The sequence below is a fragment of the Spinacia oleracea genome, chromosome 5, assembly GCF_020520425.1.
Source record: "Spinacia oleracea cultivar Varoflay chromosome 5, BTI_SOV_V1, whole genome shotgun sequence".
In the NCBI taxonomy this organism is placed as follows: domain Eukaryota; kingdom Viridiplantae; phylum Streptophyta; class Magnoliopsida; order Caryophyllales; family Amaranthaceae; genus Spinacia; species Spinacia oleracea.
Window position 1 is genome coordinate 110,896,791 of NC_079491.1, and position 72,089 is coordinate 110,968,879.

The window sequence follows — 72,089 nt, forward strand, 5'->3', positions numbered from 1 at the left end:
GTTCGATCCCCCGCGACAACAATTGGAAGGGGATTGAAATCTATCAACCTAAAACACACCTCGAATCTGAATTCGTCATAAGAGTAAACCATTTGCTAACACAAAAAAAAAAAAAAAATATATATATATATATATATATATATTGTTTTTGGTTATGACTTATGAGAAAACTCTGCAAAGATGATCCAACTTTTAGTCGTGGACTTTTTTTTATACATGGCATACTAAAGGTTCAATACATGCCTTTATATTTTTTTTAAGATAATTGGTATTTAGTCTTCAAATTTTAGTTGCTAATTAAACAACTTGAGAAGTAGTGGAAGTGTGACATACGATCGAATATCATATAATTATATACGGATCTATGTTTAAATTATGGAATAAAAGTTTATCTGCTAAAGACCACTAAAATTTCACCAAATTCTATCACCCTAGAATGGAAATAAAGTTAATAGAGACACTTCAACATAAACAAAATGAGAGTTGTATATGGAGTGATGATGCGTGCCGATGTGGCACCACTTATATCAGGGTTTGGAGTATTTCTCTATTTGTTCCTTGCTTAATTCCAAAGTATAGCCATTGTGTTTGAATCAAACCTCAACACTTGAATCCGTGACATATTGGACTATTAGATAAAAGCAACCCCTAAAAGTCTTCTCATCTTATGAGTTAACTTTCGAGAGATTAGATTATGTATATTGGTTGGCTGATTGTCTCTTCAAAAGAATTTTTGGAGGAATCTCGAATTCTCGATCTACTCTCTCTCTACCAGTCTACCACTATCTCTCTCAGGGGCGGAACCAGAAATTATATATAGTACGGGCCAATATTTAACTTATGATTTTTATAACAATGAAAAATAAAAATGTATTTTTGTATAAAAATGAGGGAGCTAAGAAACGAACCTTGTACCTCTAACAACCTCTAACTTTTAATGTAAAATAACCACTTGAGCTATATTTGACATGTGTTTTTGTAGTACAAATTTAATTGTTAAACATATAGGGGGGCCATGGCCTCCGCCAACCCCCCCCCCCCCCCTAATTCGGCCTCTGGTCTTTCTACAAGACACGCTCAAGAATTAACTCCTAAAAACACCCAATATTGGTTAGTTCCTCAAGTGAGGTCTCTAACTTGTTTTTAACCATTTGGTGGTCTATATTTAATTGTCTTTTTAACCAAGTTACTATCCACTTTTCAAAGTTACTCTTCACTTATCAACAAAAATCAACTCTTGGAGGGCTCTTGAATAAGAGCTACCTTGAAGTAGCTCTCCATGAAGAGCTACTAAAGAGCCCCACAAGAACACCCCAATGTTGGCCAAGAGATAATTCTTATTGGATAGCTACTACAAAAGCCCCAATGTACATACTCTTACACTGATGGTCATTTGTGCCTTATGATCTTTGCCAATTATGTGGTACTTGTACTGAGTCAGTGGATCATCTCTTCCTTGACTAGATTAGTAACAAATGAGAAGAGGACAACGTTTAGTTGATGATTAAAGTTAAGTGGAGTGGTTAATGATTTGAATTTAATAATTGATGAAAAAAGTTAGTCAATTTTAAGGAAATGATAAATAATTAGGAGAGTGTCATCGATCATAATACGCATGCAGCTTTTAATTAACAACAATAAAGATTAGGTGGACCTTAACATTTAAACACTCCCTGAGTAAGCTATTGTTCATTCAAATAATAATCAAAGTACGTAACTAAGCAGAGTTAATTGTGTAATTAATTAGTACTAATTAATAGAGAAGCTAGATGGGAAATGAAGTTCGTACAGATTCAAGAAGAGAACTCCTATCTCCAATTCCAGATATAGAATCTGTGGTGGAAGCTGAGTGCATTGAGTTGCCATCATGGAGATTAAGTATAGACGAGTTTCAACTTCCCAAACAATCTCATCCTTCCATTCATCCCTTCTTATGTCTTAATCCTACTCGCCGTAAGTCCATCGTTTTTCTTCCATTGAATTTCAATTCTCATGATCGATATTGTTTATTTTTTTTTTTATTTTTTTTTAGTTTTTTGTGTGTGCGCAAGCGCGTTATGGATATGCTAAACGCAACCCTTCCTTTGCTCGATTACTCTTAGTACGTACGCATGTTTAAAAAAATTCATAATGCTACGGATAATATATAACCCTCACCTTATTATGCTTTATGGGGTAACCAATACGAGTTGCGGGAGTTAGAGGGGAACTCATTAACTCATCTTTTGACTGTTATAAGGTCGTGTCTCTTCATTTACTTGTGTTTGGCAGTGGCTCAAGCGCCATTGGCCGGCATAGTAAGATTTGAAGGCAACTAGGCTACTACATACGTAGTATTATTTGATGCATGAAGGGTATTTATTTCGAATGAACTCGACTTTCTTTTACATTCTTAACTTTGTAAATGTATCGGTGTAATTGTGATTTACTTTTAGTGAGTGTCTGGTTTGGTGTAAAACGTTTCCATGGAAAATGATTTTTTCCTTTTTAGTCATTTACCGTTGTTTCTTTTGGCAAAGGATGTAAAATATTTTTTAATAGCTAGCTCTCTCAAGAGTGGAGAACACTTTCAATTTTGAAAGGAAGGGAAACCACGTACATTTCTACTTTTCTTCATTATTTCCCTCTTCTCGATCTTTTCAAATCAATTCCTGCCTATTTATTGTCATTTTCCTTTTCTCTATGAATTTTCTTTTAATGAACTAACAAAGGAAACTAATTGGAATTGTGTTTTCACCTGAAATTTAATTTTATGAAAAATCATTTTTACTGAAAGTTTTCCTCCAAATCAAACGGAGCTCTAAAACATTAAAAGATACCCGATATGACTCATCTTAACAAGATTAAGACTTAGCCTAATAGGCTCCTTACACGCCAAGAACAACTGATGTTGACTATGTGTGTTAACCGAGGTTACTCAAATTCACATCACCAAAACGGGTGCTAAATTGCTAATCCAAAACTTAAAGAGTATTATGTTGGAACCTTCGTTGTTAGCACTGAGCAGCAAGGATCATGCACAATACTAGTCACTACTCATTCGTCATTAGCTGTTGTTAATGTTGATTTGCATTGGTAAACAAGTAATTTTATATTATTAAGACCAAATCAATAAATCATCATACATTCTACTCCCTCCGTCCCGGAATACTCGACCCGGTTTGACCGGCACAGAGTTTAAGGCACTTGAATTGACTTATTTAATTTAATAGGTAGTAGTTGATAGTGGGGTATTATTTTAATATAGTTAGTGGGAGGTGGGTTAAGAGTGGGGTTAGAGGAGAGTAGAGGTTGAATTTTTAATTATTTTTTGTATGGAGTAGGGGTAGGTGGGTTAATAGGGGTGGGGTGAGAAATAATATAATATTGTTAGAATATTTCCATTTTTAGAAACAGATCAAGTATTAAGGGACGGCCCGATAAGGAAAACAGGTCAAGTATTCCGGGACGGAGGGAGTAAAACATTAAGAGAGGAACTTTATAATGTTAATTGTGTTACGTAATTTAGTTGAGATATTATTTTTTCACACTTCTTTTTCTACAAAATAGAGCTTCATTTACAAAAACAAATTGAATTCTACCAAAAGGTCAAAATGAACAAGGAGAGGACCTTCGACCGGGGCAATTCAGGGCCATGTCCCTGATAAGTTTTTTGAAATTATAAATTATACAAGCTAAAATATACATATAAAATGTCGGTGACATATTGATTGAATGGACTTATTTTATATTCATTAATATGTAAAAGTTTCAAACCTTTGCTTCTCATAATTCTTTTCATTAATATATTGATATTATTTGATCTGTGTATTGGATAAAAAATTTTAGAACAGAGGACAACATTGTTAAAACTAAATTTTCTTATTGATCAAATTTGATTTAAAATCAATACTCCCTCCGTCCCAAATTACTCGTTACACTTACCTTTGCACAAAGTTTTAGGTGATAAGTGGTTGTTTGATTATCGATTGTTATTTTATTGAAAAAAATGACGTGACAAGTGTTAGTGGGTATTTTTTTCAATTGAATGAGAGGGGGTATGGAGACAAAAAAAAATTAGTGGGAAGAGAAAGATCATATAATAATTGTAGGGTCATTCCAAATTTAAAAGTGTAACAACTAATCTAGAACGGACGAAAAAAGAAAGTGTAACCACTAATATGGGATGGAGTGAGTATCTGTTCTATAAAGGAATTCTTTTGATCTTTGACTTTTGGCATCCCCTGTTAAATATCTACTATGTATTATACCGTTAATAACGTATTAAATTTATTTAAATAAATAAAGCATCATATTATTTCTATAAAATGTCACGCTTAAATAAACACTAGTACTACGTACGTTTAAGTATTTGTAGTATTTGTAGTATTTGTAGTAGTACGTTTAAGAAACGAACAGGGCCGTAATACATAAGTTGAGATAGACCAGTCAAATTTGTTGGATTGAATAAACCCACCCACTAACGATTCATTAGTTCAAGGTTAATCACTTAATCCGCACTATTCCTTGGGTTTGGACCACATAACACATTGGATATAAATTATTCTTCTTAATCCGCACTATTCCTTGGGTTAGGACCACATAACACACTGGATCTAAATTATTCTTCTTAATCCGCACTTTTGCTTGGATTTTGGACCGTTATTTGATTCGGTCTGTGGTCTCCTATATTCTTTTGAAGAAAATAAAATCCACCTTATGCACCAAGGCCCAAACACTATACTCAAACGAAATAAATCCTCAATTTTTTTTAAAGAAAATAATATTTAAGGTTACTTTATAAAAGTATACATGTATGATCGTAAAAAATAAAGGTAAGTAAATAAAAGGTTTTTCAATGAGTACAGTAAATGATAGCATTTTACAATTTTAAGATTTATCCTATAAATTAATTTTTAATATATATAGAAAAACCAAATATGTGGCATATCAAGTAAAACTTTACATAAAATCTAAAGCATCAAAATTCATATGCATTTCACCTGCATTTCCAATAACCTTCTGTCAATTTAAATAGGACAAGTAACGCAACACATCTACCAAGAAGAAGAAAAAAAATATTAATACGATTGAGATTACCATCTCTATATCTCCACTACGCCCTATCCACAACTAAGCAATCCAATCCAATCCAATGAATTCCCTAGTGATTTGTGAAAAGAGGGAATCAAACACTCATTATCATAACTTAAGGATTAAGGAGTCATACAATTCACAACTTTATTGGGCACGAAGCTTCGTCGTTATGTGTAACCATCATCGGTATCTCTAAAAAACACACTAACACGTACAAAACCAATGCAATTTGCATTCCAACCAAAAAAAGGCAATAAAAACTACACACTAAGGAAAGAAAAGGCAAGCGTAAGAAAAGAGTCGTTCTTAAGTTTCCCAATTTACCAATTATTACAATCAACTTATATCAACTACATAATTTAATTAGTTCCATTGGTAGTATGTGCAACTCTAATAGTTATATTAATATGGCGGAAACCGAATTCGAAGACACCGGGTCATGGCGTCTCAAACTCGACTCCTTCCAACTCCCGCATACTCGTCCCTCGTCCAACTCTTGTTTAGGCCGCCTTTTCCGTACCCACAGTGAGACAACTTTCTTTTTTCTCCGAATTTAACTACTTTCTAACATGTTTTTAATGTAATTGTATTTTATTGTTTTTCTAAATCAAGTTGTAGCTTTTTTTTTTTTTAAGGAATTTCACTGTACAACTTTGTTAAATTGTCACTGTGTAAGGGATCTTATATATATTTTCTAAGAACCATACAGTGTGTAACTGTGTTTGTGTGTGCAGGATTTTGGTTTGATAGAATCATACCTTAATACAATAACTACATTGAATCATTCGTTTTGGCTAGAATTAGTGGTTGTATTGTTCGGCCAAAACAATAACTACATTGGAGCCTTAATTCCAATCATGGAATAGGGCTAATGGTTGTATTTGAACTGTTGTGTAAAGGTATGAAGCCATTTATGTAGATGTGTTACTCTATTTTTCCACAGGGAAACAAGGTAAAGTCGCGGATTATTACAAAAAGCAGGAAAGACTATTAGAGGGTTTCAATGAAATGGAAAGCATCAATGAAACAGGGTTTTTCCCTGGAAGTCTCACAGAGGTAAGTAGTAGTCAGGTCTCAGTAGCAGACAGCAGTTTCTTTCTTATGTTTTTCAATTTTCATATAGGGGTTAATTAAGTTATTTCCCTGTATGAAAATCATGATGTTTATTTATGTTATCTACTCAGGATGAGATGAAGAAGCTTGCAAAACATGAGAGAATGGCAATTACTATATCGAATGCAGCAAATGTTGTTCTTTTCCTAGCCAAGATATATGCATCTATAGAAAGCAGATCATTAGCAGTGATTGCATCAACATTGGATTCACTTCTTGATCTTTTGTCTGGATTTATTCTTTGGTTCACTGCACATGCCATGAGAAAGCCTAATCAGTATAACTATCCTATTGGAAAGAAACGGATGCAACCAGTGGTATGTCCTTAGTCCTTAGTCCTTGCATACTTTTAACAAAAGTTTATCATCTTTGCTTTTTAATGAATTTGATTTTATATAATCCAGGGAATTATAGTTTTTGCATCTGTTATGGCTACACTGGGACTACAAATACTGCTGGAGTCAGGACGCGACCTCTTAACCAAGGTATGTTGATTTCGTTAAGTAACTATCTCTGATTCTACAGACTTTCATGTTAACATACATTTTGATTTTTGAGTGTTCCTGCAGACTGGGCCTAAAATGAATCACACACAAGAAATGTGGATGGTAGGGATTATGGTGTCTGTCACAGCAGTGAAGTTCATTCTTATGATCTATTGTCGCAGATTTGAAAATGAAATAGTTCGAGCTTATGCTCAAGATCATTTCTTTGATGTGGTTACAAACTCAATTGGTCTGGTGACTGCAGTTCTTGCTGTTCGGTTCTTTTGGTGGATTGATCCAACTGGTGCCATAATAGTAAGTTAAATCACATTTACCATTTACCATTTACCATTTTATGTTTTTAACTTTTAATTCTGTTCTATGCATGAATTCTACTGAAAGAAACATCTACTGTTATCTTGGTTAACTGTAGATTGCGTTGTACACAATGGGTACGTGGGCAAGAACTGTGATTGAGAATGTATGGTCATTAATTGGAAGGACAGCGCCACCAGAATTCTTAGCAAAGTTAACGTTTCTTATATGGAATCATAATGAAGAGATAAAGCACATTGATACAGTACGAGCATACACGTTTGGTTCTCATTACTTTGCTGAGGTTGACATTGTACTGCCTGAAGATATGCGTCTGAACCAAGCACATAACATCGGTGAGACACTCCAAGAAAAGCTAGAGCAGCTACCTGATGTAGAGCGAGCATTTGTACACATCGATTTCGAGTTCACTCATCGCCCAGAACATAAACCAAAGGTCTAGGGAATTCCTAGAAACAGATTGTTCATAAAAAAATATTGGAATTTCAAATACTGTCACATATATGTGTTTTCTATGTCATCCATTGCTCCCAGAGTCCAAACTAATAATAATATATTGTCATGTTGGAAATGCACATAGTAAATATATCAACTTTGCAAGAAAATTGCTAGATTCCTAACGTCTTCTATCTGAAATGATTTAATGTGACAATCTAATTTGCAATCAAATTTAACAGATAAGAACAAATTCAAGAAACAATAATGTTGACCCTAAAGTTTTGATGATGACAAAGCAAACTCCTAACAATTGGTTAAGTTATGTTGCATAATAGGTTCCGAGATCCTTAGAGGGATAATGCTAAGTTAAGGAGATCCTGAGTTGGATAAACTAAGCAACGTGGAATATAAGCAAGTAATTGATCCATGTCAGACACTATACATTGAAGAAATAATCATTAAGCAAGTTTACAAAGGCGAGATCCTTAGGCGAGTTCCTAAGGCGAGATCCTCATATATTATGTGGATCCTCGACGTTCCAGAGAAGGAACAAATTGGGAATTCTTCGAGTGAAGCTTCTAAAGGTGCAACTTGAAGACTACAACATATGCGTTTATGTTTTAGGATTTATGTAAGTATTTAATAAAGTTTAAACGTAGTTTGGAATGAAAGGGACATAAGTATTTTCGGTACGTTTTAAATGAAAAATATTAACTGTAATTATAAAAGAGTTTTAATTTAGAAAATATTTTTAATAAATAAAATGAATTTAATTAATAAATGAAAACATAGGATTCTGATTTCATTCTCCTTGTTTCTCAAGCAAAAGATTTTTCATGATCCTTGAAACTCTCCCACGTATTTCTGTTTAAACGTGCAATTAGTGTTTTGATTGGTCTCCCCTGTTTCTCTCCAACTATGCCCATGTTACTGAGCAGTAACAGTTAGTGGGTAGTTGAGGAGAACATGGGTACCCAACCTAAGGTAAAACTCCTCTATAAAAGGAGAAGAGTTTTTGCTTTTCAAAACACACAACTGATCTTTGCAAAATATATCTTAAGAGCTTAAACGTTTTAAAAGAGAATCAGTTTTGAAAAGAGTTTCCCTTGAGTTCCTTATTACTTTAAGCTTTATTACGTACTAGAGTTTTATATCATATTGTATTTTGGGTTCAAGGGTTGAGTGACCCTTGAGTGACTTAGAGTTAAGTCAAAGAGAGAAAGAGCGACTTAGAGTTAAGTCAAAGAGAAAAGGAACGACTTAGAGTTAAGTCAGAGAGAGAAAGAGTAGCACAGTAATCGAAGGGGATTGTTGTGGGGGAACTCGTGTTCGAGAGGAACTCGAGTTAAAAAGTGTATTTGTAATAGAGTTATTGCATTAATACAAAAGAGTAGTGAGGTTCTTCTTGATTAGGATCAAGAAGGTTCCTCTGTTTTATATCTTTCTTCGCTTATTGTTCTCAGTCTCTTTATTGTTTAAATTCCGCAAGAAACTTACCCAAGTTCCCAAGAAACAATTCACCCCCTCCCCCTCTTGTCAAGTGTTCCTACTGAACTATCAATTGGTATCAGAGCAGGATCTAACAAAAACACAGGAAACCCTGTTGAGAAAAAGTTCCTGGAAAGTATGAACGCTTACTAGAAACTCGAGGAAGGTTATTCACTCAAAGACCTCCAATGTTCAACGGAAAATTCTACACCTACTAGAATAACAGGATGGAGATCTATATCAAGGCAGAGAACTATCAAGTCTGGCGAGTAATAGAAGTCGGTGATTTCGAGGTAACAATGACCAATGCTCAAAATGAGGTAGTTCCTAAACTCATGTCTGAATTTACTAAGGAAGATTTTGAGAAATTTGAAATCAACGCAATGGCTGTGAAAATCTTGCATTGCGGCCTTGGACCTCACGAACATAACAGAGTTATGGGGTGCAAGAGCGCAAAGAAAATCTGGGATCTCCTTCAAATAACTCATGAAGGAACTAATGAGGTCAAACGTTCAAAAATTGATTTATTAATGTCTAAGTATGAACGTTTTGAAATGCAACCAAGAGAAACAATACAGGAAATGTTTACTCGTTTCACTAATATTACTAATGAACTAGTTTCTCTGGGAAGAAATATTCCCTCTGATGAACGGGTTAGGAAGATCCTAAGGAGCATGCCACAGGATGATAGATGGAGAACCAAGGTCACGGCATTGTTCGAAACAAAGGATTTCACCAAATTCAACATTGAACAATTGGCGGGATCCTTGATACGCACGAATTACATCTAGGAGCAGCTGTTCCTGAGAATCCCAAGAACCGAGGCCTTGCTCTTAAGGCTGAGGAACAGGAGGACTCAGATCCTGATGAAGAAGAAGCTGCCATGTTGGTCAGAAGAATGAAAAGATTTTACAGGAACTCCAAACCTGGAAGTCTAAGAGGAAGGAACTCAATGAGAAAACCTAGCGGTTCCAAGCCTGACCAAGGATGTTTCAAGTGCGGAGAATCTGACCATCTAATCAAAGACTGCCCTCAGTGAGAAAATGAAAAAGGGAAAGGCAAGGGAAAGGATCTGTCCAAGGAAAGATTCAACAAATCAACCTTCGCCAAACCCAACTTCAAGAAGGCTATGATCGCAGCTTGGGGAGATGCTACTGACTCGGAAGAAGATGAGGATCAACCAGATGAAGAAACAGCAAACCTTTGTCTTATGGCAAAGATTGATGGAACAACCCAAGATCCATCAAGAGAAGTAAGTTCCTCAACTCTTCAATCTCTGTCTAAAAATAAATTAGTGGAATTATTGATAGAAACTCTAGATAACTTTAAAAAGCTTAGCGTAATAAAGGCTCAAAGTGACAAAGCCTTGGAACTCACCAAGGGACACATGACCTACCTTTATAATGTTAGATCTGATGTACAGGGTAGGTTCTTTGACTTGCTTGATAGAAACACTGCTCTTCAAAACTCCTTTGAGATAGTCAAAAATGAAAACATTCTTCTCAAAGTGGAACTCAGTCAATATAAACTGTTTAATTTAAGCCTAGATCCTAGCAAGTCCACTGAGATTAGTATGGGGTCTTTAACGTTGATTAAGAACATTTAAACAGTGAGTTGGTCACAGTAAAGGAACAAAAGGAGAAATTAATCAAGGAACTAGCTTTAGCTAATGCATGGAAACAAGCTCCTAGAATCACTCCTAAGTGGATTGAGAAGGCTCAATCTAAAAGAACTGAAGGCCTAGGTTTTTACTATAAAAGGAACAATGGTAAAAAGAAAAATTATGTGGAACTGCCTAGTGTCAAAGTTTGTTCCTTTTGTGGTACTGATGATCATGTTGTGACTGAGTGTTCCAAAAAGAAGGAACTGTTTAATAAAAACAAGAACATGGTCAAGAAGATATGGATTAAGAAGGTTGATCCTTTGGTAGAAAAGGAACTCGAGGAAACCCGAGTTCCTGTATCTAACAATTGATAATATTGCAGGTCCTAGTGAGGGGGAACAACTCGTGGTATCTTGATAGCGGGTGTTCCAAGCACATGACAGGAGATAAAACCAAATTTCTCTCACTAGAGGCCTACAACGGAGGAATTGTGACCTTTGGAGACAACAAGAAAGGTGAAATCATCGCCATTGGAAAAGTAGGAAGGTCAAGTTCTCATTCAATTGACAATATGTTCCTGGTAGAAGGTTTAATGCACAGTCTGCTTAGTATTTCACAATTATGTGACAAAGGAAACTCGGTAAGCTTTACTTCAGAAAATTGTCGAATTATTAACAATAACAGTAAGGAAGTTATTTTGGAAGGAACTCGCAAAGGGAACACATACACTGTGGATCTCAACAAAGTTCCAAGGAACAACTTAACTTGTCTTAGTGTTATTGTTGACGATTATTCTCGTTTTACCTGGGTTATTTTCCTAGCAAGTAAGGATGAAACGTTTAATGAATTCGTTGCTTTTGCTAAGAGAATACAAAGATCCACATGACGTCAGCTAATACATATAAGGTCAGATCATGGAACTGAATTTGAGAATCACAAGTTTGATGAATACTGCAAGGAACAAGGTATGGATCACAACTTTTCTGCACCTAGGACTCCACAACGAAATGGAGTCGTTGAAAGAAAAAATAGAACCTTGGAAGACATGGCTAGAACCATGTTATTTGCCAGTTCCTTACCAAGGAACTTCTGGGCTGAAGCAGTAAACACAGCTTGTTATATTATTAATAGAGTAATGATCAGGGTCATTTTAAACAAGACTCCCCATGAGCTATTAAAAGGAATCAAACCCAATAACTCTTACTTTAGAGCCTTTGGGTGTAAATTTTTTGTTCACAGCAATGGCAAAAGGAACTTAGGGAAATTCGATGAAAGAAGTGATGAGGTCGTGTTCCTAGGATACGCCTTATACAGTAAAGCATACAGAGTTTATAATAAAAATTCGATGTGTATTGAAGAGAGTGTACATATAATTTTTGATGATGCTAACAATGTTGATGAAATTCAGGAACAAGAAGATTTCGAAATTGGCTTAATTCGTTTTACAGATAATGATGAGGAAATTTCTCCTGGAAGACAGCAAAATGGAATAGCAGATCCACAAACACAAGAAACTGCTACTAACCAAGATGTTCCTGGAAGAAGAAATCCAAGAGCTCCTGATCCCGAGGAACCAGAAAATGCTGATCCTGAGGAACCAGAAAATGCTGATCCTGAGGAACCGGAAGAAGATCAAGAAACTTCTGATGCAGAGGAACAAGGATCTTAGGAAACAGAAGGAACTGAGGAGACCTTAGATGTTCCAGTGGCACAATTTCAACCTAAACCCTGGAAACATCAAAGTTCTCACCCAATGGATCTGATTATCAGTGACATTAGGAAAGGAACTCAAACAAGGTCTCAACTAAGGAACTTCTGTGCTTTTCATGCGTTCCTCTCCACAATCGAGTCAAGGAACCACACTGAAGCTTTGGAAGATGCTGATTAGATCACTGCCATGCAAGATGAGTTAAATGAGTTCCAAAGGAACAAGGTATGGCATCTGGAACCCAAACCAAAGAATCAGAAGGTCATAGGATTGAAGTGGGTATCCAGGAACAAGCTCGATGAACACACAACGATCATCAGGAACAAGGCAAGGTTAGTAGTTAAGGGCTACAATCAACAGGAAGGTATTGATTTCGAAGAAACCTTTGCTCCTGTTGTTAGATTAGAAGCTATTCGTATTCTAATTGCTTTGGCAGCTTTTATGGGATTTAAGTTGTATCAGATGGACGTCAAATGTTCTTTCTTAAATAGTTTTCTTGAAAAATATGTCTATGTGGAACAACCCCCTGGTTTTGAGAATCCCAAATTTCCGAACAACATCTATAAGCTTGACAAAGCTCTTTATGGGTTAAAGCATGCTCCTAGATTGTGGTACGAGAGATTATCAAAGTTTCTTTTACAAAATGATTTTAAACGGGGAAGAATCGATAAAACTCTATTTTTAAAATCAAAAGGATATGACTTATTAGTTGTACAAATTTATGTTGATGATATATTATTTGGTGCAACTAGCGAAAATTTGTGCAAGGATTTTACTAATCTAATGTGCAGTGAGTTTGAAATGAGTATGATGGGGGAACTCAAATTCTTTCTTGGTTTGTAAATCAAACAAGAAGGTATTATGATCCACCAACAAAAGTATGTGAAGGAACTCCTCAAAAAGTATGAGCTAGATTCAACAAAGACAAATCACACTCCCATGGGAACAGCCACGAGACTAGATGAGGATCCCAAAGGAAAAAGTGTGAATCAAACGACGTACAGAGGAATGATTGGATCATTGCTATACCTAACTGCAAGCAGACCAGACATATCATTCAGTGTAGGGTTGTTTGCAAGATTTCAATCAAACCCAAAGGAGTCCCACATGACTGCAGTAAAGAGGATATTTCGTTACCTCAAAGGAATAGACGACCTATGTCTGTTTTATCCAAGAAGTGGAACTTTCGATTTGAAAGGATATGCGGATGCAGATTATGCAGGTGATTTAGTAAACCGTAAGAGCACATCAGGTATGGTTCAATTCCTAGGATCTTGCATGGTTTCTTGGGGTTCCAAGAAACAGAATACCGTTGCTTTATCCACAGCAGAAGCTGAATATGTAGCAGTTGTTGCATGTTGCTCTCAAATACTGTGGATAAAGAAACAGTTACGGGATTTTGGCATCATATATGATTGTGTTCCTATTTATTGTGATAACACTAGTGGAATCTGCATTTCTAAGGATATGGTACATCATTCCCGGGTTAAGCATATTCATATTAGGCATCACTTTCTCAAGGATATTGTTGAAAAAATCGCAACAGAATTGATATGTGTCATTCCTGATGTCTCTTTTAGTATATAGTAATAGATAGATAGTAAAATCTTGTTTTTGTGAACCACTGACAGCCGCTTCCGTAGGAGCAATATATTGTAGCAGCTCCATCACCTATTGACTTTGCACCTTCAATTCTAACATACTTCTATAATATAGGAGTAGTCCATAATTCTTTCCCCTAATGTTCTTTCATTCACTATTTTATGTTCGTCATTCTTTGTCTATTCAATCTTCCCCATACCATTTTCATTTTGAAAATTCTTTACACTTTGAAATATAAGTCCAAAGTATGTATGAAAAATAAGACCGCAAGTTCTCACTATAACATACATCAAAACGTTATCATTTGAGATTTTGTTAGAACTGTTTCGAGACGTATTTTTAAAATATTACTTCCTCCATTTCTTGTTTTAATTATTACACCATTTGCAATTTCACACTATTCACACAATCTTTTATCTTTTTATTTTGTGATTTATCCATAAGAAGTTATATAGTCATGTGAGATCTTGTCAGATTATTTACGATATATATTTTCAAAATATTAAATTTTCATCATTTTATAAAATTTGATATTTTGAAAATACACATATAGAGACTAACAAAATCTCAATATGTGAATAGTGTAAAAGTTCAAACGTTATGAGCATTAAAAAATATAGGAGGTATAAAGCATGATCAGAGAATAGTCCACCAATGTTATATTGTACGAATGGGGGGAGAGAAATCTAATATATATAAATAAATGAGGCACATTTTGCTGAATTATTAGAGTGCCGCGTAGGAAATCAAATGATTTCGGCCAATGAAAAAGAAGATTTCTAATTTTTTTTTAATTAAAAAAGTCAAGTGCCAAATAGATAATTAATCAGGCGCCACATAGATGTTTTAATTAATTATTTAACAATATATACAACTCCATCCAAAATCAAATACTGTAATAAATAAAAATCTCTAAAATAAAGTCCAATCCAAAATCAAACACTAATCTAAAATAAAATTCTATCCTAAATCAAGCACTAATCCAATATTAGAGCACCACGTAGGAAATCTAATGGTTTCGACCAATGAAAAATAATATTTTTAAATTACTTTTGAATTAAAAAAGTCGAATGTATTTTAATAAAGTAATTACTAAGATAAACAAGTCCATCCAAAATCAAACATTATGATAATTAAAAAAATAAATCTAAAATGAATTTCAAGTCAAAATCAACTCTAGTGCAATCTAATATATAAAATATAGTAGGTGTAATAGGAGTTTTATTTTAACTTAGCAATTTAATAGAATCCGTGCATCGCACGGGTTAAATTATGTTCCACTTAGATATTTTAATTAATTAATTACTAATATATACAATTTCAAACAAAATCAAACACTATTAAAAAAATAAATCTAAAATAAATTCAATCCAAAATCAAACACTAATCTAAAATAAAATTCAGCCAAAAATAAAACTCTAACCTAATATTAGAGCACCACGTAGACCACATAGATATTTTAATTAATAAATTAAGTACTAATATATACAACTCCATCCAAAATCAAACACTTTAATAATTACAAAATAAATCTAAAATAAAATTCAATTCAATCCAAAATCACGCAGTAATCCAATATTAGAGCACCACGTAGAAATTTAATGGTTTTGGCCAATGAAGAATAATATTTTGAAATTATTTTTGAATTAAAAAAGTTGAATGCCACGTAGATATTTATTTATTTATTTATTTATTCATTACTAATACTATGTATATACAACCCCATCCAAAATCACTCTAATAATTAAAAATATAAATCTAAAATGAAATTCAATCCAAAACTAAACACTAACCTAATTTAAGATATAAGAGTTTTTATTTTTACTTGACAGTTTAATAGAATTTGTGCATCGCATGGGCTTAAATCTAGTTTTAAAATATAAAGTGGAGTTACGGGAGCAACCTTCTATTATATGAAAAGAAAAAAAGTGAAATTTAAATACTCTTTCATGTTTTTTTTTTTTTTTGGTAAAGATAGAGAGAAAAAACATTAGAATGCCCTCACTCGAGGGGAACTAAGTAGTCACTACGTATAATCAAACCTAACTGTTGACTGTTATAAGGGAGAATATGCATTAAATCTGTAATTAGATAACCTACATTAACTATCCAATTTGCTGCTCCATTTACTTCTCTCCATATATGCTGAATATGGACCATGGAGAAATTCCGAAGAAAAGTCTCGATATCGTTGATAATGGTATGGAGTTTCGAACAGGATATTCCATATGCTTTTAACTTCATTGATTACTAGAAGATTATCGCCTTCAATGTTGATTATGCTGATATTGAGCCGGATTGCCTCTTGAAGACCTTTGTGAAGAGCCATAGCTTCTGCCATAAAAACTTTAGTTGTTCCTAAATTGAAAGTGATTGTTGAGGTAGTGTTTCCACTGTTGTCTCTGATGATGATGATGCTTGCTTATGCCAAATTTGGCTTGCATGAACCGTCGAAGTTGAGTTTGAAGGCGTCCTGTGGGGGCGGAAACCACCTCAATCACCATAAGAGGTGGGGAGGTGGTCGGGATAGGGGTGGAATGAATAGTGTGAAAAGGGGATACCACTAAGTTGATGGGTGTCAATAAGGTGTTTAAGCTCCCATTCTTTATGTGCATTAGAAGCTTTGAAAAAACATCTGCAATTCGAGAAAGAGAACTGCGAAAAGACCAAGTCATTTCTTTCTTTTCATATTGCCCAACAAAGAAAGAGGAACTTGGAAAGCACGATCGAGTGGCGCTTTAGGTGTTCAATAGTTTGAAGAAATCGTCATTTGTGATAGTACAGTCTATCCATCTTTGAGCGAGTCTGTGGGTCCAAACTTGGTTGGTAGTGGGACACGTTGAAGATCTGATTAATAGACTCACTGTTTGTGTTGCATCTTGGACAAGTATTGGAGAATTTGTCTTGATTTGGTCAAAATGTCTTGTACACACAGGTTGTACAATAAATTTATTATACACCGGAATAACTTTTAAACTGTTTTGTGTAACTTTTACTTTGTGTAATTTTTAATATGTTTTTATTAACTTTTAAATTATATAAAAAAATGATGGACAAACATGTTAACAGGGTTAAATAGTTATCTTTATATATTACTAGTAATTTTTAAGAATTTTTTTTATTAAACTAAAAAAATAAAGTATCATAAAAAATAGATAACACAAATATAGAGATAACTTTTAAGCATTTTAAGTTAACTTTCAGTCCGTTGTAGAATATTTATTATACATCACTTGTAAATAAAAATTTGGCAAAGGAAAGGACATATTTTACTTCTAGTTACCAGTTGACATTTTCCTATGATGATTACAGTGCTTAGCTAAACAAACACTTATAAGTTCTAATTCTATTTGGTTGTCGTAATACCAAGTCATCACCTGCTAAAAGCAAAAGTAAACCTGCAATAACACAAAGTATGACTTAGCTAACGTGACCAATTCAACTCCAAAAATGTGCGGCACCTAAAACTATAAAAAGGGACCTTTCCCATGCTTAAGAACCACCATAAGTCCACAACTCACAAGTAAAGTACAACTTCCCAAACCCATTATAACGGATTGGAAACCATGGCATCTTACAGATTGTATGCATACTTAACCCTTGTAGCTCTAATTTTCTGTGTTGCATATGCCACTGATCCTACCCAGCTCCAAGATTTTTGTGTCGCAACTAATGACCCGAAAAATGCATGTAAGATTCAGTTCTTTCCTCACAGTACAGGTTTAAGTAGTTAACACGAACACTAATTAATGTATATTTTGTTTATATTTATCTACAGTGTTTGTAAATGGGCTGTTCTGCAAGAATCCTATGGAAGTGAAAGCAGAAGATTTCTTCGCCAAAGGGCTAGACAAACCTCGTGACACCAACAACAGACTAGGATCAGTTGTTACTCCAGTAGATACAGCACAATTACCAGGACTCAACACCCTTGGAATATCCATAGCTAGGCTTGACTTTGCTCCTTATGGTGTCGTTGCTCCCCACACACACCCTCGTGCCACTGAAGTTCTTACCGTGTTGGAGGGTACCGTCTATGTGGGTTTTGTGACCTCTAATCCACCAGTTAATGGTGCAAATAATAAGCTTTTTGCTAAGGTTCTTAACAAGGGAGATGTATTTGTTTTCCCACAAGGCCTCATTCACTTTGAACTCAATGTTGGCAAGACTCCTGCTGTTGCCATGTCTGCCTTGAGCAGCCAGAATCCTGGAAGAGTCACAATTGCTGATGCTGTATTTGGTTCTAAATCACCTATCTCAGTTGATATACTTTCCAACGCCTTTCAGCTCGATGCTAATATCATCAGGTCAATCCAGTTAAAGTTCTCCACCAGCTCTTAATTCAGGACAAGTATAGCTATATGATTCAATAAAAAACAAGTGATAGCTTATACATATAATAGAAAATTGTTTTTGTAACAGCCAATGTCCAGAAAATATGGCAAAATAAAGATTTTCGAATTTCTTTGATATATCTCTATTATATAAGCCAACTCCTGAGGGTATTTAAGTAAATTAACTTTTCGTGTCCATCTTTGAATTGACGATAATACCCCCACATATTCACATTCAACCCTTCCTGACTTCCTGCTCTCCTCCCTCCCGTTTTCTTCTCTCTCCTCCTCCTAATCTAACCCCCAACTTTGATTCCAAACCCTAGAAAATCACTGGGTTTGAACGCATCCCCTCTCTTTCCTCTCAACTCCATCCTTTTCTCTAGCCTCTCCAACTCCATCGTTTTTTCTAACCTCTCAACTCCATGGTAATTCTGCAATCTCACACCTCCGAAACCTCCCCGTCTTCTTCCCCGATCACCAGGGAAACCCTCGAAATTCAAAATCTGAGCAAACAAGTACGAATTGCAAATTAGGGTTCCAAACTAGGAGGCGATGACGATCTCTCCTCCCTTCACTCAAAAATCTCAATTCTTCAATTCTCTCTCATCTTCGATCTCATCATCAGGTAATTCATACAATCAATTATTTTTTTTCCATCAATTTTGTGGTTTCTTCGTCTTTGATTCTATTTTTGCGATCCCGATTTTACAAAACTAAGGATTTTAAGTGCTATTTAGTTTTCGTTTTTGCAATTTTCATTACGAGGTTTTGCTTTTGATTAGGTTTTAGAAATCTGATTTGGATTCCTAATTGGTTTTAGAAATATGATTTGGGGCCTTATAAATTTTGCTTTTGTCCGTTTCCTAACGCATTGGCTTCAATTCAAACAATTGGAAGGTGAGAAGAAGAAAAAGATGACGTCTGGGTTTTCCGGAGATGTGTTATACGACGGAGGTGGTGCAGGGACCGGCGGAGGGAGGGCGGAGATGGCGACTTTCCGACAACAACAGCAACAATAACAACATCAAAAATCGTGGTGAGTTTCATTTGATTTAATTTTACTATTTAATTTTACCAATTTGGGAATTTTTTTGTTATGGGATTTGGCAGTTGCTTTGATGAAATTAAATAGTACTCCAATATATTGCTAGATTTTGGTATTTATTTTAATTGATAATTACAGAGTATTTCTTTGAATTATTTTAGTTTGTTAATTAATCACCAATTCTGAAAATTTTCGAAATTATTTCAAATTTTTTTTTTTCGTGAATTGTGAATTTAGATTGTCAATTCGATTTTTTTTATTTTTAATTTTGCAGATTTTGTGATTTGAATTTGTTTCATTTCTTAAATTTTTTATTTCAAATTTGTAAGATTTGGGGGTTTAATTTGTTCCAGCTCCATTGATTGATGATTGAAATTTGGGTGCTTTGCTGTCATTATTACAAAGTTAGGAGTAGTACAGTAGCAGTAGTACCTCTTTCCTCAATCATCTATAAATTAAATTATTGCATCTTCTATAAATTAATTTAGGATTTTATTACATTATACTTTATAGGTCTACTTACACATTACTTCACCATCATATAGATATCTCACTTCTCAATGTTCTTCCTTCATTAGAAAGAGAGGATTTTTGGGATTTATACAGATTTATAACAACAAACAAAAGTGGGGACCTTTTTTGATTTTTGATTGAGGTGGGTAGTTTCTAAACTACATGTAAATTCAAATCCCTTTTCTGGGTACTTCGATTTTTTTGTTGTTGGTGAAGGTTGTGTTTTTAATGCAGATTTAACTGTGTAGAATATTAACACAAAGGGAGGTGAAGAAGGAAATGGCAGGGAGGAGTAGAGTGTATGATCCGAGCAAGCTGCATTTGAAGAGGGAGCTGGCCCAAATTTGAAAGGCGGCACGGGTATTGCGTGATCCTGGTACCACTCACTTCCTCTTGGAAATCACCTTTAGGTTCGTCTAGATCTGTGGCCCCATCTTTTTTCTATCAGCTACACATCGAACTTATGTCTTCATGCATAAGAGATAAATAGATAATTCATTAATAATTGGTTTATGTTAAATTGATTGTAATGTATACAAGATTGTTTTGAGTTCTCATGATTTTTTTTGGTATTTGTTAGTGTTTTGGCGAGTTACTTTAGTGTTAAGTCCTGGACATAATTACTGGAATTGAACAAGTAATTATTCGGCGATTCATATAATTTTGTTTTTTGATTAATTAGCAATTGGATGAGAATGTATTAGCTAATCAACCTATGCAGAACTTCAGTGAGCTAATCTCATGTTTACTCAAATTTCTAGCCATAAACTGCTGCTGCTCACTCTGCTATTAGAGAACTTTGTGCTGCTCACTCTGCTATTAGAGAACTTTGTGCTGCTCACTCTGCTTAGAGAACTGCTATTGCTCACTCTGCTATTAAAGAGTGTTGTTGGGGTCATCATCTGGTGTATGCAAGAACCATAGATCGCGTTATTCATGAATTCTTAAACCAGGATACCACATGTTCATATAAAGTTTGAAGCATACATTCATTGTTTACTTAATGGAAAAAAACCACACAACATTCTCTGTTAATAGTTACGTCTTCCAACTGTAAGCTTATTTGATCCTTCAAGCAAAAGTTATTGCACTGCTGTGTATTTTCTGCTTCATTATATTCATGTGAAATTATCTGCATGGATAGCTGATTCTGTATCTAAGTAATTAATTCTGGTTACTTGCAGATTTCAATGTTTGAAAATGTGATTTGTCGAAAATGATCGTCTATAAATGTACAATTTGCTGAAAAAGTTTTCCTTTTGTTCTTTTGTGCCAAAACCAGGTTCATGTGATAAGACATACAGAGAGACTTTATGTAAACTTTCGCAGATTTTTTTGATTTTTACATTGATAGAGAGACTGTATGTTTTAGTAACTTTTTCAGAAAAATTGCCTTCTATCTGAGGTAGGTTAGTTGTTTGATCCAATTTTGGTTTTAGTTTCCTTCATTTTTTAAACAATTTGTTTGTAAATTTATTTTAATTTGAAATGTTTGTTGGCTCTCAGCTATTAGCGGGATTGCTAAAATTTTCGAACTTCTACACTGAATACTGATCCTTGAAGCTGATTTAATTTCAACTTTGTGCAGATTTAATTATACCAGTGCATAACCTGTATATTTGATTCTTCGGCGCCGGCGATCAAATTCCTTGGTGCGATCCTGATACTATTTCACCATTAATTTTTTTGGGCATTGCTTTAATTTTTCTGGGTTTGTTCATTTTAATTAATATGAAATTGATAATTACAGAGTATTTTTTTGAATTATTTTGGTTTGTTTAATTAATCACCAATTGTTGTTAGGTTGTTCCTGTTGTTCGCAGGTTGTTTCAAGTGTTGATTTTCTTCTGTTTTTTCCCAGCAACAGCTGATGTGTTCTGCTGCAGTAAGTGTTAATTTTCTTCTGTTTTTTCCCAGCAACAGCTGATGTGTTCTGCTGCAGTGTTTTGATGTTGTCTTAACATTACTGTTGTTCTGTTTTTTTATGCAGTGTTTTGTTTGTTAGGGTGCGGTGTGCACCCTTCTTTGTTGATTGATGTTTCTTTCCTTGAGCTGGAGGGATGAATGAAAGCATTGGGATGAGACTTAATTTGAGTAGACTTGCTGTTGATTAGTCATTTAAGTTTTTGCCTTCATTTTTGATGGGATGAGAATGATGGAGAAATATGTAATAGTAAAAAATATTTTGAAGTCTCAGAGCCTCTATTTGTGTTATCTGTACTTTTTCGAATTTAACATGACAATACTTTCTGCAAGTCTCAGGGCCTCTATCTGTGTTTTCTCTATTTGTGTGCTTGCACCTTTTTAGCTTTTGAAATTTTGTTTGGTAGTTTTAGTTTCTATTTATGGTTAAGAAAGTAAAGAAAAAAGCATGTTAAATAAGTAGGTTAAAGTTACTAGATAAGTACAATCACTCGATTTTACGTTTTTTATATAATTCCGCACGCATCGCGTGCATATAAGACTAGTACTTGTATAATAGAGCAGAAAGCAACTGTGTCCTTACGTTTATTGCGTTTTCACCTTCAGTTCCTCCCATTTTACCTATCTTTTTTTAAAAATTAACTAAAACCTCCATTACTTCCCAATTTATACTTCAATTACGACATTAAAAGTCGGCATAGCACCAATAAACTCACAACATGATGTGCCCTTTTGGCAAAGGTCTCCTTGCCTCGTTGGACATCGATAATACTTGGAAAACGAGCCATTATCTCATGTTTCTTCAGACCTAGTTGAATAACCTAGATCACCCTTGCTTACAACAGCCTCTAGATCACCCTCCTCAACCTCTGATTATTGCTCCTTGTGCCATAAATGGTCAAGGAACTTTATACCTATGTTGCTCAGACTCTTCATTGTACCTCAAATATCAAATATTGAACATTCGATACCCCATAATGGGCAAGTATGTGGCCACGTGGGTATGGACACTTCATACTACATTTGGAACCCCAAAAGGCAAATTACTTACTGCTCCAACAGATTTTTTTTTTTGCTTCAATTTGGTTATGTAATCAATACGGAGTATTCAAAAGTACAAGAAAATAATGCCAAATCGTAAAGACACCTCTTAATGTTTTGTTAGGCAGTTCGAATGAACAATCACAATCCTGCATCACAAAGAGTTTTCACACCCATCCCCGCTCAACCAAGAAAAAGAAAAGAATATTTTAATCACAGATCAGCAGAAACTTTTTCAACAATGTAAAACTTGAGGACGAACTTGTATCTTCAATATAACGGATAAGTTTGACGTCAGTTAAACTCAGAGGACTTACCAAAATGCAATGACAGATAATTTATGAGAGCTCTTTATTTCTTGAATCTGCTTCTTTACAGAGTAACACTATCTGTGAAAACATCAGAACTCTGCACAAAGTTTCAGAGAAATATTAGTATTTGTACCAAAACATCACTTCAAACTTAGACGCCCGATCCGAACCCAACCCAACTAACGGTTGAGCTATCTCTAATTACAAGCACGCATGGTCCTACACTTTTAAAAAAAAAAAAAAAACACTATGCAACATTCTGGTGTTTGTATCAATACCTAACATTGCTACACCTGTTTTGATACTTTTCGAGTTTGTAGGCCAAAGGTGAAATTATTTTAGGACCAAGGCCAAAGGTGATATTATGTACAGTCTTTCCAAGTTCTGGATCTGAAACCATGAGATCAACACATCTTTCCATAATGTTAATTCATTGACATCCAAACCTACAACTTCATCCAACTAAGCTAATGGCATGTATTTACATCTAAACCTACAAGAAAAAAATGGAATCCGACATTATTGTCTGAGCTTTCCGGTTCACAAGTTGTAACAAATTCATCGTTGGACATTCGTTCTGAATCATAAAAGTCAGAGGTAAAGCAGCAGAGCACATTTATAAAAACAAAAATCCAATGGCATGTATGTACAATGGGTCAGAATTGAGGACCATGCATGATCAACAAGTATTTTCTGATTCAAGGCTCCCGAATATTCACAACCTAATTTCATGTTTCCGGTGAAGCATCACATCACCTAGTATCTGAACACATTAAAATGCTTCTGAAAAATATTTATAGAAGAGATGTCCCAATATAATAGAAACATTTATTTGTCACTAGCAGTCTAGAACTGCCGAGTGCGAACAAAATAAATGTTATATGCAGGTAATATATTGAACACACTACTATATACGAAGATCATGGGAAAGAAATTACTAACAAAAGAGTTGAGTAAGCAATTAGGTTATCCATTCTTAAAGCTTGCTGGGTTTTTTGTGAATAAGGCTTCCCATGGCCTTCGCTTTCTCCCTGAGAATGAATTTCTGTGTCTTCCCGGTAGATGTCTTCGGAAGATCCACAAAAACAACAGAGCGAGGAGCCATATAATGAGGTAAGTGATCTCTACAGAAATTAATTATATCTGCATCAGTGACATTTACACACCCATCCTTCAGCTTTATGAACGCACAGGGTGTTTCCCCCCAGTGATCATCAGGACGTCCCACAACAGCAGCATCTAGGACAGCCGGATGACTAAATATTACAGATTCTACCTCAATTGTGCTAATATTCTCTCCCCCAGAAATGATTATATCCTTTGACCGGTCCTTTAGCTCAATATAACCATCAGGGTATTTAACCCCTAAGTCTCCGCTGTGAAACCATCCATCCTTAAAAGCCTCCTCGGTAGCTTTCTGATCTCTCAAATATCCATTCATAACGGTATTTCCTCTAATCATAACCTCGCCCATTGTCTTTCCATCAGCAGGAACACTTTTCATAGTACCGGGATCTTTGATATCAACTTCCTCAAGCCCAGTATGAAGTACTCCTTGCCGGGCCTTTATTTTTGTTCTCTCATTTGGAGGAAGAGCATCCCACTCTGGCTTCCACACACAAACTGTTGCAGGACCGTAGGTTTCAGTCAGCCCATATCCATGTATTACTGCAAACCCAAGTTCTTCCATTTTGAAGATAACTTGTGGAGGAGGTGGGGCACCACCTGTCACCACTACCACCTTGTTCGGAAGAGGCTTCTTCTCATCAACTGGAGAATTTATTATCATGTTTAAAACTGCTGGTGCACCACTCATGTGGGTAACTTTATGTTCTGCAATACTACTGAATATATCCTTTGCAATAACATTGCGCAGACAGATGTTTGTCCCACCTTGAGCTGCTACACCCCATGTAAAACACCAACCATTGCAATGAAACATTGGAACAATCCACAGATAGACAGGCCTTGAAAGCATTTCATTCACTAGAACTGTAGCCAAGGAGTTCAAATATGCACCTCTGTGGCTGTAAACTACACCTTTTGGGCTTGAGGTTGTCCCTGAAGTATAATTCAGTGCAATTGGGTCTAATTCATCTTTTGGCCTTCGGATCTCAAATTCAGGGTTTCCTGCCGCTAAAAGATTCTCATATTCCAAGTTTCTAGAAGGGGACATTTCACTTCCAACTGGAATCGACTGTTCATCAAGAACTAAAATGATTTGAGGAAGACTTGAGCTTGACTTGGACAAAATATGCAGTGCTCCATGTACTACATCTAAAAATTGATAATCTACAAAGATGACTTTTGCTTTTGAATGTTTTAGCAACACCGACAACATTGCAGAGTCAAGCCGGATATTAAAGGCACAAAGGACTGCTCCAGCCATTGGGACCGCAAAGTGCAACTCATACATTGCTGGAATGTTGGGGATCAAAGCAGCAACCTGTAGTTGGAAAGTCGATGAACATGAGAAAAAAGGAATTGTTAGAGAGAGATAATTTAATTCTGGTTGCAGGGAGAATTGTGGTGCTGAGAAAAGCAGGGATAAAACAGATATGGACAACACAAAAATGGCAAAAAAATAAATAAAAAGAGTAATATCACAGAATATTAGGACATCGGGAGCACCCATCCACTTAAGCTATTGTATTTCATGATTATGCATTCGCATATACATCATACAATTGCAAGATTGAAGATCAAACCCAAAGGCCACATATACGCTTTCCAATATACTCTATGTGACAGGTTGAAAGCATACTGCAGTTAGGCCTGACAAGACAAACAGATGTGAAATCTATCTTACTAGCATAATGCCATGACCAACCCACTCCCAAGTCCCATCAATTGCCTGCTAACAACCGTATTATCATAGATTATTTTAGCTAAACTTAATAAGGTTTGGATTATTGGATTCTTTTATTACAAGGTAAGATTGGTTTCAAGCTAAGGATGTTCAGATCCGGAAAAAATTAAGTTTTTCCAGAGCTTAGGTAACTTACCACCCTACTTTTTCCCTTCTATTTGAGAAATAATCATCAAAAAGTATCTCATTCCGAATTTAGAATCATGCATAAAATGCGAACTCGCACTATGCCATGCACAAAACTGAGCATCACATTGCCCATGTGAGACTAAAGCATCATAGATGCCTAGCAAGCATAAGGCCAAGCCCACACCGTCATGCAATTCAAATTCAACATCCATTAAGTCCTAGAATCCAACGGCACAGCGTGGCTTCAACATAGAATCAATTTCAAATATCCTAAGTAAAGACTTGTGTTTCATTATTTCAAGGCAAGATGCGGCATGCGTAGCTAAGAGCACGCCATGCTCGCCATGGGCATATATAAAGGGGTCTCACACAGTCCCCACCGGAGTGCAAAGGACTATACTTCAACAACATAAGATTACAAATTTAGAATCCAGTATGAAGTGCAAAGAACTATACTTTGATTTATCAGTTAAACTTTGATTTGAACTACACTTCAATTCAAATCATAAAAACCACAAATGTCAAAGTGTCAAATTTAAACATACCATCAAATGATCAAAATCAACACACAAAATAAAGCATATCATATCATCAAAATCAACACGCAAATAAAGCATATAATTACATTTTATATCACAGTACGAAACAAAAACCTAGAAACAAATTAATTTCAATGACCAAAAATTAGGGAGAAAAAACTTACAACATCGCCATAACAAATGGCGAATTGCGTGATTGCAGAAGCGAGTTTGGTGCACCTAATCAGAGTTTCTCTCCAAGTATACTTGATATTCCCATAAACAACAGAGGTTTGATCGCCATAAACAAGTGCTGACCGCTCCAAAAAGCTGATTGGAGTCAGCGGAACGTAATTAGCGGAACAACGAACTAATCCCTCCATTGATCGATTAATTTCAAGAGCTAACAACAAATTATTCGACAAAATAAAATTATTAGGTGTTGAAGATTCGTAACTAGCGGAGCTTTCGAAGTCCAAATATTGCTGATGAACTCATCGTAGAATCAGAACGGAGATAAAACCCACCGTTGTTTTATTTGTAGTTTTGAACAGTTGGAAACCTTAATTTTTGTCACAATTCCGTTAAAAAAAATCTAATCTTCTAATATACATCTCTACTATAATTAAGCCCGTGCGATGCACGGGTCAATCAAGTGAAAAGAGGGAACAACCCTAAATTAATTTTAGTCTTTTACGTGTGAAAGTAGCTTATACAATTATATAGAAATACCTACGTGTTCCCTACGTAAAGACTAAAATACCCTCATGTTATTTATTGGGCTCGATGAGCCTTCGTTTCTAGGGTTAAATTCGTTTATCCCATCTCTCTCCTCTCACCTGCCTCTCTCCCTCCTCTCTCCCCTCTCACTTTTCTCTCTCCTCTCACGATCCTAGGTTACACTTCCTCGCATCGTCCTTCATCAATTGCGGCTCTGAGGTCAATCGCAAGGAAATGCAGAGCTCTATTGGCGTCAGCAAATTCCTTCACCACCGCGTCAACGAACAGCAGGAAGTTCGTACTTTTTTTCAAAAAATTACTTCTATTTATATTTTTTTTAATTTTACTTTTGCAGTTTTAATTTTAATTTGACGAAATTTCCCTCACCTTTTGCTTGATTCATTAATTTTAGGAATTATGCAATTGCTTTTAATTCCTTGTTAATCTGATGGGATTTTTCTAAGTTTTTTCAGGGAGGAAGGACATAAGGATGAACCTCCTGCTGTTTGTGTATATACCGTTTGTGATGAATCAAAGTTCGTTTATTTTTTTGTTTAAATTACTTTCTTCTGGGTAGATTTTTGAATTTGATGAAATTTCCCTCAAGTTTTGCCTGATTTGTTAATTTTTATTAATTTTAGGAATTATCCAATTGCTAAAGGTAATTGATTGTGAGGAATGTTCCAGCACTGGGGTGTGGTGATGAACTAAGACAACTGCTTGCAAGTTGCAACATATGGAGAAGTTGAAGAGTATGCTTACCCAATTTCTTTTTAACTCTCTTTTTTATAAAATATTTTATTGAATTGCAATTAATGTAAATTGTTTTACTGATTGATGACATTGTGGGGTTAATTAAGGTTCTTGATAATTTTATTGGTGTGAAGTGTTATTGACTTGCTTGAATTGTTCATTACTAGTAGTATAATACGAATTGAAGTAGAAATTTATGGTACTTGAGTCTCAATGTAAGTGAAAACATTACATTGAACTTTTAAGTAATTTGGTGATTTTACTGCATCAACTTAATTTCATGTCTTTCTTTAGCTTAAGGAAGTTGAAGATCTTTTTTAAACTAAATTGGTGAATTCTACTTCCACTTGCAACATTGAGTCTTCCATTTTGAATCACAATTACCTTTTTAAGTCTTAATCTGTCCAAGCGTGCAATCATTTAATAGGTCTTATGCATTTCAGCTACGCAAGTAGTATGCAGTATATAGGCTTTTTCTATTTTTCTCCCATGGGCAATAATATGTCCTAAACTGCTTCAGTAATTGATTTTAAACTTCAATAGTTTGCTTTGTTGTGGGACAGAAGTGATTTGTGATAATTGTGGGTCTGGGGGTCGGGGGGTCGGGGTGTGGAGGGTAAGAAAACCGTATATGCTTCTGTTGGAACTTAATCTTGGTGCCATGGAAAATCCACCCAGATACGAGTCACTTGGACTTTCACTTCGGACCTGGGAGTATTAATATTAATGTTATATTGTATACCATATAGGACTACCAATATGAAATCTCTTTTATTTAATGATTGTAAGTTTCATGTGATTATTTTAAAGCCTTTTCCTTCTAAGAAGGTTGGTGTATCATTTATTCCATGCTTTCTTTTTTCTTTTTTCTTGGTGTATCATGTATCATGTAAGACTTTTCCTTTGCGTGTCTTTTTTTACGGAGCTACATCTCTGTTGAATATGGACCCTAATGAAACCGCCCAGAAAATATTGAACCAAGGTAAATTTCTTAAATTTTGTTTTTATTGTTATTTGGGGGTTATTTCTGTTGTAAATTTCAACAGTTTGTTTGTCTTCGTGGCAGCTCTGCACAGATCTATAAAGTAGAAATTTCCAAATCAATAATGGTTAGTATTTTACAAGTCCAATCGCAATTTACCTTTCAATTCTTTATTTAATTTTGCAATTTGATTTCAATTTTCTGATTGATTAATTCAAATAAAAGGGGGATATGATAATGGTCCAATTGCGTGATCCTCCCAAAACTTTGTGATGGATTAATTTCCCCCTTTTATTTGGATATGCAATCTGATACTATGGTTTGCATTTCAGTTTTGTTTTTGAAAAAAGAAGTGTTTTTTTGGAGTTTGATTTATATTTTTGACTTCTTATTATGGAATTTTGTGTGTGAAGATGGTGGTGGGTGCAAATCGGAGAGGTGAAGAGTTGGAGAATGACTCTCATGCAAGTCGTAAGCAGATTAAGACAAGGGATCTCCTAAGACAAGGGATATCCAATGAGTTCATCAATATGAAGTACTGCTTTTCGGTTGGTGGTGTTTCTTTTAGCACAATTACTTTATGAAATTCTTATCTTCATTATCATGTCAACTGTTCATAAATTTGAGTGTATTTATTAAGAGAAGATCAATTGTTCATAATTCCTATTTGTGCTCATAAATTCTTATCGGCCGAGGTGCTGGCAGGTGCATCGGATGATCTGTATTCTAAATTTCTAAGGTTAGGGTTTCTGGAAATGATCTGTAAAAAAATCGATCTTTATTTGATTTTGATATGGGACTTAATTTATTTGGGTATGCTTCAATTTTATCTTAAGAACAAGGCGTGGGTTTTCTGTTCCTGTTCAATTTGAAATCAATCTTGCATTTTTTGGGTGATTTTGTCAGCAAATTATAGAAATTTAGTTTAGGTATTTTGATTTTTGACTCTCTCAAGGATAGCTGAGCTTAAGTTGAAGGATGGTCCTCTGTATATCCTTCACTGATATCTAGAAAAGTTACAATGCTTGACACCTAGAAACAAAACCAAAAGAACTACTACTCTGGAATATGAAGTATTTCCTAAGATAGAGTAGAACACATCGTATCCTACAAATAAAAGACTTACGGAGTATTCTGATGACAGTATTTCCCTTAATTTATTTGAGAATATTTTTTTTTCTTAGAATAAGATGTCCTTCACCCAAGGTGCATTAGTCTAATACCAAGGTTCAGATTAATTACGAACAATTAATTCAGTGAGATCAAGTGATCGGAACAGCTGGCTGGAGTAATGCTTCCGATAAGTGAGTTCTAATCTATATTAGGCTCACAGCTTACTCTTGACTGAACCTATAAGGTCACACCATTGGCATGTAATAGATCACCGGATTAAATGAATCGGAAATTCATTTAATAGCTTTTCGGGAATTAGTTCGGAAAAACATAAATATACGATATGACGTTGGGTCGGAATCGTATATCGTATCGCGTATATTCGTAAGTTAGGCAAAACGAATAATCTTATCGTACGACGATGATTCGTCAAGTAGTATACGATAAACAATAGCCGTAAGGCATTGGTCGCGAATACGAGCAAGGCAAAGCTGTCGGCCCGACGAGCCAAGCGCGCAAGGCCCAACGAGCGCAGCAGCTCGCCAGCGCGAAGCAAGGCCCATGGCCTGCGGCTGGGTGCGCGCGGGACAGCAGCAGATGTAACACCCCGTATTTTTAAGTCTGTTTTATTATTCTGTAATTACGATTATTATCGTAATTACGTCCTATTTTTTTCTGATATTATTTTTATCGTATTATGTCTATCTTTTTGTTGAAACATAATACCAATTATTTGAGCCTAACCTTATTTTTATAAATCTGATTTTCATGTTTCTGAATTTGGAAATTCCATATTTTACTTTATTTGTTTAAGGAGACCAAGGTCTCATTTCAAGTAAATTCTTTGACTACTCCTTCTCCCTTTTCCTGTTTCCTCCATACGTGTTAACAAAGGAGTTTGCCACCAAATATTTTTGACTTCTCTTTATTCTTGGAATCTGTCCAAGTTCATGGCAATTCAATTCTTACTCCTCTTCTATATGTGGCAAAACTAGAAACTTTGAATTGACAAATGTCTGATTTCTTTCTCCTATTTCTATGACTCACCATGTCAAGAAATTCATATAAACATCCATTGAAACTCCATTGTTCTTCAATCTGAAAACCAATTAATATTTTTGATTATATTTCTAAGCTTAATTAATTTCCCCTCTATTTATTTCCTTGATTTTCACCATTTATGGATTCCCATTTTCTCTCTCCTCCATTTGACCACCGCAGCGCCACCCTTATAGCCACCATGCCACCAACGGATTCTGGCTTCTTGCTTCTGCCGCTACCTCTTTTCGCCTCAAAAACCACCGCACATAATCGGTGCTCCGCCGTGATGATGGTGCATCCGAGATTTCTTTATTGTCGTCAAGCCTTCAGCATTCCATATCTCTGTTCTTCGTTGATATGAATATGCTACTGCCTTTTTGTTTCCTCTTTTTATGGCAAATTAACTCAAAAGGGGGTTGGTACTAGCTTGGTAGTGGGCCGTGAGGTCAAACCAAAGAGGATTTATTATGGGCTTTGACTGAAACATATGAAGAAAGCTACGTGAGCATTCTGAATTGTTAGTAAGACATTTCATTGGAGATTTTTAGTTTCTTATTATCAAATGATTAATGTTTATTATTGAATATGATATTAATGTTATTGCAAATGGAGATTCCTTTAGAGTGTCAAGTTTATGTACGTATTTCAATTAATGGAGAAAATTGATTAAGGTTAATCGATCGAGGTAATTTTTATGTCCAGCACTTATGTATATGCCCGTATAATATTTTAAGTGTTTATATAAATGCCCATATGTGAAATGTGTGATTATATGATTATTATGTTTTTATGTGCTAAATGATATGGTGGATGATTTATGACCATGATGATATGTTAAAGTATTTTATTATTTTAATGATGTTAAAGACGTTCGGAAATAATGAGGATATTTATAAAGTTCTTTTAAAGAAAGACGATGTTGCTTTTGTCGGCATGGAAAAGTGAACTGAACTAGTAAATGGGCAAGTTACAGGTGGAGGCAAGTTAAAGTTTGGGAAACAGTTCCCCCCTGAAAATATGTAAGAAAAGTTCCGCCAAAACCTGTACTTGCCAATGAGCTGTAAAGGAAATGATTCCTTGCCGACACAGTTTTCAAGATGACGAGATTAAGTTAGTTATTTCCGAACAATATATGCTAATGATTGATATGTTCCAAATGATTTTCAAAATAAAACCGTTTTGACGGGCTGGAGTAATATTACTGAGTTTTCCACTCATTGTTGGAATTTTCTGTGTTTTTTTTTTTCCTGTTTTCTATTTTTATGATGATGCACAGGTTCAATTAAGGAGCTCGAGTTGCATATCGAGCTGAGAATTATTTATTATGGAAATTCTATTATTGAGATTATTATAAGAATATTGATTTATATTTATGTTTGGGAAAATTGTATTATTTATGAGAAATATTTTGAGGATTATTTTATTTGTGGGCCCATACCCACAGGTCCCAGGATTAATTAAGCCTAATTCCGCTGCTAATGATGAGCTAAGTGCGGTTTATTACCGTTACTTAAGGTGCCGAAAAGTCGGGGCGTTACAGCAGCGAGCTGAGGCCCAATGCCCACAGTTGTGTGGCTGCGAGCGTGCTCGTGGGCTTGTGCTAGGATGCTGGTCGCCTAGGCCTTTGTGCTTTGGCTGGTTGGTGTTAAAACCTTAGGGTTATTACACCACCCTCCCATTATGTTTTTCCAACTTACTACTTCACGTAATTCAGTTTAACCAAAATCAAAAGAGAAACCCTAACCTCTTTTGAGCCTTCGTTCAAACTGTTCTTTCCTAAAAGCAAAAATATCTTGACTGACTTCTAAGCCATCGGTATCAAGACGGAGCTGAACGTGTCGGTGAACCAAGTAGAGGAATGATATCTGGGATTCTTGTTCATGTTCGTGTTACGTTGAATCTAGGGAAAACACGCTACAAACGTAAGTCTCCTTGATCTGTACTTTATACATGGTTCCTGGCTTTGGGGATTATTCCGCTGCGTTAATATGTTTTTAACTGTATTCCCCTACAGTGGTATCGTGAGCAACATGTATTTTAAGTACTTTTTGGCATGTTATTATGTTTGTGATGTTGTCGAAAATTTTCTGAATTTTTCGTGAATTTTTTGAATATTTCTGGATTATTGAATAGATCGTAAAAAATGTTCTGAATTAGTAAAATGTCAGAAATTCGATTTTTCTGACCCTACTCTGGTTGAAAACGGCGTTTTAAGATCAAATATTGGGAACATAATCGCAAAAACAGGCTCCGAAGTTTGAGTTTTTTGGCGTTTTTGTTTATTAATGAATTAAATTAACCATTTAGGAAACTTTTTCAGTTAATTACTCGACCTAAAATACTCGTAATTAATTGAAATTTTTCCCTACTGCTCTTGGGTATATTTTAAAATTTTGGTAAACTTTTCGGCCATAAATGTTAAGTATAAACCCTAATTTGATTTTTCCCTAATTTAATGATTTTTAAATCGTAATTTGATTTTATTAATTATTTAGATCTAGAAATTTATTTATTTGGAAAGGGGAATGTAATTTCATGGTTAAATGGCAGATTTAAAAAAAAATTATGGATTAAAATTTTTATTACATTCGTTAATTTTAATCAATCACCTAAACCAAATTTGATAATTAAAAATCTTAAATTTAAATGTTTAGAACGATTTAAAATTTTAGATTGGATTATCATACTCATTCAATTTTTTGTTGATATTGATCGTTCGTTAAATTTGAATAATTTGTTAGCCTAGATTTATTATATTTTATTAATTGGATTGTTTGAATTTAATAAAATCGATCAAACGTTATTTTTCGTAATTAAAACGAATAATTTTGTTAAAATTATTAAAAATGATTTTTCTTGCAATTTCGTTTCGAATATTAAAAAGGTTGAACATTTTTTTATAAAAGTCGGACAGCATGCCGCTTGTACGAAGCAATGGATGTTGCCCATATGCAAGACGAATGGGGTGCACGCACACGAAGGCAGCAAGACGTTGGCCTTGTGTGCGCTGCCTGCTACTCGACGAAGCAGTGGGTGCGCGCAGAGCTCGGGAGAGATCGCGGCACGCCACACGCCAAGGCCAGCAGCGGCTGGGCCAAGGCAGCAAGCAGCGAGCAGCGACGAAGGCAGCATGACAGTGGGCATGGGCAGTGCGCCTGTGCGCTGCTGCGGTGCTCGTGCCTGTGCGATGGGCTTGCGCCGTCGTGTGGGTGCGATGTTGGCACGCACTGCGCGTCGTTGGGTTGGGCACATTTTTAGCCCACGATGCATCCAAATGTGCATGTTTGCTTCGTTTAATATCAAGGCCCAAAGTTTGGGCTTTTGACCTAATTTTGCACGAAAAGAGCTAATGGTGGACTTTAATTATTTTATTTTATTTGACTTTGCTCCATATTAAAATGGTGGTTTAAGTGGGAGCCATTTAATGAAATTAAATGAAATAATTAATTCTAATTATTTTCGTAGGGCACCTACGAAAATAATTAGAATTAATTATTTAATTAATTTCATTAAATGAAATTTTGATTTCATTTAATTAATTCTAATTAAATGAAATTTTGATTAGAATAATTCTAAGGATTAATAATTCGGAATTGATTAATCTTTTAGGACGCGTTATATGTGATCGTGATTTTTAAATAAATCATGTAAATACTTGCATAATTATTTGGGCCATTCGTTTTAGGACACGAATGAATGAATGCATAGAAATTATTTTATGTATTGCAGGTATTCAAGGTGACTAGTATGGCCAATCTAGGATAGTTAAATACGGTCTGCGTACCGTTTTATCTTTGAATGTGAAGTTCAAAATATGGTATGCGTACCATTGAAGTTTTAATGTAATTATTTATTATTTCAAGTTCTTCTAGGATATTTAGAACTTCAAGTTAGCTTTTGAATGACGTTCAAGACGATACCAAGCTAACAAGGTGAAGGAAGATTGGATGCTTCAAGACCAAGTTTTGGGCCATACTAGTTCACCAGAGTTAAATTTATGCACTTATATATTATAAATGAATATATATTATTCATGAATGTTGTTTGTATGTTCGATTAGATTTAGTTCACTAAATAATCAAACCGACATAGAAACAACTAGGTCCAAAGTAATATTGAGTTTATAACTGCCTTCCAAATCAAGCACTTACAAAAATCTAAGGATCTAAGTTAGTAGGTTTCCGGAAAAGCGAGGTGCTATATTAGTTGACTTAGATGGTAAGGTATCCCAAAGGAATACGTTGATTGTGGTTGTAACTCAAACAACAAATCACATGTTGTGGCAAAGGGATAAATTATGGAATTAATTTATTGACCAGGAGAAATTTGGAGATTACTAGCAATTGGTTTTGCTTACCTAGAATCTTAAAAGACTTAAGACAAGCCAAAGCTGCTTAAGAATTTAGGACTTTTAGGGTCTTGGAATCGTTTCATTCATTATGGTCCATGTTTTATTTTTGCATGAATGAAATGTTTAATAGCTTTAATGATTGCATGATTGCTTTTATTTCAAAGTTATTAAAATATTATGAATGGTTACTTATTGCAAATTCTTTTCAAATGTAGTAATCAAATGGCCGCAAACAATAGCAACTCATTCAACTTGCGCTCAATTCTCGACAAAGAGAAGTTGAATGGAAATAACATCCTCGATTGGAAAAGGAACTTTCAAATAGTTCTAATGAATGAGGAAAAAGAGTATGTCCTTGAGGAAGAGTTACTAGAGGCCGCCGAGCCGGAGGTAACTCAATCTGCCCTTAACCGTTGGATCCAGGCCAACAGGGATGTCAAATGTGTGATGCTTGCATCCATGAATCCTGAACTTCAGAAAATGTTCATTAACTCGGATTCTTACCAAATCATCTCGGAGTTGAAGAACATGTTTCAGGATCAGGCCAGAATCGAAAGATTCGAGACTCAGAGGTTGATCCTTGAGACTAAGCTCAAGAAAGGAGAACCAGTGAGCCCGCACGTTCTTAAAATGATTGGATTGTTTGAGAACATGAGAGCTCTAGATTCGGACGTCTCAAATGAAATGGCCATTGACATCATTCTCCATTCGCTTCATAGTGGATATGATCAGTTCAAGTTGAATTACAACATGAACAGTATGGAGAAAACTCTTACTAAGCTTCACGGTATGCTGAAAACCGCTGAAAAGACGCTCAAGCAAGAGAATAAGCACGACATGCTTATGGTGCGTAAGGGTAAGGGTTTCAAGAAATCTGGCAAGGGAAAGGGCAAGAAGGGTAAGGGCAAGGCTGCTCCCACACCTAAGTCCAACGGCACCAGTTCTGGTAAACAAAAAAGGGTGACTCGTTCTCCTGCCGACTCTAAATGCTTCTACTGCAAGAAGAAGGGGAATTGGAAGAGGAATTTCTTGAAGAGAAAGGTAGATGAGAAGAACGGGAACGTTGCTTCTACTTCAGGTATGTATGTTATACATTGTAGTCTTGAAAATTCTACTTCTTGGGTATTAGTTACTGGTTGTGGCTCACACTTATGTTCCAATTCACAGGGACTAAGGAGAAGTAGAAAGCTTGATAAAGGCGAGATGGATCTACGCGTGAGAAATGTAGCACAGATTGCTGCATTAGCCGTAGGATCTTATTTTTTTTATCTTTGCCTAGTGGTTTTGTTTTGGAACTAGAAAACTGTTACTATGTTCCTACCAGAAACGTCATTTCCGTTTCAAGTTCGGATTCTAAAGGTTTTTGTTTTCAATTTAAAGACAACAGTTGTTCTTTTTCTTTGAATGGAATGTTTTATGGTTTAGCACAACAAGAAAATGGTCTATATGTGCTAGATACAAGCAATCAAATCTATAACATAAATATCAAAAAGGCTAAAACTGGTGATTCCGATCTCACATATCTGTGGCATTGTCGATTAGGCCATATAAACACAAAACTCATGGAACGACTTCAAAGGAAGGGAATTCTAGAATCATTCAACTTTGAGAAGATTGATCAATGCGAATCTTGTTTACTTGGCAAAATGACAAAGCAACCTTTCTCAAAAGTGGGAGAAAGAGCAAGCGAACTAATAGAGCTAATACATACGGACGTATGTGGTCCTATGAGTACGAAAGCTAGAGTTGATTTCAGCTATTTCATAACGTTTATGGACGATTTCAGTAGATATGGCTATATTTACTTAATGAAACACAAGTCTTAATCGTTTGAGAAATTCCGAGAATTTCAAAATGAAGTAGAGAATCAACATGGCAAGAAAATAAAATCTCTATATAAGTTCAGATCGAGGAGGTGAATATCTTAGCCACGAGTTTGATGACCATCTAAAAGAATGCGGTATTCTTTCTGAATTGAATGCTCCGGGGACACCTCAATGGAATGGAGTGTCGGAACGGAGAAACGGGACCTTAATCGATATGGTCAGGTCAATGATGGGTCAAGCCGGACTTCCTTTACAATTTTGGGGACATGCGTTGCAAACAGCAGTACTCACACTGTATCGTGCTCCTTCAAAAGCTGTTGAAAAGACTCCATACGAATTATGGACCGGGAAACTTCCAAAGTTGTTTTTTCTAAAGATTTGGGGTTGCGAAGTATATGTCAAGCGATTAATTTCGGACAAGCTCAAACCAAAATCTGACAAATGTTTCTTCGTTGGGTATCCAAAAGAAACTAAGGGGTATTACTTCTACAACAAGTCAGAGAACAAACTATTCTTTGCTCGTGCCAGTGTCTTTTTAGAAAGAAATCACATTTCCAAAATGACAAGTGGGAGAATAGTAGACCTCGAAGAGATTCGAGATGAACAACGATCCAAGAAATCTTTATAAGCAGTTCAAGGTGAAGAACCTCCAATTCCTTTAGAAGAGCCAGTGGGAGTAGTTCCTCAAGACGTTGTTGCCCCTCGTAGGTCACATAGAACTAAGGTCCAGTCAGATAGATGGACAGGCGCCTTCTTGAATGAAAACTTAGAAGTTCTCATATTAGATAGTGATGAACCTATGACCTACAAGAAAGCTATGACGAGACCAAGCTCCACTAAATGGTTAGAGGCCACGAAATCTGAAATATGTCTGAAAATCAAGTCTGGGATTTGGTTGATTTGCCGGATGGGTTTACACCTATCGGATGCAAATGGGTCTTCAAATTGAAGAAAGACAAGGATGGAATTGTATACATATACAAGGGTATATTGGTAGAAAAAGGTTACAGGCAAGTTCACGGCGTTGACTACGATGAAACCTTTTCTCCAGTCGCTATGCTTAAGTCTATTCGAATAATCCTAGCGTTTGTCGCGTTTCATGACTATGAAATATGGCAAATGGATGTCAAAACTTCGTTCTTGAATGGTGTTCTTCAAGAGACTGTGTTTATGACACAGGCGGAGGGTTTTGTCGATCAAAACAATCAAGGAAAGGTATGCAAGCTTAAGAAATCCATCTATCGATTAAAGCAGGCATCAAGGAGTTGGAAAATGCGATTTGATGAAGCAGTCAATGAATTAGGCTTCATCAAGAATCAGGTGGAATCTTATGTATACAAGAAAGTCAGTGGGAGTAAAATTGCATTCCTAGTCTTGTATGTAGACGACATACTTCTTATTGGAAACGACATTCCTATGCTGGAGTTTGTAAAGACTTAGCTTGGAAAGTGTTTCTCAATGAAAGACTTGGGAGAGGCACAGTACATATTGGGTATCAAGATCTATAGGGATAGATCTAAGAGGATGATTGGACTAAGCCAGAGAACTTACATTGACAAAGTGCTAGCTAGGTACAGTATGATGGAAGCCAAGAGAGGCCATATACCCATGTCACATGGCATATATCTAAGCAAGACTTAGTGTCCCAAGAAATATGATGAGCGTAGGAAGATGAGTAGAATTCAATATGCTTCGGCTATTGGATCCATCATGTATGCTATGATTTGTACAAGGCCGGATGTTTCATTCGCACTTAATGCAACGAGCAAGTACCAGTCAGACCCAGGTGAGGCGCATTGAACTGTTGCCAATGAATATCCTAAAGTACCTGAAAAGGACAAAGGATCAGTTTATAGTCTATGGTGGTACAGATGAGTTGATTTTTAAAGGCTATACGGACGCAAGATTTCAAACCGACAGAGATGATTTCAGATAACAGTCTGGTTTTGTGTTCTTCCTCAATGGCGGAGCAGTAAGCTGGAAAAGTGCTAAGAAAAGCACGGTTGTGGATTCTACAACTGAAGCCGAGTACATTGCTGCCTCAGAAGCAACAAAGGAAGCTGTTTGGATTCGGAAGTTCATAGAAGAACTTGGGGTTGTCCCCTCCATTAAAGGACCAATGGCTTTGTATTGAGACAATAGTGGAGCCATTGCCCAGGCAAAGGAGCCTAGGAGCCACCAGAAGTCCAAGCACGTACTGCGGCGATTTTACATACTTCAAGAAATCGTTGAAAGGAAAGAAATCGAGATTTGCAAGGTTGGAACCGACGACAACTTCACGGATCCATTGATTAAACTGTTGCCACAAGTGAAGCACAACGCACATGTAGAAACCATGGGAATCAAGCATGTTGGAGAATGGCTTTTATTTTCTAATTTTTGTTTTAGAACGTCTGTTAGATATTTGTTAAAAAAAATTGGTTTAACCATTTCACATTTATGAAATTCTTTATTTCATATTCATATAATTTTGGTTTAGTATTAAATGAAAAGTCTAAGTGATTCAAAACATTCAAATGGGATGTTATGATTGATTCTTCAACAAAGAAACACCCATAAGTGAACTTGAATATTGAAGTCACAAAGGATCCCTAATCCAGGTCATTGAAAGGTTGGACAACCAATGACTAATGAAGATTATATTTCAAGTAGATTTGTAGTTTAGTTTCTTGAACTAGATTGACTGGATGTCAAAAATCTTTTGCATAGATACTTATTGGATCTTGTATTGGATTGACCGTGAGAACACTTTAAGAGATTAAAGTCATGTCATAAGTAGTTCTCATTAATGGTGATGAACCGTTCCTCAAAACATGAGTAATTATGATTGCTCGTTTGAAGATTAGTTCGCTTTGATGCTCGCTAAATGTCGCACCGTAAAAGGAGACTATAAAAGCAGTTATTGGGTCTACTATGAATCAAAGTGAGTGTTCATACTGGATTGTCCTCCTATCTTTGATAGGATATGGTGTTGTTGTGTAACAAAACCTCTTGGAGGGTTAGATATTATGAAAATGCATGGCCGTTCTCATAATGGTTAAGGCTTAACCTTCTGTAAAAGTTTAGCAGTTGAACTCAGTAATCCGAGAAACACTTCTGGACCTAATAAGGATGGCTTGGATCTTACCTTATGTTCAGCAAGTAACACTAAGTGACAAAGGAATAGGAATGCACACTTGTCTGAATGACAAGTGGGAGACTAAAGGAAATATGTCCTTCGCCCAAGGTGCATTAGTCAAATTAAATACCAAGGTTCAGATTAATTACGAACAACTAATTCAGTGTGATCAAGTGATCGGAACAGCTGGCTGGAGAAATGCTTCTGATCAGTGAGTTCTAATCTATTATAGGCTCACAACTTACTCTTGACCGAACGTATAAGGTCACACAATTGGCATGTAACAGATTATCGGATTAAATGAATTGGAAATTCAGTTAATATCTTTTCGGAAATTAGTTCGGAAAAACATAAATATACGATATGACGTTGGATCGGAATCGTATATCGTATCCCGTATGTTCCTAAGCTAGGAAAAACGAATAATTGTATCGTACGACGATGATTCGTCAAGTACTATAAGATAAACAATAGCCGTAAGGCATTGGCCGTGAATACGAGCAAGGAAAACTGTCGGCCCGACGAGCCAAGCGCGCAAGGCCCAACGAGCGCAACAGCTCGCCAACGTGGAGCAAGGCCCATAGCCTGCGGCTGGGCGCGCGCTGGACAGCAGTAGCAGCACCGCACAACAACGAGGCCCAAGGCCCACAGATGTGTGGCTGCGCGCGTGCTCGTGGGCTTGTGCTAGGATGCTGGTCTGCCTAGGCCTTTGTGCTTTGGCTGGTTGGTGTTATAACCCTAGGGTTATAACACCACCCCTCACATTATGTTTTTCCAACTTACTACTTCACGTAATTCAGTTTAACCAAAATCAAAAGAGAAACCCTAATCTCTTTTGAGCCTCCGTTCAAACTGTTCTTCCCTAAAAGCAAAAATACCTTGAGTGACTTCTAAGCAATCGATATCAAGATGGATCTGAATGTGTCGGTGAACCAAGTAGAGGAATGATATCTAGAGTTCTTGTTCGTGTTCGTGGTACGTTGAATCTAGTGAAAACACGCTACTAACGTAAGTCTCCTTGATCTGTACTTTATACATGGTTCCTGGATTTGGGGATTATTCCGCTGCGTTAAAATGTTTTTAACTGTATTCCCCTACACATAGCACCCGTTGAATATAAGTTTTGTCAATTTTTAATATAATTAATATACTGTAATTGATTGTCCTATTGAGCCGAGTTGCACGTACCTGCTTGACATATCCTTTAATTATTCTTATAAATCTCAAAGAAGATCTTATTAAGCTTAGAAGAACCAGACTAAATCCATGTTTCAAAAAGAAAATTTTGACTTAATCCAAAAAACACTAAGTAAGGGTACACCTTTCACGCATTTCATCACAGATTCTTAATTAAATAATGTACATGAGTGATTATGTAATACCCAAAATTTTTAAACTTGATTAAAATTAAAAGTATTTATTGATTTGATTTCGTTTTAAATAAATTACGAATAATCGAATTTCGTTATTTTCTTTTACGATTTATTTTAACGATAAATTTATATACAGAAATTTATTTATTTTCCGTTAACGATATTTTAATAAAGAGTTATTTTAGCTAAATATTTCTATTTTTATTGGTTTCAAAAAATAGCAACAAAATTTCCGAATTTTAGTCCAACCATGTGAAATTACAAAAAAAACCCCTCAAGACTGTCTCTTCCCTTGCTCTTCACGTACAAACAAGAAGGAAGCAATTCCTTCCTTCCTTCCTTCCTCTCTTTCCCTAAATCAATCCATATTCATTGCCTTGGTCTCCAAGGATTTCATCCTTCTTCCATGGTGACTTCATTTGATGATGTCAATAGCTTTTCCATAACACTATAAAATGAGCAACAATCTGATTTATTCCTCCCTACAAACCAGCTTCAATTCAATTTCGATATTACCATCAACAACAACAAATACCATTTTCAATCTCACCGTTTAAAACCATGAATTAACCTCGCCATCTTTGTTTCTATTTCGAACCATCACCACCACCGGCAGTAACTGCCGCCACCAAAAACCACCGCAAACACCACCATCATCTGCCAATCACCTAGCTTCACCGCCCGACTACCGTAGTCGACCACCACCGCCACAACTCCCACCCTTCTCCTTCGACCAAACCGGCCCGCAAAGCCGCCCTCCCCTGCCTCCCTCATCTTTTCTTCTCTGCTACACCACCGTGCAGCAACCACCACACTCCGCCCATCATTCTCGGCCAGCCACCCTCACCGCCGAGCCACCTCTGAAGCCTCCCGAAAATCAACTGAAAAACACCCATCTCCCCTGGTTTTCCCCTGTTTTGCGCGACAACCCTATTCCCCTTTCCTTGTTGTTCCGCCGCCGCGGAACCACCCCACCACCGTCACCTCTCCGACGCGATTCCTTGCTGCGGCGTCGACCAGACCTCCAGTCACCACCTTCCTCCTCTATTTTCTCCCCTTCACAACTTCCCCATCTCCTTTGTTTCCCTCCCTTGACGTGCTCCAGTTCTGCGAGGAGCAGATTCCAAATTGGAACCTTAATTTCCTTTATTTCCATACCCAAGCCCAAAACGATTTGACCCAAATTTCCAAAAGTGAGTTTAATTTACCATTTAATTTAAGCTCTAAATAATTGTTATTGACTCTTATATATACACATTCACTCTTACGTTAAGCTATATTTTGGTTAAAATTTCGATTAATAATATTTTCATTAAATTATGAAATTATTTTTTTTATTAAAATTCTTTATTTTTAATATAATTTTTTATAAACCTTATATTTATACAATATTGATTTTATATTATTTATCATTTTGATATTAATTCAATAATTTAATATTTTGAAAGAATTCGGACTCGGAGCTCAGGAAGAACGCACCAACGAAAAGCTTAGAAAATTGTGAAATTGAGGTAACGGTTATTGCTAGTACCCGCAATCCCTTCGAAATGTATTTATATACGAATGATGTTATGAATGATTGATGTTTTATAATGTTGTTTTATGATTTGAGGGATTAGAAATAAGATATGATTTAATTGTTTGATGATAATGCAACTTTATGAAAAGTATTGATTTAACGAATTATTATTCCTGAAAGAAATGATTTGATGAATTAACGAGCTTTAATGGTTTTATTGAACTACCCTGAATGATAGAGTTTTTCCCGATTAATGTTCCACTAAAAGAAATGTAAACATGATAAATGAAAGTGTAAGAACTTGTCAAGTTCCCCTGATATGGAGCCTAAGCCCCCCCTGATTAGAAGCACTGGCTTCCCCTGATATGGAACCAAGGTTCCCCCTGATAAGAAGCATTGGCTTCCCCTGATATGGAACCTAGGTTCCCCCTGATATGAAACACTGGCTTCCCCTGTTATGGAGACCAGGCTCCCCCTGTTATGAAGCACTGGCTTCCCCTGTTCGTAGGAGACGTCCTACCATGTTTTCCTGTAAAGTCCTGACGCCCAGAATAATACTGATAAAAGGAAAAAGGTTAAAGAAATGATGTTCCTGAAATAATGTTCCTGAAATGATGTTCCTGAAATGATATTTCTGAAATGATGTTCCTGAAATGTTATTTCTGAAATGATGCTTCTGAAATAATGTTTTATTAAATGATTTACTATATTCTATTCACCCTGTTTATTAAATAAAATGAATCGAAATGAGGTTATGATGCTAGGGTAGCTCGTTATTGAGTTTTCGACTCACCATTTTGTTTTCTGTTTTAGGTATTGTTGGGGACCACGGAAACGAGTAATGGCGAGGATTTCACTTTAGCAATGTTCACCTAAGTTAATGTTTAAGTTGTAATAGTTTAAGTAAGACTCTTTAGTAAGTTATGTACTTTTATTAAGGAAGTAAAAGGAGTATTATATTATTTAGAGGTTTAATAGTAATTAATATGATGGTTGCCTTGTAATTCCCAAAAGGGAGTTACGACAGTAATGTCTCGACTAAATTAGGATGTTTCCGCTGCTAAATATTATTTAATACTTGATTTAGAGGTTATGGGCCATAAGTGCTAAACCTTACGAGTTTTGCATGTGATAGAATTCATTAGGCTTTAAGCAAAGACTTTTAAGGAATAAGTTAAAATCATTTTAAGTTAAAATGAAATGAGGGTGAGTATAGGAACAGGCTGAAAAGGGATTATTTTCCTGTTACTTAAGTTTCCTAATCGAGTATATTATGCAGAATGTCGACTATCGAGGTTACTAACGAAATAAACGATGGAGCTCACAACGAGCACAACGTCCACACTAACGATGACACTATCTAAGAGGACGTCTGTAATACCTCGTATTTTTCGGAATTTATAAATATATTTAATTATATAATAGGAATTTTTAAGAATCTAATTTCATTTAATGAGAATTAATTTTTTTTTTTATTTTAATTAATTTGAGTATTAATTATTTACGAAAAACCATATTTTTATTAAATAAATTCAACGAATTTATTTAAACAGGATTTGTTGGGTCGTATTTTGAAAACGAATTTAATTTAATCAAATCCCAATTAAATTCCATGATCAGACCCAACCAGGCTTGCAAGGAATTAATATTAAACAAGCCCGTAAGCAAGCCCAACCTTAAACCCTAAAACCTAGCCATGAAGGGATGAGAACCTATAAATACCCCTCCCCTTCATGAGATCCCCAACCTAAAAATTCTGAATTTTCTCTCCCCTCTCTCTCTCTCCTTTTCGTCCGCCCTTGTGATATGCTCATATTTTATAGTGTTTTTACCCCCGTTCCTTAGTACTTTTTGATCTCAAATGAGCTATTCGGAGCGATTTTTAGTACTAATGTGCTCCTTGTAGTGTGTTTGTAGTTTCAGGTTCATCATTGTAGTAATTATCATATTTGTGTGAATTTTCTACTCATTTGAATCACTACAAGAGATTATGTACTTACGAGAGCGCAAACATTGAGTTGGAAGAATTTTCAAGCAAAGCGAATAGTGAAAGAAGTAGAAAACTAAATCTCGTCCACTATTTTGATCATAACTCAAGTTATACAATTTTAAATGCAGCGATTCAAATTGGGTTGGATTCTAGACTTCAAGAGGTTTCCAACGAGTGGTCACTTGCCTAATTCCGCCTTATAACGAAGGAGATATGGTGTTTTTAAGATACATGATCGTGCAGTTTGACGAGCAGATCGCCCGATCGGGCAACCCATTGCCTGATCGGGCGTCGACAACCCCTGGGCGCGGTTTTTAGCTTATGTTTCCGATTTTTTTCTTCTAATTTTGGGCAAGTGTATAAATATAGCCCTCAGACATGTTATTTTGAGCATCTTATTTTCTAGTACCTTAGTTTATTGCTTAGTTTTTATTTACTCTCTAAACTTTTGTTAATTACTTTTATTATTCAATTCAAGTTTCAAGCTTTAAATTTCATCCTTTGTTCTTCAATTTGGTATTTCTTATTTCTTTCCTTCGTTGTTCAATTTTAATTATGTTTTCATTAATCATGTTTGCTTTGTTTAAATTAAATATGTGTGAGTAGTTTATATTCTAGGGGTTTTGGGAATCCATGAATTAATATGAAGGGATGCTTGAATGTTGTTGATTGTTGGTATTGTGGTTAATTCCTACTGATTGGTTTCATTTACTATGCGATTAGATTTGCGCAAATCTAATTGTATTAGTCTAACAATATCAAGTTAAGATTCGAGAGATGCAATTTGATGTTTAGGCTTGTGTCAATAGGTAGAACTGGGATTAATACGTAGCGAGGGCCCGTTAATTCTAAGTCTATGATTAGTATCGATTCGAGAGAGCATGCTAATCTAATTAACTATTTTATTGATTATTAATATTGTTTATCATCCTGGATTGTTGTTCATTGGTGAACCTATGCCCTAGACCTCTTAATATCTGATTTATTCCTCTTTTATTATTGTCGTAGTTTTAATATACAAATCAACCAACTTTCTTGTTTCCCAATAGTCTAGACCTTAGTTTTAGTAATAGAGAGAAAGCATGTTTCCCTGTGGATACGATCCTAACTTCCCTTGCTACCTTATTTGTGGAATTATGTTTATCTTTGATTAGGTGATACGATTTTAGCCTGTCAAATTTTGACGCTGTTGCCGGGGAATCGGTTTTATTTGCTGCTACTAATTTTATGGTCTAGATTATTTTCTTGAGTCTCGGAGAATTTCTAGTTCTTTGATACCATGCATATATTTTATTTTCTTTAGATATTTTTTTTTAGTTTTTTTTTTTTTGAAAATAAATGGATTATTATTCTTTCCCTCAATTCGTAAATGAGCCTTTTTGGGTGTATTTCGATAGACTAAATGAATTTATTGGTTACCACAATCTTAATCTTTGGGATTCTTGTGGTTTTGCTTATGGTGGTTTAAATGAGTATACAAGGAATGTGATAGAAAGTAGATTTAATGATGATTTTCGAGCCTTGTCTTTGGATGATATGTGGGATTACTATATGTGGTTTGCAAGGGATTTGTATGAGCGTGAAATGGGCCATTCATGTTACATGTGTTAATCCAAATTATGAGCATAATCTACATGTTTCTACCCCCGCTCCCTTGAATGCTTGTTATAATGAGGTGCATTCTAATGTTTATGATAATCATGTCTATTCTAATGACTTATCTAACCCTTGCATGGATATCAATGTGTTGCCTCATGATTCCACTGTAGCTTCTCCCGTGTATTATTGTGAACCCTTGCCCAATCCTGTTCAACCCGAATCAGAAAGCAGAGATAACTTCTTAGAGGAATTAAGAAGATTAAACTCTGAGATTGAGATTCAGTGTACTAGATCTCAAGAGGCTACTAATGAGATTATTAAAGCGAGTAAGGCTACTCTTGAGAGATTTAGAAAAGTTCAAGAAATTATTGAAAATAATGATTCGAGTTGTGTTGGGGATGGGGGTCAACTGAGTGAACCCATAGGCAACCAAGAGTGGGAGGAACTTATAATAGAGGTTGAGGATGAATTGGAGGATGATGATGTGACTGTTGGATCAATGGATGAAGGATTTGTTGAAACTGAAAAGCCATATGTTATAGAGCAAGTCCATGAGGAAGTTGAAGTTGATAAAACTCTTGTTGTTGTGTCAACCCCTACCCCGCACATTCCAAGTCCAAGAAGGGTTAGTCTTAGCCCTGTTTACACCGTCTCACTCCCCTTATCTTTCCCTATAAAACCTTTGCTTTAGGATCTTCCTCCTCTCCTCGAAAATCAAAAGCCCAATGACCCAATAGAGTCTGTTCCTCTTTGTGAATCTTTTGCAGGGACTTGTAGTACTTACAAAGAAGAGGTGGATGCTTTGCAGAGAGCTCTCTATGGTGTAGAGCATGTCCACCATGAATGCCAAAACACAGAGAGAGATATTTCATTAATCATTGAGGTTGAAGAATCAATAGTTCGCAAAAACAACTTCCATAAGGAGAGTATGCCTACTTTCTCTTTTCCTTCTTTTTCCTATTCTTCTTTTATTAATGTTTTTTTTCTTTTTGTTCTTCTTCTTTTAGGCATCCCACTCCTTACTGCCATAGAGTTCGTTCGGACTTTATGCAAATGTTGTTGTTGATTATCGTGCGTGTCTTGTTGCACGAAAGATGTGCGAGTGCGCATGACAAGCTTCTGCGCTCGTTGGTTGGTTATTTAATAACAAATCTCTTTGCGAGAGGCATATAAGAGTTGGAGCCCGAGGGGTTCGATGAAGATTGAGACCCTCGATCTCCACTCCTTCAAGCACTGAGGACATTGCTGAGTTTGGCTTGGGGGAGGTATGTGTTATTGCTTTCTAGAGTAGTTTATCGCTTTTGAAAAAAAAAAGAACAAAAATATGTTCCGATGAATACAAAAGCCATGCTTCCCTATGCCCCTTGATTGAAAACTGTTTTGATTCTTAGTTTTTGATGACGAGCATTGTTGATTTGTTGACCATGATTTGAGATTCTATTATTTTGGTACCTTTGCATGAGTCAACTTTGACAAACTATTTGTGGACTTGGTGCTTGGCTAGTTGATTTGGTTAGGAATGTGTGTTAGCTTCCTGGTATGTCATTGATTTTGAGTATTGGTTTACAACTGTTAGTAGTGTTTTTATGGATCATATATATGCACATTGAGGAGGACGAAGGCATTTTTTCTATTTAGGTGGCCTTCAGATGATTTTAGACACATTTGTTCCCTTCTTTCTACCCATGTTGTTGCATGTGCCCTTTTATTCGGTGACTAACCACATTACAAGCCCATTAAGCCCCATTGGTTACTAGTCCCAAAATTGGTTTGGGGGAGCTATTAGTGAGTGAGGCGAGGGAGTTGTAGTGTGCTTCATTTGAGCACAATTTGGATATTGAAAAGGAAAGGGAGTTCTTCTTGTTCTTGTGTGGTGATCAAAAAAAAAAGATTGATGAGCAAAAATATGAGAAGAATAGAAAATGTGAAGGTTTCCAAAAGAAAAGAAAAAAAAAAGAAAAACCCTTGTTGTTGTGTCAACCCCTACCCCTCATATTCCAAGTCCAAGAAGGGTTATTCTTAGCCCCGGTTACACCGTCTCACTCCCCTTCTCTTTCCCCATAAAACCTTTGCTTGAGGATCTTCCTCCTCCCCACGAAAATCAAAAGCCCAATGACCCAATAGAGTATGTTCCTCTTTGTGAATCTTTTGCAGGTACTTACAGTACTTACAAAGAAGAGGTGGATGCTTTGCAGAGAGCTCTATATGGTGAAGAGCATGTCCACCATGAATTCCAAAACACAGAGAGAGCTATTTCATTGATCATTGAGGTTGAAGAATTAATAGTCCGCAAAAACAACTTCCATAAGGAGAGTATGTATACTTTCTCTTTTCCTTCCTTTTCTTATTCTTCTTTTATTTTTGGTTTTTTCTTTTTGTTCTTCTTCCTTTAGGCATCCCACTCCTTATTGGCATAGAGTTCATTCGGACTTTATGCAAATTTTGTTGTTGATTATCGTGCATGTCTTGTTGCACGAAAGTTGTGCGAGTACGCATGACAAGCTTCTGCGCTCATTGGTTGGTTATTTACTAACCAATCTCTTTGCGGGAGGCACATAAGAGTTGGAGCCGGAGGGGCTTAATGAAGATTGAGACCCTCGATCTCCACTCCTTCAAGCATTGAGGATATGGCTGAGTTTGGCTTAGGGGAGGTATGTGTTATTGCTTTCTAGAGTAGTTTATCGCTTTTGAAAAGAAAAAAAAGAATAAATAAACGTTACGATGAATACAAAAACCATGCTTCCCTGTGCCCCTTGATTGAAAATTGTTTTGATTCTTGGTATTTGATGACAAGCAATGTTGATATGTTAGCCATGATTTGATTTTTGACTACCTTGATACCTTGACATGAGTCAACTTTAACCAACTATTTGTGGACTTGGTGCTTGGCTAGTTTATTTGGTTAGGAATGTGTGTTAGCTTCCTGGTATGTCATTGATTTTGAGTATTGGTTTACAACTGTTAGGAGTGTTGTATGACTCATATACATGCACATTGAGGAGAACGAAGGCATTTTTTCTATTTAGGTGGCCTTCAAATGGTTGTAGATACATTTGTTCCCTTCTTGCTACCCATGTTGTTGCTTGTGCCCTTTTATTCGGTGACTAACCATATTACAAGCCCATTTAGCCCCGTTGGTTACTAGTCCCAAGCTTAGCTTGGGGGAGCTATTAGTGAGTGAGGCGAAGGAGTTGTAGTGTGCTTCATTTTGAGCACAAATTGGGTGTCGAAAAAAATAAGGGAATTCTTCTTGTCTTGTGTGTTGTCTCGAAAAAAAAACCAAGAGTAAAAAGATGAGAAGGATAGAAATGTGAAGGTTCCAAAGAAAAAAAAAAGAAAAAAAAAGAGAGAAAGAAATTGAGCAGAAAAAGAAAAAAGTTCATTACTATCGAAAAAATTCAAAGCGTAATTTCACTCAAGTATTGTAATTTCATATTTTTATGAGTGATCGGTTTTAGTTGTGGAAAAGGCAAAAAAGTAAGATGTGGTTCATTTGTTACTTTATCATGTGTTGAGTGCGAGAGTTGCGGTCATCATTTATGTTTGATCATGGGTTTTTCTAGGAATTATGCTCCCCAAAGCTAAAGCTTTAAGCTCATATTTTACCCAAATTTACCACGCCCTTACCTAAGCCTAACATTACAAGCTTTAAAGACCTTCCGACCTTTGTGCATAGAGTCATATTAATGTGAAATTAGTTGTTTATCAATGCAAGTTATGACATGACATATTTCGAGTCGACTACTAGGTTGAGTGCATGTTCTTTTAAACACACGAGTGTTGTGAGTTTGGGAAGGCATTGTTCACATACATATTGGGAGGAGAGCAAACGGGTACATTTTTTACCCGCCACATAAATGAGTGAAGAGTTTGTGAACACTAGTCTTGAATTCCATTGTGCACTTGTGGTTCGCTCTGCATGACGATTGTTAGGGAAGATTTGTGGTCAAATATATTTGATTGGTTAACATTGATGCATGCTTGTTGAATTTTACCTTTAATCTTATCCATTGTTTTGAGATGTGTTTGGGGTGAAATTGATTTATGTATTCATCGATGATTTCTTTGCTTAGGGACAAGCAAAGATCTAGCTTGGGGGAGTTTGATATGCTCATATTTTATAGTGTTTTTACCCCCATTCCTTAGTACTTTTTGATCTCAAATGAGCTATTCAGAGCGATTTTTAGTATTAATGTGCTCCTTGTAGTGTGTTTGTAGTTTCAGGTTCATCATTGTAGTAATTATCATATTTGTGTGAATTTTCTACTCATTTGAGTCACTACAAGAGATTATGTACTTACGAGAGCGCAAACATTGAGTTGGAAGAATTTTCAAGCATAGCGAATAGTGAAAGAAGTAGAAAACTGAATCTCGTCAACTATTTTTATCATAACTCAAGTTATAAAACATCAAATGCAGCGATTCAAATTGGGTTGGATTCTAAACTTCAAGAGCTTTCCAACGAGCGGTCACTCGCCTAATTCCAACTTATAACGAAGGAGATAGGGTGTTTTTAAGATACGGGATCGTGCAGTTTGACGAGTAGATCGCCCGATCGGGCGGCCCATTGCCTGATCGGGAGACGACAACCCCTGGGCGCGGTTTTTAGCTTATGTTTCCGATTTTTTCTTCTACTTTTGTGAAAGACTATAAATATAGCCCCCAGACATCTTATTTTGAGCATCTTATTTTCTAGTACCTTAGTTTATTGCTTAGTTTTTATTCACTCTCTAAACTTTTGTTAATTACTTTTATTATTCAATTCAAGTTTCAAGCTTTGAATTTCATCATTTGTTCTTCAATTTGGTATTTCTTATTTCTTTCCTTCGTTGTTCAATTTTAATTATGTTTTCATTAATCATGTTTGCTTTGTTTAAATTAAATATGTGTGAGTAGTTTATATTCTAGGGGTTTTGGGAATCCATGAATTAATATGAAGGGATGCTTGAATGTTGTTGATTGTTGGTATTGTGGTTAATTCCTATGGATTGTTTTCATTTACTATGCGATTAGATTTGCGCAAATCTAATTGTATTAGTCTAGCAATATCAAGTTAAGATTCGAGAGATGCAATTTGATGTTTAGGCTTGTGTCAATAGGTAGAACTGGGATTAATACGTAGCGAGAGCCCGTTAATTCTAAGTCTATGATTAGTATCGATTCGAGAGAGCATGCTAATCTAATTAACTATTTTATTGATTATTAATATTGTTTATCATCCTGGATTGTTGTTCATTGGTGAACCTATGCCCTAGACCTCTTAATATCTGATTTATTCCACTTTTATTATTGTCGTAGTTTTAATATACAAATCAACCAGCTTTCTTGTTTCCCAATAGTCTAGACCTTAGTTTTAGTAATAGAAAGAACGCCTGTTTCCCTGTGGATACGATCCTGACTTCCCTTGCTACCTTATTAGTGGAATTAGGTTTATCTTTTTTTAGGTGATACGACTTTAGCCTATCACCTTGCTTCAGCCCCAAGGCACGAGTGCCTTTGCTCGTGTCCTTGTGCTTGTGTGCCCAGCCGCGCTTCACGGGCACCATAGCTGCCTCTCTCTCTCTCTCTCGCCTCACCTCGTAGCCAGCGCGCATCACTCGTTTCTTGTTGTTTCTGCTGTGCGCGCACCTCGCGTGCCCTCTCCCTCTCGCCCAGCGCACCTCGCGTGCCCTCTCCCTCTCGCCCAGCGCACCTCGCGTGCCCTCGTCCAGCGCCCAGCGCCCAGGCCTCACTGCCCAATCGCCCACACACGCAGCACTGCTGTTGTTGTGTGCGCGCTGCTCGTGTGCCGTGTGCTCGTGTGTTGTTGCCTCCGTCGCTCCAACACACACAACAAATCCATTGTTGTGTGTGTGTGTGTTGTTGATTGTTGATAACCAAATTGTATACTTTCAAACTTTTCAATTTTCAGTTTTAAATTGTTTTAATTATTTAATTGTGATTATTTAATTATTTGGATTATTTAAATTGATTGGAACGGTTATGAACACCGTGTTTTAATATTTAGTATTCGGATTGATGAGATTGTTTTTGATTCAAAAGAATTATAATTTTCAGACTTCAAGGTTAATTAAAGTGTCAATTTTTAAGGTCAAAACATGATTTTATTAATAATCTATTATTAGGATTTTAATTCCGATTGTTCAATAGATTGATTCACATAATTTAATGACGATTTAAATTATGGGAATCAACTTAAATTTTCAAATTTGTTATTAAGCTTTAAATGGTTGATTTTAATGATTTTTAGAGCTAAAAAGTCAATGTTTTATGCTAGGACTTGAGTTGACTATTTGAGACTATTAAATCGGCAAAAAACGATTAATTTCTAATTAAACCAAAGGTTTTAGTTTCTTAAATAGTTTCTGGAAATTTAGTAAACATGATTAATAATTATGTTTCTCCTTTGTGTTTATAGGAGTTGATTTCTAGTGAGTCGTGATTCGCACAGTAGCCCCCGTACTTAGGTATTCCAGGTACGTACAACACTAGGGTGACCACCCATTCCTTGAGGACTTTATGAAGTGTATTGAATGCAAATCATGTGAAACTTATGTGTTGGGAATTCATGTTTGATGTGTAGACAAGCATGTGAGAATTATTTTGAATCTATGTGAACGAGCATGTTATGAATTGGTTTATGCTTTATAGATTCTATTGAACTATCATGTTATGGACTTTTATAATCGTTGAATTATGTCAAGCATGTTGTTCAAGTTGGTATGCATGTATGAGTGTTGCGCATGCAAGTTATTATGATTATGCTATAGTACTGAATGTCTAGAATACTTTTAGCCTATTGAATATTGTTGGAGTGCATTGTTTATTCTACTGCAAGTGTAGAATATGTTTAGAGAGTCTATGTGAATTGAACTAAGGACTATTCGTGCTAAGGGTACACCCCGCTTGTTAATAGGCAATGTCGGGTTATCTCAAATAGTGTTTTTGAGAAGGAACAATGGGAGTAATTTCACTTGAGTCTTATGTTTGATCACAAGTCCTAAAGGATTAAAATGAAGTGTCATTGTTGGATGGTTTAATTGTTTATTTGTTTGCATGTTATGTCTTGTGTAGAGTATTGAGTCGCCTTGAACATAACATACTTATTAATGTAAAGTGTAACTCGAATGAGCTTCAAAGCTTTTGGAACGTCTATACCTCGAGTATGAACAATGGGGGGAGTCTTGCCGGAAAACTTGTACTCCTTGAATGATGCAAGACATTGTTTCATTCTTTCTTGTTATGCTGTTATGCATTGGAATTCCGTCGGTAAGGCCCGACTGTCGGTAGGAGTCCGACTTATTATTATTTGGTGTATGGTTGGGTCCAATCACCCTTTTCTTTCCTTTTGAGGATACTTTATTTTACCCGTTCGAAGCTACTTCTTTATTAAATTGTGAGTCAGGAGTCGTGTCAAGTGTCGAGTCTTGTCTCCATGTTTACTTGTTTGTTATTTTGCTTTTGCATGTGGATTATTAATTCGTGAGTGAAGCATGTTAGGATAAAATGTTATTCTAGCTTGTTCGTACTCAACTTTTGCTGACTTCGTGCTTCATGTCTTTTGGTCATGGCCTTCGCCTTAAAGACCCTATGATGATCCATCACTGCATTTGCGTTGTTGGGGAGTAGATTTTCAAAAAGCAAGTTTGTAGAGATAAAGTTATCACGGGATTCGTGTTGAGAGTTTATTTTCTTCCGTGCTTTATAAACTCTATTTTCATTTTCTAGTCATGACTACTACTTAATTTATTTAGACTATAGTTAATGGATTTTAAAATATTTAATACTTTGGTTTTTGGGCCTTAGTGGTTCCAAGTTGTTAATTGACCATTAACTATTTAATACGTTTTGAAAGTTAGTTATTTTCGCTGCGTAATTCTGGTAAATAGCCTTAGCCGTTATCACGGTGGCGGTAATATCTTGGTAATTCCTTTATTTTAAGTTGGAAATTATTTTATAAAAAACAAGGAATTATTAGGGTGTTACAAAGTGGTACTAGAGCTTAGTCCAGTTCTGCTTTGTAGTAATCTATACTACAAAGTGGTATCTGCGGAACTTTAGGATTTTTGAAAACTGTTTTCCTAAAGTCAAAATGCTATTTTGAGTACTCAATATTTTGAAAAGTCAAAAACTATTTATTTTAAGTTATTTGAAAACTTATCGGTTTTATTTTAATATTTTTCGAATTTATTAAATTCGAACAAATTCGAATTAAATTTCAATATATATATATATATATATATATATATTTTCGGATTTTTCCGAACTCAAAAAAAAAAAAACATCGAATAATTTATTTATTTACTTATTTTCGGAAAATAATCGAATTAATTAATTAAATTATTCAATTAATTATTTTAATTTTCGATTTTTATTTTAATAATTTCGTTTATATTTGAAGTTATTTATTAAATTAATTTCAAAAATTATTCCTATTTCTAAGAGAAAAAGGGTAGATTAAGAAGGATATTGTAAGACTAAGTGTGCATTCAATTAAGTGCTAAGTGCTAAAGTGCGGATTGTATGCTTATGCCTTAAGTTAATCATGTTTATGTTGCTTTATGTGATTAATTGCATCACGATTCATGATTAAGCATGTATGTGTGCATTGAGATTGTATGGCTCCACGAACTTACATTGTTTTTGAACACTTTAGTAAGACTTTTTAGTTGTTGATTTTCAGGATTTAAGATGTTGCTTTCTAAGTACGCAAACCTACGACACCTAGAGAAGCTAGATTGTGAAACCCCGCACACCTACGTGGAGAAGATTGAGTTTTCTTGCAACTACTTTGCGGCAGTGCAGAATCTGCCTGAACTAAGGAAAAGGGATGTCATGGCCGAAATCGTTATTCATTGTTTTCCCCATAGGAACCCATACATAGGTTTGAAGCAACGATTTAAGGATATGAATTCTGCTAGTGGCCTTCCTAATTACTACAAGTATGGTACTCCAGATGGTAGGTGGAGGTATGACATGGAGATTATGACCACTATTCTAGAGATGGCGGAAGATAGTTTTGAGGATGGTAAGATGGTGGCAAGTATCCACAACACACAGTTTGGTAGTGATATGGAAACCCAGATGGATGAGGAAAGTGATGATGATGCTGTTGAGATTGAAAACCCTAATCCTATCATTCCTGAACCTACTATTGGGATCTCTAGCGACACAGAATTTGAGCCTGAGACTAATGATGAGGTGAACAGTGAGCTACAACAGAATAATGAGAATGTGGAGTATGAATCTGATCCGGAGGAAGACTTGGATGACTTTGATGATCCTAATGATCAAGACTTTACCCCAGAGCACTACAAGGAGAGAAATGATCGGCAAAATGACTCTAGCATTTAAAGACTTTTCTAATGTAATAGCTAGTGCTTAATCTTTAGTGAAGTAATAAAGTAGCAAGCTACTATTTATGGTTTTAGTAGGTCATTTTGTGGTTTCTCGAATAAAGTACGATCCAAAGGATGTATTATTTTCTCATTGAAGTATTAAAAGTTTAGAGCTCTTTCTTTTACCTCTAATTCTAAGTTTTACGTTCTCTTTGAGCGATTATCGCAAAAGAATTTCATGTATTTCTTCAATGAAATGGTACTTGCAAGATGGTTCAATTCTTCACCACTTAAACGTTGTGATGCGGATTAAAGCGGGAATTGGCCCAATAGTAGGCGCCAATCTTGCCTTAAGGGTCTGAAATTTTCGTGCATGTTGTGCTAATTATGTGACTTGTGAGTGCAATGCTTTAGCAAGGCAGTGTCCAAACCCAGTTGTTAAAGTTAGTCTTTTGTTTTACTCAGGAGAAGGGACATGACTACCCAAGGGATTGCCGATGTGGTTAGGCAACTAGCTGAAGTAGTGCAGAACTTAGCACAGAAGGTGGCCCAGAGTAAGCCTCCTCAGGGACTTGATCTAGCTGGTGAAATGCTTAAGAAGGTGGCTACTCAGGGACTTGATCTAGCTGGTGAAATGTTTAAGAAGGTGGCCCAGAGTAAGCCTCCTTTGTATCAAGGGGAAGTAGATCCAACTGTACTTCAGAACTGGCTAAGGGAGTTCGATAAGCTTATCCTAGCTGTGAATTGTCCAGAAAACCTTAGGGTTAATAGTGTTGTGTATTACCTTGGGGGAGAAGCTGATTTGTGGTGGCAAAGGTGTGAGAATTTTAAGAGCTACACCTGGATTTGGATGGGAATCATCCAAAGTAGCCTTGAGAAACAAGTTTTATCCACCATACCTGGAGAAGCAGAAAGCCCAAGAGTTCATCGAGTTGAGGATGGAAGGGATGTCTGTAACTGAATACTATTCTAAGTTCATAGAGCTATCTAGATTTGAACCTGAAGTGGTGGCAACGGAGGAGCTTAGGGCTCAGATATTTGAGAGTGAATTAAATATGGATTTGCAATTGATGCTTGTTGGAGAGACCTTTACATCTCTTGACACCCTGTACGGGAAAGCTGCCCATTTGTATGGTCTGCAGCAAAGGAAGAATGGAGCTGGTGAAAAGAGGAAGGATGTTGGTAACCAAAACCAAGGTAGTGGCCAACAGAATCAAGGGAACTTTAAGAGAAACAAGGGAAATAATCATTTCCAGTTCAATGGAAATCATGGTGGGAACAGAAACAATTTCCACAACAACAATGGAGATAAGAATCAGTCTGCAAGGAATGGAACGAGAGTCTATGAGTGTAGACGTTGCCATAATAATCACCCAGGACGGGACTGTAATGGAAACCAAGTTGTCTGTAGGTTCTGTGAGAAACTAGGCCATAGAGAATTTGAATGTTGGGCCAAGAATGGGAAACCCAACCAAGGCAACCGCCAGAACAACAACCGGAATAACCAGAACCAGAATGGAGGAAACAATGGTGGAAACCAAAAGGGTTACCAGAATGGTAACAATGGCAACAATGGCCAGAGTAATGGAAAACCTGGGGGGAAACTATCAGCAGAATGGGAACCGAAATACCAATGGAAATGTCAATAGACGTAGCTATAACAAAGGAGTTGCCCAAGGAAAGATAAATGTAATCACTAGGCAAGAAGCTGAAAACTCGTCTGACGTCATAGCTGGTACTTTTTCTATTAACTCCATTTTAGTTAAAGTACTATTTGATTCTGGTGCGACTTATTCATTTATATTAAAGGGTATCTTAGAGAAGTTAGAGTTGAAAGAATCCAAAAGAATTGAAGTACCCATAGTGATACCAACCGGTGAGATTGAGAAGTGCACTAAGATCCATAGAAGCGTACCTTTAACCATAGCCAAGACCATATTCTTGTCTAGCCTAATTGTGTTTGAGTTAGGAGATTTAGATGTGATTTTTGGAATGGACTAGTTGGCAATGTTCAAAGCCAAGATTGATTGTGAGAAGCAGAAGATCCACTTGAAGTCTAGTCTAGGAAAGGTTGTATCATATCGCCGTTTTGGGAAACCTAGAAGTGTAGGAATCATCACGGAAACGGAGCTCGTGACGTTAGTACATAAAGGGAACCCCGTCTTCTTATGCAATGTAAGAGACTTAGAACATGTGATGAAAGAGAAACCAAAGGAAATTGCATTAGTAAATGAGTTCTTGGACGTGTTTCCAACGGAGATCCGGGAATGCCTCCAATCGACCAATTGACTTTACCGTAGACCTAATACCCGGAACTGCACCTATCTCGAAAGCCCCATACCGGATGGCTCCGGCGGAAATGAGTGAGTTAAAAGGTCAACTTGAGGAATTAGTAGGGTAAGATGACCAAGTGCATCGCCTTGGGGAGCGCCAGTCTTGTTTGTGAAGAAGAAGGACAGAATTATGAGACTCTGTATAGACTACAGAGAGCTCAATAAGGTCAAAATCAAGAATAAGTATCCTTTGCCTAGGATAGATGATCTATTTGACCAATTGAAAAGAGCGGGAATGTTTTCAAAGATTGACTTGAGGTCAGGTTATCATCAGTTGAGAATCGCAGAACACGATATACGAAAGACTGCATTTAGGACTAGATACGGTCATTATGGGTTCACAGTTATGCCTTTTGGATTAACCAATGCGCCTGCATTTTTTATGGACTTAATGAACCGAGTATTCCATGCATTCTTGGACAAGTTTGTAGTGGTTTTCATAGATGACATTCTTGTTAGGTTATGACAAATATAAAACATATATTTCATGCGGAAAAACCATAAAGCCAGGAATCCAAATTAATTGCCACATAGTCAATTAACATAATCTAGGATACATACATGTGACGTGTGCATTCCCTAGCTGCTCCCAAACCGAACAAGAACAAGTTTATAATTCCAAGTGTAGTGCCTCCGTAGATAGTCCACAGCACGTTCGGATCCGCCTTAGATTCAATTAACTAGAATATAGTCTAAGGTTTTATGTTATTCGTACTTAATTATTTGGCAAATTATTAAGCTTAGTTTAATCTTAAAACTATATGAATACTTATGAATATGTTATATAAATTGTGATTATTCATCACCTATTTATAGGGTGGAATTATCGGACTTAGAAATTCACTAGGATTCAGTTTACTAATTCAATTAGAATTATACTTAAACTAATCCTTTGTTTTTAGTGTTTAATTAAACGACTAACTCTAGTGGATTTAGGAAAATAATCTAACCGGACAAATCCTAAGCGACTAAGGATTCGAGGCTTGCACGAACACAACAACATACACGCACAAGCAGCCCACGAAGGGCGATGTGCGCGCACGGCCCAGCAGCGCTGGCACGCGGCCCATGCGAGGGCGCTGCCAGCCTGCTGCCTTGCCTTGGCTGGGCCTGGCCTTGCCTTGCGCTTGGCTAGGCCTTCCTTGGTTAGGCGGGGCTGCTTGCTATGCTGTTGCTCGCTTTGCTCGGGCTTCGCTATGCGTGGGCCTGGCTTCGTGCTAGGCCCTTGCGTCTAGCAAGCTCGTCCGATGTTTATTTCGTACGTCGCGCTTCCGATTCATTTTCCGATTCCGGAATTCATTTCCGATTCGAACAATATTTAATATTTCCGATTCCTGAATTAATTTCCGTTTCGAACAAATATTTAATATTTCCGATTCTGGAATTTATTTCCGATTCCGATAATATTTCTGATTCCGGAAATATTTTCGTTTTTGGCAATATTTCCGATTCCGGCAATATTTCCATTTCCGATAATATTTTCCGATACGTACCATGTTTCCGTTTCCGGCAACATCTACGACTTGGATAATATTTATTTTTCCGATACGATCCATATTTTCGTTTCCTGCAATATCATCGTTTCCGGAGTATTCATAATTTGCCTTTTGACGATTTCAGCTCCCACTTGAAATGAGATCCGTCGATTCCGAATATCCAAAAATTGAGTATTTAATTCACTTAAATACTTAATCCGTTCATGTACTATTTGTGTGACCCTACGGGTTCAGTCGAGAGTAAGCCGGGGATTAATATTATTAATTCCACTTGAACTGAAGCGACCTCTAGCTAGGCATACAGTTCACTTGATCTCACTGAATTTTTAACTTGCATAATTAATTAATACTGAACCGCATTTATTAGACTTAGCATTGAATGCATACTTGGACCAAGGGCATTATTTCCTTCAATTCTGGTATACTCCAAGAGTGAGGAGGATCATGCGGAACACTTACGGTCAGTGTTGAGTACCCTGAGAGATAACCAGTTGTACGCCAAATTCTCGAAGCGGGAATTCTGGCTGGAGAAAGTTGCATTCTTAGGATATTTTATATCTAAGGAAGGAGTTGCAGTGGACCTTGCAAAGATAAAAGTTGTTAGTGAGTGGCCTACGCCTAAGAGTGTCACCGATGTTCGGAGTTTACTTGGTTTAGTGGGTTATTATAGACGCTTTGTGCAAGATTTTTCTAGAATCGCCAAACCAATGACAACCTTGATGAAAGGAAGCGAAGTTTGAGTGGAATGACCAGTGTGAAGAGGCATTCCAAGCTTTGAAGACGCGATTGACAACCGCGCCGGTGCTAACCTTACCAGATGAGAGTGGTACCTATGATGTATATAGTGATGCCTCTAAGAATGGCTTAGGGTGTGTATAGATGCAGAACGGGAAGGTGATTGCGTATGCATCATGACAATTGAAACCATATGAATCCAATTACCCTACCCATGATTTAGAGCTAGCCGCTATAGTGTTTGCATTGAAGATATGGAGACACTATTTGTATGGTGTGAAATGTAGGATATTCACAGATCATAAGAGTTTGAAATACATTTTCACACATAAGGATTTGAATATGCGCCAACGAAGGTGGTTAGAATTAATCAAAGATTATGATCTGGATATTCAGTACCATGAGGGAAAAGCCAATGTAGTTGAAGATGCCTTGAGCAGGAAATCAAGTCATAGTTAGAATGCGTTAGTAGTTGCTAACGAGCTGTGTAAGGGCGTGCAACGATTAAATCTAGAAATAGTGAGTGGTGAATTTCATGAGGGAATGATGAATGCCTTAACCATCCAGCCGTCAGTGTTTGATGAAATCTGGGAAAATCAGGCTGGAGATGTTAATTTAGAGCGGATCAAGGAAAAGATTTCGCAAGGAAAGGAGATGGACTTTAAAATCCATGATGATGGAAGTTTGAGGTACAAAGGACGATGGTGCGTGCCTCAAAAGTGTAGTGAACTAAAGGAAAAGTTGATGAGAGAAGGTCACAATACACCATATTCTGTTCACCCAGGAGGTGATAAGCTGTATAAGGATCTGAAAAAGGTCTATTGGTGGCCAAGAGTGAAGAATGAAGTGGTTGAATTCGTGGCAAGATGTTTGCCTTCTCAGAAGGTTAAGATTGAGCATAGGAGACCTCAAGGAAAAGTCAAACCTTTAGAGATTCCGAGTTGGAAGAGGGATTGTATCTCAATGGACTTTGTCACTTGTTTACCCAAGTCAAAAAGTGGAAATGACACCATTAGGGTGTAGTAGATAGGTTGACTAAGTCGGCAGTGTTCGTACCAATGAAAGAAACCTGGAAAATGGAACAACTTGCCAAAGCTTACATCAAACATGTAGTGAGAATACATGGAGTTCCTAAGGATATCGTATCAGATAGGGATTCTAGGTTCCTTTCGAATTTCTGGAAAAGTGTGCAGAAGAACTTTGGTACGACATTGAAAATGAGTACAACGTTCTACCCAGCCACAAATGGACAAACCAAAAGGACTATCCAAACCTTAGAGGATATGCTAAGATCTCGTGTGATTGATTTTCAAGGAGGATGGGAAGATAGCCTAGATCTAATTGAGTTTTCATACAACAATAGCTATCATGCCAGGATTGGAATGGCACCATTTGAAGCCTTCTATGGGCGAAAGTGTAGAAGTCAACTATGTTGGAGTGACATTCGTGAACCCGTTGTACTAGGTCCCCAAATGATTGAGGACACGATGAATCAGGTTAGGACTATTCAATCTAAAATCCAAGCCGCGCAAGATCGCCAAAAGAGCTATGCGGACTTAAAACGTAGGGATGAAGAGTTCCAAATACGCGACAAAGTGTTGCTTAAGGTTTCACCAATGAAGGGTGTAATGAGATTTGGGAAGAAAAGAAAGCTAAGCCCAAATATATAGGCCCATATGAGATCCTAGAACGGATAGGGAAGGTAGCATATAGATTAGCCTTGCCCATGGACTTGCATAGAGTGCACAATGTGTTTCATGTATCTCAGTTGAGAAAGTACGTCCCGGACAAGTCTCATGTGCTGCAACCGGAGACCATAGAGTTAGACCAAAGTTTGACATTTGAGGAAAGACATGTCAAAATCCTTGATAGCAAAGTGCGTAGTACACGGACTAAGGATGTTAATATTGTTAAAGTGTTATGGTCTAACCAAGAATCCGAGGAAGCTACCTGGGAAGCCCAGGAAGAAATGAGAAAGAAATATCCCGAGCTTTTTCGCGAGGTTAGTTGAGTTACGGGGCCGTAACTCATTTTCTTTAAGGGGGGTAGAGTGCGGTAGAATTTCACGCTTTTTATCTTATTTACCTAATTTTCCCCTTACGGTATGCCTAATTTATTGTTTTCAGTGAAGTTTCAATGTTTATTGTCATGTTGAATTACTTAAAAAGTACAGCAACTAAAACTTTCTACGAAGAAAACGCACTAAAGCCTCATAAAGTCACAAGTCCAGATTTTAAATTGTGATTTTCGTGCCCAAGTTTCGGGACGAAACTTCTTTTAAGGAGGGTAGACTGTAATACCTCGTATTTTTCGGAATTTATAAAAATATTTTATTATATATTTATAGGAATTTTTATGAATTTAATTTAATTTAATGAGAATTAAATGTGTTTTTATTTTAATTAATTTGAGTATTAATTATTTACGAAAAATTATATTTTTATTAAATAAATTCAACATCAGGATTTGTTAGGTCGTATTTTTAAAACGAATTTAATTTAATCAAAGCCCAGTTAAGTTCCATGATCAAACCCAACCAGGCTTACAATAAATTAATATTAAACAAGCCCGTAAGCAAGCCCAGCCTTAAACCCTAAAACCTAACTCATGAAGGGATGAGAACCTATAAATACCCCTCCCCTTCATGAGATTCCCAACCTAAAAATTCTGAATTGTCTCTCTCCTCTCTCCCTCCTTTTCGTCCGCCCTTGCTTAAGCCCCAAGGCACGAGTGCCTTTGCTCGTGTCCTTGTGCTCGTGTGCCGAGCCGCCTCATGCGCACCATCGCTGCCTCTCTCTCTCGCCTCACCTCACAGCCAACACGCAACACTCGTTGCTTGATGTTGTTGCTGTGCGCGCACCTCGCATTCCCTCTCCCTCTCGCCTAGCGCACCTCGCGTGCCCTAGCCCAGTGCCCAGGCCTCGCTGCCCACTCGCCCACATACGCAGCACTGCTGTTGTTGTGTGCGCGCTGCTCGTGTGCCGTGTGCTCGTGTGTTGTTGCATCCGTCGCTCCCACACACACAACACATCAATTGTTGTGTGTGTGTGTTGTTGATTGTTGATAACCAAATTGTATACTTTCAAACTTTTCAATTTTCAATTTTAAATTGTTTTAATTATATTAATTGTGATTATTTAATTATTTGGATTATTTAAATTGATTGGAACGGTTATGAACACCGTGTTTTAATATTTAGTATTCGGATTGATGAGATTGGTTTTGATTCAAAAGAATTATAATTTTCAGATTTCAAGGTTAATTAAAGTGTCAAATTTTAAGGTCAAAACATGATTTTATTAATAATCTATTAGTAGGATTTTGATTCCGATTGTTCAATAGATTGATTCACATAATTTAATAACGATTTAAATTATGGGAATCAAATTAAATTTTCAAATTTGTTATTAAGCTTTGAAGGGTTGATTTTAATGGTTTTTAAAGCTAAAAAGTCAATGTTTTATGCTAGGACTTGAGTTGACTATTTGAGACTATTAAATCGACAAACAACGATTAATTTCTAATTAATCCAAGGATTTTAGTTTCTTAAATAGTTGCTGGAAATTTAGTAAACATGATTAATAATTAAGTTTTTCCTTTGTGTTTATAGGAGTTGATTTCTAGTGAGTCGTAATTCGCACAGTGGCCCCCGTACTTAGGTATTCCAAGTACGTACAACACTAGGGTGACCACCCATTCCTTGAGGACTTTATGAAGTGTATTGAATGCGAATCATGTGAACTTATGTGTTGGGAATTCATGTTTGATGTGTAGACAAGCATGTGAGAATTATTTTGAATCTATGTGAACGAGCATGTTATGAATTGGTTTATGCTTTATAGATTCTATTGAACTACCATGTTATGGACTTTTATAATCGTTGAAGTATGTCAAGCATGTTGTTCAAGTTGGTATGCATGTATGAGTGTTGCGCATGCAAGTTATTATGATTATGCTATAGTACGGAATGTCTAGCATAATTTGAGCCTATTGAATATTGCCGGAGTGCATTATTTATTCTACCGCAAGAGTAGAATATGTTGAGAGAGTCGATGTGAATTGAACTAAGGACTATTTGTGCTAAGGGCGCACTCCGCTTGTTAATAGGCAATGTCGGGTTATCTCAAATAGTGTTTTTGAGAAGGAACAATGGGAGTAATTTCACTTGACTCTTATGTTTGATCACAAGTCCTAAAGGATTAAAATGAAGTGTCATTGCTGGATGGTTTAATTGTTTAATTGTTTGCATGTTATGTCTTGTGTAGAGTCTTGTGTCGCCTTGACCATAACATACTAATTAACGTAAAGTGTAACCCGAATGAGCTTCAAAACTCTTGGAACGTATATACCTCGAGTATGAATAATGGGGGGAGTCTTGCCCAAAAACTTGTACTCCTTGAATGATACAAGACGTTGTTTAATTTCATTCATTCTTGTTATGCTGTTATGCATTGGAATTCCGTCGGTATGGCCCGACTGTCGGTAGGAGTCCGACTTATTATTATTTGGTGTATGGTTGGCTCCCATCACCCTTTTCTTTCCTTTTGAGGATACTTTATTTTACCCGTTCGAAGCTACTTCTTTATTAAACTGTGAGTCAAGAGTCGTGTCAAGTGTCGAGTCTTGTCTCCATGTTTACTTGTTTGTTATTTGGCTTTTGCATGTGGATTATTAATTCGTGAGTGAAGCATGTTAGGATAGAATGTTATTCTAGCTTGTTCGTACTCAACTTTTGCTGACTTTGTGCTTCATGTCTTTTAGTTATGGCCTTTGCCTTAATAACCCTATGATGATCCATCAATTCATTTGCGTTGTTGGGGAGTAGAATTTAATAAAGCAGGTTTGTAGAGATAACTTGCGGGAGAAGTTATCATGGGATTCGTGTTGAGGGTTTATTTTCTTCCGTACTTTATAAACTCTATTTTCATTTTCTAGTCATGACTACTACTTATTTTATTTACACTATAGTTAATGGATTTTAAACTATTTAATACTTTGGTTTTTGGGCCTTAGTGGTTCCAAGTTGTTAATTGACCATTAACTATTTAAAACGTTTTGAAAGTTAGTTATTTCCGCTGCGTAATTCTGGCAAATAGCCTTAGACGTTATCACGGTGGCGGTAATATCTTGGTAATTCCTTTATTTTAAGTTGGAAAATGTTTTATAAAAAGCAAGGAATTATTAGGGTGTTACAACGTCGCCCTTGATGATCCCTATGACGATCCACCTAGAGAAGACCACAATGAGAGGATGGAACGATTAGAAACCGTAAGCACGATGTTAGAAGAATTGGTCAAACATTATCGGAAACAGAAATTTACTAATGCGAACGAAAATGCATCAATGTTCAAGAAGTTTTCATCCCTGAACCCACCATCTTATGATGGCAAACCTGACCCAGTGGAGTTTGAAGACTGGATCAATTGCATAAATCAATTGTTTGAAACCTTGCAATGTCCTAAGGAATGGAGAGTCGATTTTGCTGTGTTTTATCTAACGGGTCAAGCAAGTTTATGGTGGAAAGTTAATAAGGAAAGGAAGAATGAGCCTGGATTTGGTTGGACCAAACTCCAAAAGTTAATTACAGACAAGTTTTATCCACCATCACTAAGGAAACAAAAAGAAGACGAGTTTCTGCACGTGCAACATGGAACAATTAGTGTTATGGAATACGCAAACAAATTCATGGTATTTCAAGATTCTCACCGGAGCTGGTATTGACAGAGCAATCCAGGATGAAACGTTTTGAGCGAGGTCTTCACTTGTAGTACCAGGATATATTGGCAACTCAAAGGTTTACTTCCTATCAAGATATGGTTGATATCACAATTAATGTTGAACGAGTTGTACTACTTTGAGAAGCACAAAATTTTGGTGATAAAAGGAGGAATGATAATCAAAACCATGGAGGATCTAAAAAGCCAAACCAGGGAAACTATAATTATATAAGGAACGATAGTAAAGACTAAGGTCATAACAATTATGACAGAGAAACTCGTAACATATGGTGTGCTAAGTGTGGAAAGCGAAATCATACTTAAAGTGAATGTCGTGCAGGAACAAATACGTGTTATCGATGTGGAGGAAAATATCATTTTGTCATGGACTGTCCTAAACCACCTCCCACGAATACTGGAAGAGCAACCTCGACCAATCATGAACAAAACAACAACAATGCTAGGGTCAATCATAATCCACCACGACCACCATCATCTAGAAAGGCTTACATGATGAGAGCTGACAAGGAAGAAGAAGATGACGCCAACGCTGATACCATTTCAATTTAGTTCTCATGTACGTTTGAACCTAGTTTTCCTTAGTTTCCTGTTTTAAATTTGATGTCATGTTATAGATCTTTTGTCAAGGACATGTTATGAAATATTTAAGAATCATTAATGTCCTTGAGGAAGTTTATGAAAGAATTAATAAAAGCATGATTTTGTGGATATAAATTGTTTTAAGGAACTTTTATGTTTATGAATTATTTAAGGTTGAATGTTAAAGTACCGGAAGAGCATGACCTTGTATTTTATAAGTGGCTATTTAAGATTGAATGATAGAGTAGTACCAAAAGAGCATGAGTTTATATTTCATAAGTGGCGAATCATCACTTAAATCAAGGTTATTCAAGGTTCAACGCATTTAAGTTATGATTAAGATTGATTTATGAGTTACTTTCTCGTACCCTTCATAATGATTGTTTTGTGGTTGTAAGTATCTAAGAGTATTTTCTGATATGTTAAGGAAGCTAAGCTAGAATTTTAAAAAGTTATGAAAGATTGTTATGTGAGACCAAATATGATTTATGGTGAAAAGATGAAATTGAGGTTACACATGGAGTTCTGAGGATTATACCAAAGGAGGTTATCAGGAATTAGTATGTCAGTAAGGTTGATGGTGTTTTTAGTTTACCTTTTCGCATCATTTATAGGGATTGTTTTTGTGTATTTATCTAAAAGAATGCTTGATAATATCCATAAGGAAAACTGAACTAGAGAATGTAAGGTTTGCAAAATTGTTATGTGGAAAAGTATGATTTATGGTGAAAACATGAAACTGAGTTTGCATATAAAGCTTTGAGGATCTTACCAAAGTAAGTTACCGAGAATTTGTATGTCTATCAAGTTGATTATATCAATGAATGTTATTAAATTCGAAAAGAATTATGAATGATTGAGGAATGTAATGGAGTTGGGAATAAAAAATCGACAAAATGACATGACTGTAAAACTAGGTAGTCTGAACTAAGTTTTCGGGGAGCTAGATTGTTCCTGATAAAGGCATGCTTGATGGATTAGCATTATCCGCAAATACAAGATTTGTCCTGATAAAGGCATGCTTGATGGATAAGTAACGAAGTCGTATGTCCAACGATGTATTTCTAGTCACGTGATTGGACTCGAACCCCTACAACGAACGTAGTCAACAAAGTTATTCAACGTAGAAGAAAAGATCGAAGACCGAAATCAAAACGAATCGAATAATGAAAGTCAACGAAAATATTCCTGCAGCAAAGAAGCCCAGTAGCAAATGAAAGCGAAATATCTCCAAATAGTTGCCTAAGAACGATATGATGTACGAATCCCTATGTTTTCTATGAATGATTGTATTATGATCGGCCATGCTCGTATGTTAGAATAAATGATTGTGCTATGTGTGATTTCAAAGAATGTCAATTGGTCAAAGTTCAACTGAGCTCCAGTTTCGAGGACGAAACTTTGTCTAAGGGGGTAAGGATGTAATACCCCGAAATTTTTAAACTTGATTTATTAAAATTAAAAGAATTAATTAACTTGGTTTCGTTTTAAATAATTTACAAATAATCAAATTTCGTTATTTTAAACGTTTTTATGATTTATTTTAACGATAAATCTATATACGAAAATTTATTTATTTTCCGTTAACGATATTTTTATAAAGAGTTATTTTAGCTAGAGATTTCTATTTTTATTGGTTTACAAAAATTGCAACAAAATTTCTGAATTTTAGTCCAACCATGTGAAATTGCAAAAAAACCCCTCAAGAGCAAAGATTTCATTTTCCTTCTCTTCCCTTGCTCTTCACGTACAAACAAGAAGGAAGAAATTCCATCCTTCCTCTCTTTCCCTAAATCAGTCCATATTCATTGCCTTGGTCTCCAAGGATATCATCCTTCTTCCTCACACTACTTCCATGGTGACTTCATTTGATGATGTCAATAGGTTTTCCATAACACTATAAAATGAGCAACAATCTGATTCATTCCTCCATACAAATCAGCTTCAATTCAATTTTGATATTACCATCAACAACAACAAATACCAATTTCAATCTCACAATTTAAAACCATGAATTAACCTCATCATCTTTGTTTCTATTTCGAACCACCACCACCACCAGTAGTAACTGCCGCCACGAAAAACAACTGCAAACACCACCATCATCTGCCAATCACCCAGCTTCACCGCCCGACTACCGTAGTCGACCACCACCGCCACAACTCCCACCCTTCTCGTTCGACAAAACCGGCCCGCAAAGGCGCCCCCCCTGCCTCCCTCGTCTTTTCCTCTCTATTACACCATCGTGCCGCAACCACCACACTCCGCCCATCATTCCCATCCACCCTCACCGCCGAGCCACCACTGTCACCTCCCAAAAAACGACCGAAAAACACCCATCTCCCCTATTTTCCCTCTATTTTTCCCCTGTTTTGCGCAACCACCATATTCCCCTTTCCTTGTTGTTCCACGGCCGCGGAACCACCTCACCACCGTCACCTCTTCGGCGCGGTACCGTGCTGCGTCGTCGACCAGACCATCGGTCACCACCCCTCTCCTCTCTTTGCTCCCCTTCGCAACTTCCCCTGCTCCTTCGTTCCCCTTCCTTGTCGTGCTCCAGTTCTGCGAGAAGCAGGTTCCAAATTGGAACCTTGATTTCCTTTATTTCCATACCCAAGCCCAAAACGAGTTGTCCCAAATTTCCAAAAGTGAGTTTAATTTACCATTTAATTTAAGCTCTAAATAATTGTTATTCACTCTTACGTTAATAATATAGATTTTAATTGATAATTAAATATATATATAGGCTTCCCCTGATATAGAACCAAAGTTCCCCCTGATAAGAAGCACTGGCTTCCCCTGATATGAAGCACTGGCTTCCCCTGATATGGAACCAAGGTTCCCCCTGATATGAAGCACTGGCTTCCCCTGATATGGAACCCAGGTTCCCCCTGATATGAAGCACTGGCTTCCCTTGTTATGGAGCCCAAGCTATCCCTGTTATGAAGCACTGGCTTCCCCTGTTCGTAGGAGACGTCCTACCATGTTTTCCTGTAAAGTCTTGACGACCAGAATTATACAGTTAAAAGGAAAAAGGTTAAAGAAATGATGTTCCTGAAATAATGTTCCTGAAATGATGTTCCTGAAACGATATTTCTGAAATGATGTTCCTGAAATGTTATTTCTAAAATGATGCTTCTAAAATAATGTTTTATTAAATGTTTTCCTATATTCTATTCTCCCTGTTTATTAAATAAATTGAATAGAAATGAGGTTACGATGCTAGGATAGCTCGTTACTGAGTGTTCGGGTCACTTTTTTGTTTTAGGTACTACAGGGGACCTCGGAAACGAGTAGTGGCGAGGATTTCACTTTAGCAATGTTCGCCTAAGTTAATGTTTAAGTTTTAATAGTTTAAGTAAGACTCTTTAGTAAGTTATGTACTTTTATGAAGGACGTAAAAGGAGTATTATATTATTTTGAGGGTTAATAGTAATTAATATGATGGTTGCCTCGTAATTCCCAAAAGGGAGTTACGGCAGTACCCGGCCGAATTAGGATGTTTCCACTGCTAAGTATGCTTTAATACTTAAATTAGAGGTCGGGGCTTCACAGATTCGCATCAAAATAGGGATACGATTTGGTTAGAAGCCAATGGCATAAATAAATAAATAAAATAAAGAGCACATTCCAACAATGGGTTAGTATGTTAATCTAGGATTTTCTCTTAAACAGGTATATTCCTAATTAACCATATTCTATATTTTAATCAAATTACTTAATTAGGTTTCTAGGTGGGATATATATTTGGCATATGATCTTTCTCCAAACTTTGATCGTCCTTTCAACTGTTATTAAATTACTTTGATATAAACATGATCTTATGAATCTGGTAGCTAAGTTAGCTACGATTAGGCAACCATATGTACGGAGTATAATGCAGGGAGTTTATTGTTTATTAAGTTAAGCAATTTTACCAATTTTGTGTCCTTGGTATGTCACTAGAGCTGTCAAAATGGTTACTCGAGCCAGATCGGGTGATCACATGTACCGGGTTGTGTCGGGTCACTTTGCCACACTAGAACTAGATGATCCAGTTGTGCAGGTGTTTCTTTTTTTTGGATAGTCTACTGGAATTAGATGATTTATTTGTTTGTGTCCGTGTTCATCTGCAGATATCTTCCCTAAATGATATGTACAAGAGATTACAAGACTATAACAGTAGTTTGCAGCAGAATAATAGCAAACTCCAAACGGAACTTTATACAGCTAATGAGACCTTGAAATGCGTTGAGAGTGAGAAAGTTGTTGTAGAGGAAAACCTCAACACCTTGAGGCACAGTACATTTCGTTGCAGGATCAACTCACTTCATCCAAGGTGCTAAAAAATACAGGGGTTGTGTAAAAATATATGTTTCTTAGGCGGTGAATTCACTGGGTGAGATTATCATTACCGTTTTTTAGTTATACTTTTGATGGGTGCCAATTTTGTTTTATAAGATTATGTTCTCTAAGGGTTCCAAGTGTAGACAGATAGTACCATGATAATATCATAGATTTTACTTTGAAGTCGAAGTATGTTAATAACAAGGATATGTGCTAAATTTTTTTCTTTGAATTTGGTGCAAAAAGTATAAGTAATATGGAAGAGAAAGAGTCAACACCTGTTGCTGTGGACTGCTTATTAACGTAACTTCTGTTGAACCATCTTTCTATATCTGTGATTTCTCATTCATACACAACAGCTCTGATAATTCTTTTTGCTGCTCTTCAGGTAACTTATGTTGCTGCTAGAATGACTTCTGGTCTAGCTAGCCCTGGTTACTGCTGTCAATTAATATTGGAGCAGCTGCTGGAGGTAGAGTGAATATTGTTGTTGATGAGCTTGTTGGTACTGATATGGTTGTTGTTATTGCTACTGAAGATAGGCTTCCTCCTGTTTCTGCGCCTGTGTTTGCTGTTGTTGTTGTTGAATGTGTACTTGCTGTTAATTAGTTCAGTTCTGATTAG

At 36.4% G+C, this 72,089-nt stretch overlaps 4 protein-coding genes and 2 long non-coding RNA genes across 12 annotated transcripts; 5 read left to right on the forward strand and 1 right to left on the reverse strand.

The window, feature by feature from the left end:
• Positions 1-1,675: 1,675 nt before the first annotated feature.
• LOC110785199 (metal tolerance protein 10) lies at positions 1,676-7,615 on the forward strand. Of its 2 annotated transcripts, none has more exons than XM_021989636.2 (6): positions 1,676-1,953; positions 6,020-6,132; positions 6,261-6,506; positions 6,594-6,674; positions 6,759-6,989; positions 7,108-7,615. In XM_021989636.2, the coding sequence occupies exons 1-6, from the start codon at positions 1,770-1,772 to the stop codon at positions 7,450-7,452; spliced, it is 1,200 nt and encodes a 399-aa protein (XP_021845328.1). In that variant the 5' UTR covers positions 1,676-1,769; the 3' UTR covers positions 7,453-7,615. The 2 variants fall into 2 exon arrangements, with proteins under 2 accessions (XP_021845328.1, XP_056685024.1); XM_056829046.1 differs by lacking the exon at positions 1,676-1,953 and adding an exon at positions 5,033-5,601.
• Positions 7,616-17,016: 9,401 nt separating this feature from the next.
• Positions 17,017-27,113, reverse strand: LOC110785196 (butanoate--CoA ligase AAE1). 5 transcript variants are annotated; one of them, XR_002532529.2, is made up of 4 exons: positions 26,721-27,113; positions 23,962-25,465; positions 23,026-23,116; positions 17,017-17,247 (listed from the first exon to the last, which is right to left on the reverse strand). XR_002532529.2 is itself a non-coding variant. In XM_056830317.1 (3 exons), the coding sequence occupies exons 1-2, from the start codon at positions 26,916-26,918 to the stop codon at positions 23,996-23,998; spliced, it is 1,668 nt and encodes a 555-aa protein (XP_056686295.1). In that variant the 5' UTR covers positions 26,919-27,113; the 3' UTR covers positions 17,017-23,116; positions 23,962-23,995. The 5 variants fall into 5 exon arrangements, 1 of the variants encoding a protein (XP_056686295.1); XR_008922070.1 differs by having other exon boundaries at positions 17,017-18,143; XR_008922071.1 differs by having other exon boundaries at positions 17,017-18,206.
• On the forward strand, positions 17,406-18,368 carry LOC110785197 (germin-like protein subfamily 1 member 17). Its single transcript, XM_021989635.2, has 2 exons — positions 17,406-17,539; positions 17,628-18,368. The coding sequence occupies exons 1-2, from the start codon at positions 17,416-17,418 to the stop codon at positions 18,188-18,190; spliced, it is 687 nt and encodes a 228-aa protein (XP_021845327.1). The 5' UTR covers positions 17,406-17,415; the 3' UTR covers positions 18,191-18,368.
• A 264-nt stretch (positions 27,114-27,377) lies between the features above and the next one.
• On the forward strand, positions 27,378-28,557 carry LOC130460646 (uncharacterized). Its single transcript, XR_008920558.1, has 3 exons — positions 27,378-27,549; positions 27,729-27,791; positions 27,897-28,557. It is a non-coding gene; the product is annotated as an uncharacterized lncRNA (long non-coding RNA).
• Positions 28,558-28,628: 71 nt separating this feature from the next.
• On the forward strand, positions 28,629-29,866 carry LOC130461885 (uncharacterized). The gene is made up of 3 exons (XR_008921839.1): positions 28,629-28,990; positions 29,075-29,117; positions 29,404-29,866. It is a non-coding gene; the product is annotated as an uncharacterized lncRNA (long non-coding RNA).
• Positions 29,867-30,170: 304 nt separating this feature from the next.
• Positions 30,171-36,951, forward strand: LOC130460897 (uncharacterized). 2 transcript variants are annotated; one of them, XM_056828669.1, is made up of 3 exons: positions 30,171-33,066; positions 35,711-36,573; positions 36,663-36,951. In XM_056828669.1, the coding sequence occupies exons 2-3, from the start codon at positions 35,718-35,720 to the stop codon at positions 36,677-36,679; spliced, it is 873 nt and encodes a 290-aa protein (XP_056684647.1). In that variant the 5' UTR covers positions 30,171-33,066; positions 35,711-35,717; the 3' UTR covers positions 36,680-36,951. The 2 variants fall into 2 exon arrangements, with proteins under 2 accessions (XP_056684647.1, XP_056684646.1); XM_056828668.1 differs by lacking the exon at positions 30,171-33,066 and having other exon boundaries at positions 34,936-36,573.
• The last annotated feature ends 35,138 nt before the right edge of the window (positions 36,952-72,089 follow it).

Excerpts from the sequence above, each read along its gene's own strand:
- LOC110785199 (XM_021989636.2), top strand. The coding sequence starts at position 1,770 with ATGGGAAATGAAGTTCGTACAGATTCAAGAAGAGAACTCCTATCTCCA. Across the intron at positions 1,954-6,019 it reads ATGTCTTAATCCTACTCGCC|GGAAACAAGGTAAAGTCGCG; the intron begins GTAAGTCCATCG and ends ATTTTTCCACAG. Across the intron at positions 6,675-6,758 it reads GACGCGACCTCTTAACCAAG|ACTGGGCCTAAAATGAATCA; the intron begins GTATGTTGATTT and ends GTGTTCCTGCAG.
- LOC110785197 (XM_021989635.2), top strand. The coding sequence starts at position 17,416 with ATGGCATCTTACAGATTGTATGCATACTTAACCCTTGTAGCTCTAATT. Across the intron at positions 17,540-17,627 it reads TAATGACCCGAAAAATGCAT|TGTTTGTAAATGGGCTGTTC; the intron begins GTAAGATTCAGT and ends ATTTATCTACAG.
- LOC110785196 (XM_056830317.1), bottom strand. The coding sequence starts at position 26,918 with ATGGAGGGATTAGTTCGTTGTTCCGCTAATTACGTTCCGCTGACTCCA. Across the intron at positions 25,466-26,720 it reads CCATTTGTTATGGCGATGTT|GTTGCTGCTTTGATCCCCAA; the intron begins GTAAGTTTTTTC and ends TTCCAACTACAG.
- LOC130460897 (XM_056828668.1), top strand. The coding sequence starts at position 35,673 with ATGAATGGTTACTTATTGCAAATTCTTTTCAAATGTAGTAATCAAATG.